Raw genomic sequence first — 72,089 nt, 5'->3', positions numbered from 1 at the left:
CCAGATCTATGGATTTCCAATTACTTATTTCCACAGCATATTTGGAACTCTGATTTTTTTCACTGTTAGTCGCTGATTTGGAAATCCAAGGATTTGATCCGGATCCAAATCACAACGCAAAAAGGGCTGCAAATGTGAGAAATCCAAATCATAATCTTCTCAGCATTCAAACGGCCCCTAAAATTGTAGATGGGAGATGAGAGAAGAAAGAGACCAACCGTCGTTTTCTGATTTCTCGGCCTTCTTCCTGACAGCGCAGCAGATCGGTCCATGTTTTCAGGTTTTAAAAATCTTAGGATGGGGGAGAGATTTCTAAAACCTGAATTTCTTACTTAAAATTCAAGAAACGCTGTCAGGACAGCATACAACAGCTTGATCATGAACCCTCTTTTACATTGTTCTCAAACTAAAACCTGGATTCTAAAATCCGAGTATCCAAACGGCCCCATAAAAAAGACTATCAGTAGTCAACTAAAAATTGCCAAAAGACTATTAGTAGTCAACTAAAAACTGCCATTTGAGTGTCACGTAGAAAGAGATTCTTCTGGTAGAAAATTGGTCTTGGTAGTGAACTTTTGGTGGTTAGCTTTTCTGCTGTTTGTGTAAACTGGTATCCCTGACTAATGCGTGAAGCATTTCATTATACCTTTTTCTTTGTAATTTAACACATTCAGTATGAGCTACGAGTCAAGCCAGTCCAACAAAAAATTGGCAGACGCCCAAGGCACCACAAAACAATCTCATGGGATTTTTTTAGGTATTTGTTTCAATATTGTGGCCCATGAAAAGGGTTGAAAATGTTTAAACAACATGATCTATCACGTTCCTGTCTCCGTACCTCATGTAATTCTTCTGTTCATTAATATATTTTCTGTTTCAAAATATAAAGAGATGATACTGTCTGTCTTCAAGATGCTTCGCCACCTTTGACCTTGATCCAGCAGTTCTCTAGAAGAAGTTTAATGAAGAGGACCAAGTACATTACGTAGAGATATCCTTTTTGAAGACTAAAACTTGAGGCTTTGTAACAAGTGTTTTGACCTTAACAAATCAATATTGATCATAAGTTCATAACCATGACTCTATGGCTAAGGATGCTTTCTCTTGAAACATTATAAAATGAAGCCAATCGTAAATGAATTTGTTGAGCTTTGAACCCCTTGTGAACCTGTCATCCTTGTCCTTATATATTCCAACTGGTGGACAGAGAGTGTGCCTGAAGATGGATAAATCCAGCACATCTTGTCTCACTTTTACTGATAGAAGAAATATCCTGTCTCATTGGTCATTACAAGATTTTATTTTTTATTTTTTGAAAATTAGGAAGAGAGAATTGACAGATCATAAGAAGAATTTGACTTGCTAATAGAATGTGCGTCATGAGTAACCGAATCCAAAGATCTTTGAAACAAGTCAATATGAGTCCTGTCATTCATGAACAGGTTGCAACCAGGATTAAAGGTCCTCAGAAGTGCCCTAAATATTCTTCCAGATGTAACAGTTATTGACTCTATTCAGAAGACCAAAGAGAACCATATTACTTAAACATGAAATTCGCCCAATCGTAGGCCCCACCGATATTGTTCAAATTGAAGCGTACCGTCCACAACATAGGATGATCCAAGCCGTCCATGGTATGGATCCATCCTATGGTGTGGTTCGTACCAATTTAGGCCCCACCCATATTTTTGAAAATGAAGTGTACCGTCACCATAGGATGATCCGAGCCGTCCATTTGATGGGCCACAATGGAAATAGGTTGTGCCCCAAAAATCATTTCCGTAGGATGATCACAACCCTACAATCTATAGATGTTGCATAAAATGTAGTTTCTATTTAGATCGGAGGGCTAGGATCCGCCTATGGGGGACGCAACCTATTTACGTTTATGGCCCATCAAATGGACAGTTTGGATTATCCTATGGTGTGGTATGGGCAGGGCCTACGTTGTTCAAAGATGGGCCCACCATTCCACCAACGGTTTCTGTTGGGCCCCACTAACTGTTCCTGTTGTGTGTGGAGAGAGAGAGAGAGAGAGAGAGAGGTCAAATGGTGGGAAAACGTTAGCCAGCCGTTGGGGGGGGGGGTGGATATCAGCGCCCTTGTTTAATACTAAAAGAAGGGCAGAGACCATTCCTGATCAAACAGCCAGAGATTTAAAAATCTAATCACAGGACTCATAAAGCACCAAACAATCCCAAAAAACAAATCTAGGGAAGAAATTACGAGATTACCATTCAAAAAAAAAAAAAAAAAAAAACAACGAAATTAAGAGAGAAATAATTCTATAAACAACAATTAATAAACATTAATCAAGATAAGAGCGAATAAGAATAAGAAATTACTACTTGAAATCCAGCATTAAGAGAGACCCAAGTCTGCATCATATGGTTGAAGCCAAAGGAGAGACGATTCTCTCTTCAAAAGCCAAAATAAACCTAATAACCTCAACTTCAAAAGGTTTGAGACTACCCTCTTAAAACTTTCATAATGAAAAATGAAAAGTGAAAAGACCAATTCACCCAACTTGAATCCCTACTCTAACAACAAACTCACATCCTTTCATGTAAACCACAATATAATTACTTTATAAACAAAACAAGAGTACAAACTAAAGGTTTAAATCAAAGACCTGCACAAGTTCTCTAGGGGTCAAGTGGACGCTTTGGTGAGCCACGATCACTACGAAAATGAATCGTTGGTGGCCATGGGTCACGCATACATCAATATCCCAATAAATAAATATTATTTAATCAAATAATGATCCACGAACAAAAATAATAATGAAATTAAAATCAGAAGAATTTCAATATCATGAAAGATACCAACACACAGCCAAAAGCAGATAACCTGAATTAAACTCAATAATAATGGACAAGACTAATTGTAGGGTGTAGACATCTACCACCAAAATGGAAGATGTCACCAAATACAGTCGCAATCCTTATTTTGCATCACTTCAATCACTACACTATAAACACTTTATCAAGAATTCCATGCATATAAATAAGTGCTATTCTGTTTCGGTGCAAACAGTAGTAAGGCATGTAATTTGCAAGGCTTAAAAGCATAAACCATTTTCCATAATCTTGAAATTCCCTTAGAAAACTAATTAGACAGAATTCACAATGGCAGAATTACAGATTTGTTTTGTGGCAATAGAAAAATACTTGCATCAGATGTGTGACCTCCTCCAAAATGATCTAGGATTCTTGAAAGAACAAAAGCGAAAAGTTGTTATGCCCATTAGTGCCATGTCTTCTAATCTGAAACTGCATATTGACCACTTCTCTAGAGAATGACTTCTCCATGGCAAACTCAATTTCTATACCGAGGTAAGGAGAATCCTGAACTAATCGTGGCCCCCAATTTGATTACATAGCTTCTTTAAATAGCAAAGAGTAGGAATTAAAAGGTGTCCTTGTCTACATCACCAATAATAGGAATGCAAAGCCATACATCAATAGGTTTTGGAGCAGTTGTTGTCGCTTGGACATAATATAATGATCGACTATGCTAACCATATCACCTCAAACGTTGTCCCAAATGGCTTCTTCTTCGAAAATCACCCACAAGATCAAATCTTACCACCACTCTAAGATCGCGCTCAACATGAATAATTAGAGACAATCCCCATGAGCAACTACAACTGCCATAACACTCCTAGATTGCTGCCTCACCAAACACCACCTTGGTCCATCTCAATAATGCTGATTTCAGGTTTCAAAAAATACCTCGACGCAATGGTACCCAAAAACTTGTAGCTATACTACCTTCGGTAAACAAAATTTGCAAGTGAAGCAGAATGTGACAAGTAAATGTTTCCAAAAATATAGCAAGTGTCCTAATTGATGCAACCTAAAACCTTACTCAAGTTAACAAGGATATATAGGGGACCATTAAAAAAAACAAGGATATATAGGGGACTATTTGATCTGAATTTTTAGGGTTTGATTATTTTTCTTTACAGGGAATTTATGATAAATTTTAATTTATCTTTAGGAATAGTGTAGATAGGTTCTAAGTTAGGGCGCATTTGAAAACCGTGAATAGTTTTATAGAGGTATATCTTTCAACTTTTTATTCGAGAATCCCAATAGATTTAGGAAAGTTAATTAAGGGATTGCTAGCAGACAATCTTTGAATAAGATGAAGATACAAGAGAAGATCTTACTTGCATTCATGAATGAGTTAGCAAATTGAATAAAAGATTAAGAAGCATATAACTGGATGAAAGATACAATCAGTACCTCGATGATGAGTGTGAAATTCGGTGAATGGCGCAAGAAGAAAAGTCCTCTAGACAAGTTCTTGTGATCATGCTGAAAGATCATTCTCAAGAAAATGACCGAGGATATACCTGTTACGGGAAAAAGAACTTGTAATGTTCCTGATATCCGGGATGTAAGATTTTCACACACAAAAAAAAGAACCTGTAATGTTCTGGAACTACAGGATGTAAGATTTTTTGGAGTTCGTCATCAATGAAGGAGAACTTTCAACATACGTTTTCTCATTTTCTACAAGTTCACATAAAGTAGGTGACATAGTTGAAAGATTTCAGGACAGAAGAATTTTAAAGAGGAAGACCAAACCTTGAATGTTTTGTGCATCCCCTATATTTGAAGTATCTAATTCCTTGAAGAGTTTTCCTAATGTCTTTGGAAAAGTTGAAATTCCTATATCGGTATTGCTTGATGCACATATTTAAAAGAACTCGAGGAAGAGTCTCTCCCATAGTTGTCGGAAACTCCTCGGTGGGTGGGAAACCCGTTTCCCATAAAACGTGTTTCTTGCGGTTGGGAAACTCGTTTCCCATAAAATGAGGGAAACACGTTTCGGAAACGTTTCCAAAATATGATACAAAATTGGAGATATGTTTCTGAAACACATGGGAAACATGGGGAAAACTTATGTAAATAATGTATAAACGCGTGATAAACGTATGCAACACTCGTAGAAAGTGCATATGAAATGTGTAGGAAAAATGTGTGGAACTTATGAAAATCATTTTGGAAAAAACACATCATTTCCTAAAACATTTCTCATACGATTGTCTATTGTTTCTCGTTTCTCGTTTCCCCTGTATTTTTTTTCATGCGTTTCCCATTTCCGTTTCACGTTTCGTTTCCCGAATTCGTTTCCCACCCTGGTAACTATGACTCTCTCCTATTGGGGGATTACTGATGCAGGTAGAAAAAAGTCTCTTCAAACAGACATAAAACTTCCAAGAGACATAACTTCTCGCCACCCAAGTATCTGTTTTAACTTTTAAGTGGTCTATGGCTCATTTGGAAGATCTCTTCAAGATCTTCAATGGGTATTTCAACATATTTTTAATGATTTCATTGTTTCAAGCCTCGAAAGATTATTTTTTTTAAAAATAGGCAAGCTGGGATCGAACCTCTGACCTCAAGGCCAAAGCATTTACCGTTAGCCTCGAAAGATATTTCATTGGTAAAAACTATGACAATTTGATTTCATTTTTATCCACTTTTCGTGTCATTCTCTTTTATTTGGCGCTCGCAAGTTCTTAGAGGCAGGGTAAAAGCCTACTTTAAAGCATCAAAACAAAACAACTTTTGTGTCAGAAACAACATAAAATTCAAAATGCAAAGACAACACCTTTTTTATTTGAATGACAATCAAATATCATTAAAAAGCAAAAGAAACAAGACCAAGGTCCCAAAGGCATCACCTTATTTAGAAGAATACCAGCTGCTTTGCTAAGAACCTCATATTTCCTATCAAGTTTTCTACAACTGACACCAGAGAAACTACACACTCACTACAAGAAATACATAATGCAGGCACGGAGTTAACAATGCAGCAATCATAGAAGAATTTAGTAAAAAGCGCAAGTCGGAAACTAGAATCATGAGGGAAGCTGGATATATGGGCATAAAATCATATGCATATTCGTATAAAATGAAAACACAGAGCAATAACAAACTAAATACATTTTCAAAAGAAAATAAAAGCTACATAAGGAAAATGGGGGAGATGTAGACATCAACGATTCAAAATGGAAAACTAGTTAAAGCATGCATTTTATACACCACAATGACAACAATTAACCAAAAGATACACATTTATATTTGTAAATAGTATTTCAGAGAACGAAAGCAAATGTTTCTTGCTTGCATTTGTCCGCAAGACAGATTCAAAGGGAAAAAGGGTCTCGCTAACTTGTCCTTACAAAAACAATTAAAAAGAAAAATAAACGCATAAATAGGAAGAAATTAAAATATGCAAAAAAAAATTCCAAACTGATGGATTGAATTATTTTTCAAAACCAACATTTTGTTTTATGAAGATTTCCTTTTTGTAATCAGTTGAAAAAGATAAGAAGTGAGGAATCTTGTTATTAATTAATGATATCCATTTATAAAGATTTTCACTTTATTCATTTTGATTGAATTTGTATTTTATCATTTGTATATAAAGACATAAATTTAATGATACAGGGTTTTCACTTAATTGTCTCAAGTAATACACAAAACTTTAATATAATATTCTAGAAAGCGGACACTGAATTAATGTGATTATAACTCTTCCAATTTTCTTATAAATTCAATAGAGATTTGCTGCTTTATTTGATGAGATTGATAGAATTGGATCCTCCTCGATTTCCTTCCTCCTTAGTTTGTTTTCGACTGGGGAAGCTGACAAGCTTGCTGGAGAGGAGGTCCATAGGGAGAGAGTCGAGCTCTTCGACTTCCTTCCTCCTTAGTTTGTTTTCGACTTTCAACCTTTTCGGGCGCATATTCCCTTGTTGTCTTTGTATATCTTTGTATTTCTTGGGACCTCCTCGGTCGCCTTTGTTTAAATGAATTCTCTCTTACCATTCAAAAAAAAAAAAAATTAATGTGATTATAATGGCTATAAAATTCTAATAACAATATAATATGATTTTTTTTTTTGAAATGGCTATAAAATTCTAATAACAATATAATATGATATTGAATGATATATTTCTTATATAAATAAATGGCATTCATAGAGAAAAATAAATGCGTCGATTCACAATAGATGGATTGCAGCTATGCCTCCAGTTCTGCATCTTCCATATGAAACCACCATTTGATTGTCACGACATGGTGGTTTCCATTGACAAGCCCACCATGCAAAACCAGAGGTGTGCTACAATTGCTAGTACTCCTCTAGGTAAAAAAATGTTTAAATAGCATGCAATAACAGATATGAAAAAAATAACAGAAATGAAAAATCTACATTAAAAAAATAACGGATATGAAAATCTACATTAAGACTCACCCATATAGCATAAATGTTTTCTTTTTCATCGTGCATTTAATCAGTGACTGACTCACCCATTTCAGATATAAAGAATCTTGCACTTTGAAATACAGACAAAACTGAAATTGCCTAAAGCCAATGGCACAACGGGACTAACATCACCAACTCATCAGCCGCGATGAAATGCTCATCTTTCTAGATAATTAATGTGCTACAAGGGAATATAGGTATCAGTGCATTTTACATTGATTACTTTACTTCTTTTGAATGGCAAATTTTATTACCAAAAAGGGAAAAGAAAAAGATTGTCAGAAACTCGAGAAAATATGGGATTTTGACATTTTATTAAAAATCACAAACTGTCACAGTATTTTCAAAAGGCTATTGATATTGCCATATTGGCATTACCATGTTATGGGCCAAAGTCACCTTCTCTTTTATTATTTAACCGGCTGTCAAAAGCTATTACAATTCCCAAAAAGCTCCCACCCACCAATTAAAAAGAGACGACAAGATGAGTTCAGCCCACTATCAAAACATGGCAGTGCCAATATCAGCAGTCCATAGATTATTGATACCTCAATCTTCCATTTGCAAATAGAATTAAATCAAAAAAATCCTATTTCGATATAAAGACTAATTTCGGTGTCATCCAAAGAGACCCTTTGTTTCTTTATCATCGAAAATTGATACCTCTAGTGAGGGGGTTGTCATGAGCCTGGTAGTTAGGTTTCAGTTAGTCTGGTTTTCCTACAAAATGAAAGAAAGAGAAATGTGTTTTTACATGTTTTTCCTTCTAAACCTTGATAAGGCCTACACAATCAAAGGACAATATTTTACATTTTAAGTATCTGTCATACAGATGAGAATTCAATAAAGGTGTGCAGGTCTACATGAAGAACTGAAGCAACATAGTTTTAACAGCAACCGTTTGTATACCTTCCAAAAAAGAACTTCCACTTAATCAGAACCAAGAACAGTTAAAACAAAACAAATAAATAAGTCTAAGATGGAATCACGAGCACGTCAATACCACTTTATTGCCTTACATCCTTAGTCATTACCATGCTAAAACCAGTTCATGAATATGCAGAGCCAATTTGGGACCTTGAAGGACACTTTCCAAGGCAATAAACTGATATGGGAGAGGATGCAAGAAAAATATACCACTTTATGGCCTTACATCCTTAGTCATTACCATGCTAAAACCAGTTCATGAATATGCAGAGCCAATTTGGGACCTTGAAGGACACTTTCCAAGGCAATAAACTGATATGGGAGAGGATGCAAGAAAAATATACTACATTTCAGAACTTTTGACTATTAGCTACACTGATGCATGAAATGGAAATGAGAAGGTAAGTGAGAATCATACATATTTGCGAAACAAAAATGGATCCCCCATTAAGTATGGTAAGATTAAAGAAATTAGGGAGAAAAAAAGAGACTGCAACGCAAATTAACCAACCTCAAGCTTTCCATACCAGTATTCAAGAATAGAAAGAACACTATGTAAGAGCATATACCTACGAAATGGGTACTAAACATAAAGATATGCACTGTGTATACTCTAAAACAAGATGGTACAATACATATGGATGGATCATACACTGGGCAATCTAAACACATTAATTCCCAAAGAAAATACAAAAAAAAAAAAAAAAAAACATAAAAAACTTGCATAAATTATTCTTGTAGGGGATGATCGAAATGCTTTCAAGGAGATGCAAACTGACTATACAACAAAAGATCATTACCCACAAAGAAACGTCACTCAAACACTCATTTTGAGACCAAAAGAATCTCGGGTCTCTTCGGTTTGTTCGAAGGGTTCGCATTCGAAGCTGCATTGGCAGCCGCCGCCGCAGCTTTGGCCGCAATCCTCGCCCTCTTATCGAGCTGTATCAAACTCCGAGTCGCCAATATCGCCTGTGGAATCAAATCATGAAGAGCTCGCGCATATAAATGGCGAACCGCCACAGCCGCCGCATCTCTAACCTCCTGTGGATTCAACGGCGCCAAAAGGCAATGCGCTAGAATTGTCAACACAGGCTGAAACAGCTCCCAAGGGAACGGAATCCTCGCCCCTCTCGAAACCCTACATTCAGAAACCCTAGATTCAAAAACCCTAGATTCTTCACGGCAATGCCCATTTGCACGATTCGGGCTCCTTCTCTCCCCAATTTTCAATCTACCCATCTCTTCCTCCACACCCCCAGTCTTATCCTCATTCCCCTCCAAAACCCTAATCTCCAAATTCGCATTCCCCTCACTCTCCCCATCAATCTCCTTACTACAAGAACAATCCTGCCCAGCCCACGCGGCAGCAAACTCGCAAAGATCAAGCTTAGAATGACTAGGCATAAGAGAAATCTTCTTATAATAACAATCAAGCGTAACAGCAACAATACAACCACGTTTAGTCGATTTAACCGCAATCTGCGGCTCAAGAGGGGCTGAAATCATGCTTACAGATGGGGCCACAGCATGAGAATTGGAGACAAGGGTTTTGTTATATTTAGGAGCATGATAAAGAGAAGGCTGAGAAAGATCGGGAACTGAGATAAGAAGTGGTTTTCCAGCGCGGGTTTTGCACTCAGACGAGTAAATTGCAAGAAGAACGGCTTCGAAACCGGCAAGAGAGGGAGGATTGGGGGAGGAAATGCGAGAGAGGTAGAGGCCAGAGAGGAGGGGGAGGAATGAGAGGACGACGAGACGGAGATCGGGATCGGAGGATTGGAAGGTGTCATAGAGCCAATTGCAGAGGGGATCGGAGCCAGTGCCGGATATTGGGGAAGAGAGGGAGGAGGAGAGGGTTAGATAGGCGGTGGGGCTTTCGAGGAGAGAGCGAGCGGGGCGATCAGAGTCGGCGAGGGAGGAGATGGTGGTGGAAGGGAGGATGGTTGAGAGGGATTGGATGCGGGATCTGGCTTTGGAGATTGATTCCCACCATGATTGCATTGAGTTAGGGTTAAGGTTAGGGTTAGGGTTTGGGGCTGAGGAGGAAGAGGATGGGGAGGAACCTGAAGGGTGAGAGAGTTGGATTTCCATTATGGGTGTTGGTTGGTCAGATGTGGTGGGATTTGTCTGTCTGAATTGGTTTGATTGGGAAGATGGGGAGAGGGATTTTGGGATTTGAGAGGAGAGAGAGGATTAGGGTTTGTGGTTTTTTTGGTAGGATTGTAGGAGACTCCGAGTCTAGGGTTTTTTCACCTGTGTGTAACTGCCCACATTTGGTACGCTTTATTCTTAAAATCTACCTCTACTTTAGGGCGATGGTAAATTCGAACCCATTTACAGAGGTGTGAATTATCCTACAGGGGGTGCGTATTTGTCTTTGCCTAATTTTCTAATTATCAAAGATTCACCGCTAAATTAAAAAGAGGTGCAACTTGGGTCGTGCTTAACCCGATTTTGGCTGGATTGGGTTGGCATTTCCTTGGGTTTAGTAATCTCAGATTTAATTCCTGGGGCCTTGGCAACCCCACCCGACCCGAACCCGACCTCCATCCTCTAATTTTATTGTGACTTTCTAAGAGTTATGTTTTTTCTTGTATTTTTTTTTGGGCCTTAAGTGAACCTGATCCCAACCCGACTCAACCCAACCTGATTTGGAAAAACATGTTAGATGGGTTGGGTTAGGGTCGAGCGATTTATAGGGGGGCTGGATTAGGGTTGACCATCTTCGATTCAAGGCTCAGGTTGGATCAGGTTAGGATTGAGGGAATGCTATCTCAGGTTGGGCTAGGGCCATCCCGATCCAACTCCCACCCACCAATTAAAAAGAGACGACAAGATGAGTTCAGCCCACTATCAAAACATGGCAGTGCCAATATCAGCAGTCTATAGATTATTGATACCTCAATCTTCCATTTGCAAATAGGATTAAATCAAAATAATCCTATTTCGATATAAAGACTAATTTCGGTGTCATCCAAAGAGACCCTTTGTTTCTTTATCATCGAAAATTGACTACATGAGAGAGCACACCTCTAGTGAGGGGGTTGTCATGAGCCTGGTAGTTAGGTTTCAGTTAGTCTGGTTTTCCTACAAAATGAAAGAAAGAGAAATGTGTTTTTACATGTTTTTCCTTCTAAACCTTGATAAGGCCTACACAATCAAAGGACAATATTTTACATTTTAAGTATCTGTCATGCAGATGAGAATTCAATAAAGGTGTGCAGGTCTACATGAAGAACTGAAGCAACATAGTTTTAACAGCAACGGTTTGTATACCTTCCAAAAAAGAACTTCCACTTAATCAGAACCAAGAACAGTTAAAACAAAACAAATAAATAAGTCTAAGATGGAATCACGAGCACGTCAATACCACTTTATGGCCTTACATCCTTAGTTATTACCATGCTAAAACCAGTTCATGAATATGCAGAGCCAATTTGGGACCTTGAAGGACACTTTCCAAGGCAATAAACTGATATGGGAGAGGATGCAAGAAAAATATACTACATTTCAGAACTTTTGACTATTAGCTACACTGATGCATGAAATGGAAATGAGAAGGTAAGTGAGAATCATACATATTTGCGAAACAAAAATGGATCCCCCATTAAGTATGGTAAGATTAAAGAAATTAGGGAGAAAAAAAGAGACTGCAACGCAAATTAACCAACCTCAAGCTTTCCATACCAGTATTCAAGAATAGAAAGAACACTATGTAAGAGCATATACCTACGAAATGGGTACTAAACATAAAGATATGCACTGTGTATACTCTAAAACAAGATGGTACAATACATATGGATGGATCATACACTGGGCAATCTAAACACATTAATTCCCAAAGAAAATACAAAAAAAAAAAAAAAAAACATAAAAAACTTGCATAAATTATTCTTGTAGGGGATGATCGAAATGCTTTCAAGGAGATGCAAACTGACTATACAACAAAAGATCATTACCCACAAAGAAACGTCACTCAAACACTCATTTTGAGACCAAAAGAATCTCGGGTCTCTTCGGTTTGTTCGAAGGGTTCGCATTCGAAGCTGCATTGGCAGCCGCCGCCGCAGCTTTGGCCGCAATCCTCGCCCTCTTATCGAGCTGTATCAAACTCCGAGTCGCCAATATCGCCTGTGGAATCAAATCATGAAGAGCTCGCGCATATAAATGGCGAACCGCCACAGCCGCCGCATCTCTAACCTCCTGTGGATTCAACGGCGCCAAAAGGCAATGCCCTAGAATTCTCAACACAGGCTGAAACAGCTCCCAAGGGAACGGAATCCTCGCCCCTCTCGAAACCCTACATTCAGAAACCCCAGATTCAAAAACCCTAGATTCTTCACGGCAATGCCCATTTGCACGATATGGGCTGCTTCTCTCCCCAATTTTCAATCTACCCATCTCTTCCTCCACACCCCCAGTCTTATCCTCATCCCCCTCCAAAACCCTAATCTCCAAATTCGCATTCCCCTCACTCTCCCCATCAATCTCCTTACTACAAGAACAATCCTGCCCAGCCCACGCGGCAGCAAACTCGCAAAGATCAAGCTTAGAATGACTAGGCATAAGAGAAATCTTCTTATAATAACAATCAAGCGTAACAGCAACAATACAACCACGTTTAGTCGATTTAACCGCAATCTGAGGCTCAAGAGGGGCTGAAATCATGCTTACAGATGGGGCCACAGCATGAGAATTGGAGACAAGGGTTTTGCTATATTTAGGAGCATGATAAAGAGAAGGCTGAGAAAGATCGGGAACTGAGATAAGAAGTGGTTTTCCAGCGCGGGTTTTGCACTCAGACGAGTAAATTGCAAGAAGAACGGCTTCGAAACCGGCAAGAGAGGGAGGATTGGGGGAGGAAATGCGAGAGAGGTAGAGGCCAGAGAGGAGGGGGAGGAATGAGAGGACGACGAGACGGAGATCGGGATCGGAGGATTGGAAGGTGTCATAGAGCCAATTGCAGAGGGGATCGGAGCCAGTGCCGGATATTGGGGAGGAAAGAGAGGAGGAGAGGGTAAGATAGGCGGTGGGGCTTTCGAGGAGAGAGCGAGCGGGGCGATCAGAGTCGGCGAGGGAGGAGATGGTGGTGGAAGGGAGGATTGTTGAGAGGGATTGGATGCGAGATCTGGCTTTGGAGATTGATTCCCACCATGATTGCATTGAGTTAGGGTTAGAGTTAGGGTTTGGGGCTGAGGAGGAGGAGGAGGATGAGGATGGGGAGGAACCTGAAGGGTGAGAGAGTTGGATTTCCATTATGGGTATTGGTTGGTTCAGATGTGGTGGGATTTGTCTGTCTGAATTGGTTTGATTGGGAAGAAGGGGGAGAGGGATTTTGGGATTTGAGAGGAGAGAGAGGATTAGGGTTTGTGGTTTTTTTGGTAGGATTGTAGGAGACTGCGAGTCTAGGGTTTTTTCACCTTGTGTAACTGCCCACATTTGGTACGCTTTATTCTTAAAATCCACCTTTACTTTAGGGCGATGGTAAATTCGAACCCATTTACAGAGGTGTGAATTATCCTACAGGGGGTGCGTATTTGTCTATGCCTAATTTTCTAATTATCAAAGATTCACCAATAAATTAAAAAGAGGTGCAACTTGGGTGGTGCTTAACCCGATTTTGGCTGGATTGGGTTGGCATTTCCTTGGGTTTAGTTGGGTTAGGGATTTAATCTCAGATTTAATTCCTGGGGCCTTGGCAACCCCACCCGACCCGAACCTGACCTCCATCCTCTAATTTTATTGTGATTTTCTAAGAGTTATGTTTTTTTCTTGTAATTTTTTTGGCCCTAAGTGAACCTGAACACAACCCGACTCAACCCAACCTGATTTGGAAAAACATGTTAGATGGGTTGGGTTAGGGTCGAGAGATTTATAGGGGGGCTGGATTAGGGTTGACCATCTTCGATCCAAGGCTCAGGTTAGGATTGAGGGAATGCTATCTCAGGTTGGGCTAGGGCCATCCCGATCCAACTCCCAACTAGAGTTGCACCCCTTCCATTTATATCTAAGTTTATGTCAAAACACCAGCTCTCATACTTAAGTTTCGGTCAAAAGCCCACCCGGTGTCAAGGGTCTAAAGCATCAGATCTCAAATAAGTTTGGATGCGCAGCATATACGGGAGAGTAGTAGAATAAGTAGTCAACAGGGAGGAGACAAGCATTGGATTTACCTAAAATAACCTTGGAGAATAGTTGTAAGTAGTATTTCTTTGAGCGGTATAGACTTGCAGGGTAGGGGAATTAGTAAGGGGGTTGTTACTAGTAAAGGGGAAGAAGAGAGGAGGTAAAATACCATTACCAAGTTTTTTCAAGCAAAAATTCACTTTTTCTTTTGTAAAATTTGGTTTGAAATTATAAGGAGAGGTGTAAGCCCTTATAGTCCCGTATTTTTCAATAGGTATTGTGCGGACCACACCATAGAATGATCCAAACCATCCATTTGATGCACCGTAACGTAAATAGGTTGTGCCCAAAAAAAATTTCTATAGGATGATCCGAACCCTCCAATCTATAGAGGAACTGCATATTATGTAAACCTCTATAAATCGGAGGGCTAGGATCATCCTATGTAAATGATTTTTGAGGCACAACCAATTTACATTGTGTTCCATCATAATGGACGGTTTCGATCAACCTATGAAGTGGTCCGTACAGTAAAAAATACGTGACTAGGAGATCATGGTGAGATCTTACCATGAGTTCAATGCAATATTAGCAACAAAATGTCTTGTGCAACCAAACACAGCAGGAAATCCTTGACAACACTTTGTCTTCAATTAATGACAAGGTGAAATTGTCCTTAATTCTATGAAAAGACCAGAATACTCTCTATTTTAAACTTAAACCTATTTAGTTCCTATAATTATTAGGCACGATCAAATATAGTTATGATTTTATATAGGGCAGTGATAAAGCGACCCCATATAGGGCAGTGCTTAGAGAGAGAGAGAGAGAGAGAGAGAGAGAGAGGAGGGAGATATGGGGTGGATTTAAGATATTAGGGGGTGGATTTATCACTGCCCTTTTATATAAACTAATAATTAAGGGCGCGTAGAATCTGGGAAAAGTGGATTAATGAGAATCTACGGAAGACTCCAACTCCCTCTGCCAAATCTCATGAATTAGTCGTGCATAAACAAATAAATTGTGGAAGCCGGCTTTTGCGGGCCATGCTTTTCTGAGCCAGATTTTTGGGATATTTTTCCCCCCCGGCTCATTTGCGCACCTAAAATTAGGTAGAAATAATTTTAATAATGGTTGTCTAACCATGGTTTTAAATTTTGGCCGAAATCGGAAATTTCGGTGGGGACCGAAACCGAAATTCTGAAATTTCGATATTTCGGTAATTTTGGTCCGAAATTTCGATTTAATGTCATTTTATTTTAAAGAAAAATTGTTACAAAATTTCGGTCTGAAATTTCGAACTGAAATACCAAATTTCGGCCCTGAAATTTCGGATTTCGATGGGGTCCGAAATTGGTATCGAAACCGAAATTTAAAACCTTGTGTCTAACACGCCATAAACCTTATGGAGAGATTTTATATGGAGTGCATCTGAGGTTCAGTATTTTTCAATTACTGTGGGGGCAACTTCAGAGGATGATCCAAACCGTTCATTTCTTGGGCCACAATAGGCTTTACCGGTAAATCATCTCCGTAAGATGTCCTAACCCTCCAATATATAGAGGTTTCTATAATGTGCAGTCCCTCTACAGATCAGAGGGCTAGGATTAATCTATGGAAATGATTTTTGGGGATGAAGCTTATTTAGGTTGGGCCACAATAAGCTAGTTGAATTATCTATACTAATTTAATGAGCTTCATTCATAAGCCTAACCCTTGGTTATGTCATTTCATTTTTTTCACTTGTAGGTCATGTTTGGCTAATATGATTTTTTTTCATGATAAATTGGTGTCTCCGAGTTGAGAAACCGTGTTTGAGAAACCGTGTCATGAGAAACGGCTAAAAATCAAGAAACAAAAAACCCTACTCAAAAGTAGAATCGACTTTTCCAGTTTTTTAGCCACTTCTCAAGCTCATCCCTCTTAAATCTTTCTCCTTCTCCCACTGTCTTACCCCTCTCACCACTTGGAGAGACCGATTTATCATGAAAAAAAAATTCCTGGCTCCCATACATGGCCCATGGGTTAGGATCATATTGTTGTTTGTGCAAAACACTGGAACATCGCCATTACTGCAGAGCTAATATGGCCCAAAATTGCTATATTGAATCATCCATCAGTCGATCTTAACCATCCAATCCATGGCAACATGACAGTGGTCCAGATTCAAAGTGCAAAGGACACATTGATTCAACATTTAGGTTATTTATCTGCTCCAGTTTTCAAGATCTGCCCTATCCAGCTATGGCCCAACAAGACCCATCTGCTACTAGCTGCGCAGAGTACAAATCAGAGTGACCATAGCATTTCAGCATATAAATTATTTTTATTAGTTCTTCTATTGAAATGAAGACCTCCAAATTTCTAGTGTGCAAATAGAAGGTGACTCTGCCAATGTTATCAACTTGAACAATAACAAGCAACTTCATAGGAGACACATACTCTCTTTCAAAACCGTAACTCCAATGCTTCCATGTAACATAGTTGCATAATTGGTGGCCTTGAAACGAAACTTTGAACTTGATGGGTATTGAGTCAGGTCCATTGATCAACATCTTGCTTGCGGTTCTTGAATGGTTTTGAAACTTAGTTTTGGAACTTAGCAATGTGCTAAGTTGCACCAGGAAGAAATATAAATAGCAGAGAAAATTTTAGGCTGAAAGAAGTGTGATGGAAACCTCTTTTTTAGTATATGATGGAAAATGGGATGTGATAGTAATCGATGAAAAGCGCCTAGTCGGATGACAGTGATATGGCAAAACCCAGAAAAGTGACAGCTGATCTAGTCCATGATGCTGATCTGACGGTCGAGAAGTGGTACTCATGGGAGTTTTTCGAGCCAACATAACTCTAGTGTCTTCCAAAGGGAAATTTTGGCACTTACAGGTAACCCAAGTTCTACTAGGTTTTGCTCTAACGAGACATTTCACATCAAGTAATATCATTTCTCTGTCTTGGTAAAATGAACAAAGAAACAACTCAATTCAATCGACATTTTGCGTCAAGTAGTATCCTGGTCGCTTTCAGAAGTTGATTGAACAAGAAAACAGATATTGAATAGAACTGGAGAATAAAATTTAAGCGATATGGCATTAAGAATAAAGACTGAAGAACCAGAAGCCTTTGTTTTCTAAAAAAAGGAATTTTTTTTCCTCTAGTCTACTAGTCTTTTTTGTAATATGATCCCATTTAAAAAGAAAGTTGTTTTTCCCAGAAGGGGCCATTTGACTTGTACATCAATTATTTTCATGGTACTATACAATGAAAGAGATAAGAAGCAAGATGAATATGCATACCCTAACTTGTCAAAAGGTCACAGAATATTCATACTTCCTTCTATAGACCGTCAACTGCACCATCACTCTCCATCCGCTGCACAGAAAAAGAAAAAGGCGAAAAAATATAAGGTTCAAAATTGAATTCTTTACCAAAAAAGGCATTGCATTAGTTAACACCTGCATGCAACACAATAAAAGCAAGATAATTTTAATTTCATTTCTTTGCAAATGGGACATGAAGGTGTTTTTGGAAGTTATTAACTACATTTTTAAACCTATTATAACCACTTTTTGGATGGTGTCTTTGGAAGTTATAATCATATTTAACTTTAAAATCATTAGCATAGAAGATTATGTGCAAATAAATTTTAGACATCCAAAGAGGCCCCAAGTCTTGGCCCTTGAAAGAACCAACAGGGTTTATCAGCTATTGTCTAATTTGCCTAGAAAAGTCCAATGACACAACTTCATATGTAAACATTGTACCCATGGAGAATGGCACACCTGGCTAACATGGGTCTGCACAACTTAAATTGATAAATTGAAAAGGTCAAAAGGTAGAAGAAACATAGAAAATGTCACTAGATGTCTATAAACGCAATCAATACCCGTTAAACAAAGGCTGCAGAATCAGCTCTGTCATGGATCATTAACATTAGAACCCAAAATAATATTGTTAAAATAGTGGAATTATTTAGTGAACATTACTTTAACAGCCATGGTTTCAGGGATTAATGCGCTATCTACAGGAGATAAAAAGATGGCTCTAAAAACCCATTGTACAGTTAAACAGCATGCACAATGCAATGGCTATCCAATAATGTGTGAAGGCTATTGCTGCCTTTAATAAAGGGCACATCCTCTAATTGAAAATGCTTTCTGAATAAACAGTCTGTAAAAAGCTCGATAAAGGCCAAAACCAATTGCTTTACACATAGTTGCCAGAGTGGTAAGTGAGTACAAGAAGCGATTCGGGAAACGAAAGCAGGAAGCGAGGGGTTTAGAAAAGAGAAAATGCGGGAGGCGAAAAACTCTAAAGAAGTAAAGAGTAAATGTGTAGGAAGTGTCATTGAAAGTCAACATGAAGTGTGTGAAGCCGCACTGGAAGTGAACAAGGACATAGGAAGAGTAAGATTGTAGTAGGTTAGTGAAAAAGGGTTAAGATAAGTAAGGATTACATGTAGAAGAAGACTTCATGACTAATTAGAATTACAAGTTTTAGGAAATTTACAGTTTCACATGTTTCGTTCATATACGTTTAATGTTAAGTTCGGAAAAAGATCCACATAGTTTTCATTTGAAACTTAAGATGAATTTTCAAATTTTAAATAAACGCGTTCTTTAAATATACCCCTTCAACGATATCAAAAGGAGAAAATATTCTCTCAGGATGAAATAATCACCTGAATAGGAAGCGTACTCTTAATTAAGAGGAAACGAGTAGGAAGCGTGGTAAGCGCGCATCCCCTAAATTTAGGAAGCAAGAATAACTTAGCTTCCGAAGTGAGTTTCCGGCTTCCAATCCAACTAGAAAGTTTCTGGTAACTATGGCTTAAACCCATATGTCATTTAAAAAGCCTATTTAGTACTTGCATCAAAGCTTCAATACCAAGATGCCAATACTCAAGTTTCTATGCTCCCTTCCCAATAGCATGTCCCGGCTACAGTTTTTCTAGGAATGTTATAGATAAAACCGTTTAATCATTTATTTTGACTTTTGGAAATTATGTGTTGAAAGATAGGAGCTTATAAATTATTTTCATATTGTACTATGTAACTTAAGTTGGGAAAATTTACCATCTTGTAAGATGCCACTTGAGTTAAATAAAAAAGGACACGCCCAATGATAGGACATACCCTAATTCCCACTAACTCTCTTCTCTTTCTCTCTTATCCTTCTCTTCTTCCTTTTCTTTTGAGTTAAATAAAAAAGGACACGCCCCATGATAGGACATACCCAAAAATCTCGATTCTTGATAATTATTTAATATTATCCCGAAATTTCAGCTGCAATTTCAACCGAAATTTCAGTCGAAATTCTGTACGCAATAAAATAGCCGTTAAAAGATGTCGTCAGATTTCAGCTGAAAGAGGACAGCAACGCAGTCCGAAACCGAAATTTAAAACCTTGCATTTACCCCAAGTCCCTAATCCACTGCGCTGTCACCACTAAAACTCACCCTCGCAGCTGCAACTTGCGCTTGCCCTCACCCAAGAATTTTAATTGCATACAATGTACGTAGGACTTGCTAAGACACTGGATTGTCCGATTTGAAATGGATCGTGACCGAGACACGGGACGTATGATACGAAGAACACTCCAAAACCGATCCGACCGATAAGGGATTTGAATGAATCGTGAACAAGACATAGGAAAGGATTTGAATGGATCGTGACACATACATCCAAAGTGGATCCGTTAACTTCCCTACTCTTTCCCATTGTTTTTTTTTTTTGGTACGAGAGGAAGAGAATCGTCTGATCCAATCCATGCATGTATTCAAGGTGTCGGAATAAAAATGTTGAAGGGATTTTTTGGCAGGCTGGAATAAAAACTTTGGAGGGATTTTTTGGTCATACAAGGGGGCTATTTTTAGTTATATATATATATAAACTGAATTTCAAATCAGATATGGAAATTTATACATGTTGCTAAATCTAAGGCAGGAAGTTGTTTGAGAGTGCATATTCAGACAATTTTGTTACCATTTCAACTTTCAAGCCCCCGTCCAACCCAGGGAAGTAGTTAGATGTGCAATCCTCGAGTCCAGACCACGGCCATCAGACTGGATGAATAGAATGATTTAGAATGGTCACAATTGACCAAGATGTTCAGATACAAGGAAATAGAAAATTTTGCACCTAGTTTTCAATATAAGGGAAAGAAAGTAATATACCACCTCAAACAATCACCTTGACCTGGTTCTACAGATTCAATTCAGCCATGGTGTAAAATAGGGTTCAAGAGAAGTTGGGCAGACCATTCTTTCATCAGACGAGTTACAGAAAGTATCACGATCCGATTGGTATATGTGGATGATATAGTCGTAATAGGCAATGACAACAAGGTCATACAAGATCTGAAAAATCATCATGGGTGGACATTCAATATCAAAGATCTTGGTCCTCCCAAATATTTTCAAGGGATTGAAGTGGCCAGATCTAAATTTGTTATCTTCATATCTCAAAGGAAATATGTTCTAGAGTCTAGACTTCATATCTTCATATCTAAGTTGAAAGCAAAGCCAGTTGATTGCCCTATGAAATTGAACAAGATTTGAATAATCAACGGGGGAAGCCTCTCACCGACCCAAATAGTTTATTTATTATCACACTATTACTCATCAATACATTGCCCATGGTGTCAGTATTGTTTACAGATTTATGCAATCTCATCAGACTATGCATCTAGAAGTAATTCAAAGGATCCTGCGGAACCTCAAGGGAATACAAGGCAAAGGTATTTGATAGAACATGAGGGGCCATTTGACTACAGAGGATACATTGATGCTGATTGGGCAAGCTCACATAATAATGGAAGATCTACAAGGTGCCATTGCACCTTTATTTGGGGTAATCTAGTCACATAGAATAGCAAGACATAGGTTGTGGTGGCATGATCTAGTACAGAGGTTGAATATAGTACTATTGCTCATGAGACTCGTGAGCTTCTGTGGCTTAAGATACTTGACACAGAGATGGGAGTAAAAGTGGACATCTTCGTGAAGCTCTATTGTGATAACCATTCACATCACCTGTAAGTCTCTAACCCAGTATTTCGTGAAAGAATAAAGCATATAGAGGTGGCACTAAAAAAAAATATACTAAACTAGTTGGGGTCGGCTAAATGAATCCTTTAGAAAAAATTCATGAACTAGGTAAAAGGAATCTACCCGGCTCTAATCCTAGTTCTAGTTGGGTTCTTCTACGTGGGTCATTTTCTTCCATTCTATCCTATCCAAGGTCAAGTTCTCTGTTATGTTCCTAGCTATCAAGTCTTTCCTCAATGTTTCTACCCAAGTTGTTTTCGGTCTGCCCCTACCTCTTTTTACTCCATCAATTTGGCACGAGTCGCCTCTTCTCACCGGAGCATCCAAAGGCCTACATTGGATATGTTCAAACCATCTTAAGCGGTGCTCTCTCATCTTCTCCTCAATTAGAGCCCCCCCCCACCCCACCCTTCTATGAATGTCTTCATTTTAAATTCTATCTAGCCTTGTGTGGCCGCACATCCATCTAAGCATTCGCATCTCCGCTACACTCATTTTATGCACATGCTGCTTCTTGGTGGCCCAACATTCTGAGCTGTACAGCATGGCTGGCCTCACAGCTGTCTTATAAAACTTTCCCTTCAACTTGGTAGGGATTTTATGGTCGCACAGAACTCCTGAGGCAAGCTTCCACTTCAACCAACCTACTCTTATTCTATGGTTAACATCCTCTTCAACCTCTCTTTCCTTATGTAGAATTGAACCAAGATAACAAAAGATATCCCTCTTAGGTACCTCCTGTCCAGTCATATTTACTCAAATATATATATATATATATATATATATATATATGTACCTCCTGTCCAGTCATATTTACTCAAATATATATATATATATATATATATATATATATATATATATAAACTATAAAGCATATAGAAGTCGATTGTCACTTAATGAGGGAAAAGGGGAAGGGGATCATTATTGTTTTGCGTGCCTAATTAGAGGATCGGCTTGCTAACATACCAAAGTTGCTCCTATAAACCATCTACAAAGGATCCATGGCAAGATGGACATGTTCAGCATTCACTGTCTAGCTTAAGGGAGGGTGTCAAAAGAGAGGAGAGATTAAGATTTATTAATTTAATTTAATGAGGGAAAAGGTGAAGGGGATCATTATTGTTTTGCTTGCCTAATTAGAGGAACAGCTTGCTGACAAACTTCTTTCTTTTTTTGTTGAAAAGTGTGTTCCTATAAACCATCTACAAAGGATTCATGGCAAGATGGACATGTTCAGCATTCACAGTATAGCTTAAGGGAGGGTGTTGAAAGAGAGGAGAGTTTAAGATTTATTTTCATATTTCGCCACGTGATTTAAGTCAGTGTAATTTTTCCATTTTGTAAGATGTCACTTAAGTTAAACAAAACAGGGCATGCTCCATGATGGGACAAACCCTAATTCCTATGAACTCTCTTTTCTTTCTCTTTTCCTATTTCTAGTCCCTTTTTCTCTTCCTTTTACCTTTTTTTCCAATGGCCCTCTTCCTTCTACTATTTTCTACCCTAATTTCACTGAACTTTCTTTTCTTTTTCTTTTTTTTTGAACTTTCTTTTCTTCCTCTCCCCTTTCCCTTCCCTTTCTCTTTTTCTTCTTTTCCTTTCTCTCTTTCTTCTATTACTGTCATCTAGTTTGATCAAATACATGCATACACACACGACCACACACACACACACACACAACATATATATACATGTGTACGTGTGTTAAAAAAATAACAGATTAAGAAGCCCCATATACTTGGGGCTTGCACAGGAACTCTCCATTATAGACCAACTCATTTGTTCATTTATTTTAGCTTTTGGAAACTATATAAATACTTTTGTGCCTGTAAGGAAACAAATAAGCCTGTAATTGGGGCTTGTATAGTGGGGACACCCATATGCAAACAAAAGGCATTAAGGGACAGTGGCATTTCCCATTATCTGATCAATATCTTTGAATCATGCGAAGAATCATCAAGGAAGAGGGGATTCCTTCTTTACCTAACTACAAGCGATAAATACCTTTCAATCTAGATCTACACATGCTAGAGCACTGATAGTGTAAGGTCTCACGAAATGACCAAAAATGTAAACCTTATAGGGCAAGAGTGTATCTGAATTGTCATGAAAAAGCTAGCAAAACAGAACTTCATGGTAATGATTCCCTATATCAAACAAGATGAGCCTCTACATCTAGCCCAGTTGAAACTTTATTCCTCCCATCAAAGTTGACTTTGAGAGACCCGTCCGAGAAAGCCATAAAAATTCTTTGTTTGTTTGATGCCTGGCGCTTTCTCAAATATCCACAAAATGTTTCTTTAGAATTCCAAAATATTTCAAGAAACCATAGAAGAAATCTGCCGCCTCCTGTTAGTATTTCCCTCTCATTGCCAGGCTACATATGAGACTGGTCAAAATGAGGGCTCACGAATATAGATGGACAGAGGAGGTCAACATGCTATTATTTTGACATGTTACAAAATATAATAATCCTCCGTTCATGTTCATTTTGAAAGATAATTCTGTAACACATACGTTACAGAACTAGCTAGAAAATCAAACAAATGCATTCATTTAGGGTTGCATTGCGCAGATGAACGAATAAAAGAAACTTGGCAACCGAAATGTATGTGATACATAAAACGTATGCATGTTTTTATGTCTTAGAATCCATTTCATAGAGCTTCATCAACTACAATGTCAAAAGATAGAACTTATAATACCATATAAAAGAACAGAAAAGCTTCAAATGCCATAGAGAATAACATCCATAACCTGAGAAGCATTTTTGGACTATCTTTCCTGAATACACCAAAAACTTTGAGGTGAGTTCACTTTTCAGAATGTAGAGTTTACCATTCGTTTGCTTATGTATGGTTGTATGTTGAGTGATGGCTCAGACAGGTTGTCAACCTTGAACAATTTTTGTTTCTCCATCTCAAACTCTTTCCTGGATTCCTTTCGGGTGCCTCCTTGCCAAACTCTGCCAAAACTAGGGAGCCAGTCATCATCACAACTAGTAGTGACAATCTCGCCTCTCTTCTCCATCTCGAGCTCAACCTTTCTCTTTTCTGCCCATGCTGCTCCCACCCGTTTGGGATTCAACTTTTGAGATTTGCCAGACTTTTCTTTGAAGCCTTTGCTTACCCCAATGTTTATCTCATTCCCACGATTTACTTCTAACCAAGGAGGAGGAGCTCCAGAATGCACATTTGCTTTAGGATCATCAGGAAGTAAACGAGGAATCTGTGTTAAACTCTGCAACCCTAAATATAGTGAAAAAGATGAGATCAATCTGGAGACCATGTCAAGCTCATGAAAAACTTTCGCATCTCAGACGACCAGAAAAGGAAAAACAGATGTCAAAAGACCAAACTGAAATAGTGAGAGATGAGTACCTTGGATACTTCCCTTTACACTATCCATCTTTGGAGCCTGATGCACATAGAAGTACTGTTAGCAAAGATATTGTTTGTTTGATAGTTAATTTAACAAATAAAACTGATAAATGGAAAAAATAATATATGAGACATCAGGAACTTGATTGAGTCATTGAAGATAAATGTCATAGTTACAAAGATCACATCATAGATAGCTGACAAATTAAACACTAAAGTCACGTTTTGCACTAACAATAGATGAAAATTAGTATTTAAATTCATATCAAACATAACAGAAGAATGAAAACAAAAGTTATATATGCATAGTAACTGCATAAAAGGAAAGATAAGAATTTGTAATGAAGAGCATAATCAAAGCTTCAAAGAAGCACCCTCTTTTCCTCTCTTTCCATTTCTTTTCTTTTTCCTTAAATAGAAGAGACAATTGATAATAATCAGTGTTGAAAACCTTGCAACGTCAACTCAGAATGCATTCGAGTTGATTTAGTAAGGCCTCAAAACACACGGCGAGTCCTTCAAACTGGAATTGAATAAAATTACAAATCACATGAAGTGGAAGTTGTTGTTAGGTGTATATAGAGAATCATGATTTATGTTAGGGTTATTATATATGTTCTTTATTTGTTTCACCACCATCAATGGTATTATTTGTTTTTAGACCACCATTAATGGTATTATGGCCATTGTAATATGTTGTCTATGTTAATATAAGGCAAAGGAAGACTTGGCTCCTTAAGCATTTCACACATATTTCTCTACTTTTCTTTTCTTTTCTTTTTTTAATGAATGGAAATAATAAAAAAAGAAGCAATAAGGCGCCTGAGATGGCCGAAACTAGAAGAAGCAACACAAATCAAACAAACACCCCTCCACACCATCAAGAGGGGAGCAAATAAAGAAAAACTCAAGCCCAGTCCTGGGAACTCCAAGATGGTCAAGACTATCAGCCACAATATCAGCCAATCACTGGGAAACAACCACATTGTGGCTTTCACTTCCTCAACTTTATCTGCAAAATCACATTAATAACTCCCCCTCCCCCTTCACCTATTTAATGACGTTAAAAGAGTTGCCTTCAACAATTAACGCATCAAGCATTTCTTAAAAAACAACAACGTCATCGTTGACTCACCCAAGTCAACTCCTTTTTACCTTGGTCGCGTTCTTATCCAAGTTCACATTGTACCCTACAAATTCAATCAAAAGGAACCAGGTGTTGGTACAAGGATCGAACCAAGACGTGATTCTCTTGCTCGCTCCAGAGTTGCTAGCTCAGAGTTAGATTTTTTACATCCTTCCACCTTGAGAATGAGGAGGTGTGTTTCCATGCTTGTTTGGATGTTTTTTTCTTCGTTCTCTTTTGCTTGTATGAACCATCTCGGTCTTCTTTATTTAATGCATTTTTCCACTAAAAAATGGATCAAACAATTAACTTCCTAGCGGACTCACATACTAATAACATCCTATCCATACCAAAACTGCAAATGCAGGTCGAATGAACCCTACTCAAAAGCACTACTACTCTATCAAATTCTTTGTCAAAAATGTTATTGCAAAATTGGATTTTCCAATCAACACTCACATTTTTCCTATCAAAACACTCCCTCACAAAAGCATTATGATCAGCAGCAACTCTAGCCAAGTCAGGAAAGTCAACAAAAAGATATCTTGATCCCCACCAATGATGCATCCAAAATATAATTCTCCTCCCACATTCAACTCTGAAGTGGATGCCTCCTTGGAACTGAGATGAAACTTTCAAAATATCTCTCCAAAACACTAATCCAAACCATTTGTAATTGTCCGTTTAATCTCATCCCCCAACGCTCAGGCAATATTTCACAACAATCACTGCTCTCTAAAAGGAGTTGACATCCTCTCCAACCCTCCCCGACCATTTGCCAAGTAATGCATTATTAACATCTCTAAGCCTTCTGATACCAATTCCGCCAAATACGTTAGGCTGGCACACCTTATCCCAACTGACCAGATGGAATTTTTTGTTGACCTCGATCATTCCACAAGAAATTTATACAAAGTTTATCAAAACAGTTAATAACGAAAATGGGGCAGGATAACAAAATTAAATATTAGCAAGAACCACCTTGATTAACGCAAACTCTTCTTCTATAAAGAGTCTCCTTTCCAGCAATTCAAAAAAAAAAGTCTCCTTTCCACTGTTTCAATGAAGGATCCCATAGATTTCTAAGAGGCCTACCAAAACAAAGCAAAAATCCCCAGGAAAGCATCAAGGATGGGCTCGTTTTGCATCCAAGAACCCTGGCAAAATTTTCTTCCTGCTCAGCACTTGAGTGGCCCTTTCTCTTCTTCTCTTATTCTTCTTCTCCTATTTCTCCCCTCTAATTTCTTGTCTTCCCTTCTTTTACTCATTCTCTTCCCCTTCTTCTTCTCTTTTCTCCTCTATCTTCTATTTCCCTTCCCTGGATCACATCAGTTGACCCCGATCATAACTGAATTGGAGAAGTTAACACACTTCAAATCCCACGATCAAATTGAGACTTCTAGTTATCCCCAACATCCTACTCAAAGTTTCCACCATAATGGTAAAAAAGCAAGAACAAATCCCCCAATTCAATTCCCCTGGAAGTCTTAAAGAATCCCAGAGGAGAACCATTAACTAGCACTGCGCACAGAGTAGAAGAAACACAATTTCCCATTCATCCCTTCCATATGATACTGAATACCATCCTGCTCATGATATGATAGAAGCATCTCCATTCCAATCTATCGTACGCTCTTCGATATCACCTTCCAAATGATTTCTCTTCTCCTACTCTTGTGATAATGGTCCGCACATTTATTAGCAATCAAGGCACCATCTAAAATGTACTCTAGAGATGAACGCACTTAGGTTTCTCGAGATCAAATCTCCCCAAAACTTCCTCAGTCTAACAAATCTAAAGAGAAGTTAAGAGATGTGGAGTGAAGTTCCTCGTTAGAGGGACCGGACGGAACTCTTTTAAGAAGATTAAAAAAAAAAAGTCTTCAAATATTGCTAAAAGTAGTTATTTCTCTTTATTTGAATATCCTCGAATACGGCTCTTACTGAATTGTAGTTAGTTAGGCACATCCTTGCCAAATTTCATCTTGATATACCTGTAGCCATTCTTTCTTTTTGCTTATGTTTTTGTAGATCTGCGAGCACCTTAGCTAAGATCAAATAGTCCCAATCAAGCTGATGAGCTGGGAATCAGCAAGCCTAGCAACAAAATCCATGTTCGAAATGAGAAATGAAAGTAGCCTAGTACTCCTATCCAAACAAAGACTCTTGAAGAAATCATTGAAGAATGTCATAATATTTACCTTTGATAGACCCCTTAAAATTACGGAAAAAATCCAAGAAAAAAGTGTTTGAATCTAGGAGATTTGTAGCCTTTAAAGGTAAAACAGGGAGTGTTCAAACCAAGGTTTTAAATTTCGGTTTCGGTGTCAATTTCGGCCACCATCGAAATACAAATATTTCGGTTTTGCGTTTTGGTGGAAATCTATAAATTTCGATAGAAATCTTTAGAATTTCAATGGAAATTTATAAATAAGAGTGAAAATGAATTTCAGTCAAATTTCGCCAAAACTCCTGTAAAAAAACGTTTCATGGTGAATTTTGTTTCGGCCTTGGCCAAAACCGAAATATTTCGACCAAAACGGAATGCTTCAGCTGAAATTTTAAACCATGGTTCAAACTCACTGCTAGCAAGATTTTCTAGCAAGCAAAAGTCAATTCCCAATGGGAGAGCAAGCAATCTACAATTAGATGTGGAGCTTCTGATAGAAAGATACAATCTCTTGATAATGTTGTCCACTTGTCCTTATCATAGGTTCTTTCATCATTAATCACGAATGAGTGGATTCTTTTGGATCTCATCCTGCCACTGGCTATGTTGTGAAATCAGTGTTTTAAAACTCGGTGACTCAGCTCGGAACTCGGCCGAGTCGACGCGGATTTGCAATGGCCGCGTTTTGGTGTCCCAGACATGGCGAGTCCTGGCCGAGTCTTGGCCATTTCGAACACCCACCATTTGCCGCTGAAAAACCCTGTATATCCTAAATTGCGAAGAAGAAGAAGATGGAGGAAATGATATATCCGGCCTTCTTTTTTACTTGGGGCAGCCCCTCTAGTGTTAAATAATAGTAAAATATTATAACAAAAAGTGGTGTCCAAGTAAAACATGAGGGCAAGCAAATACATCACTTACGCAAAAGCAATGCACTATTTTATTTTTATTTTTTTGGCAGTGTAATGCCAGCCCCTCTTTTGCTTCTGTCTTATCCTCTCTTTCCCATCACTAAAAGTGCCTCGTTTTTGCTATCAGTACAGTCATTTGACTCATCTTGTCTTTTAGTAATTTAAATAGGTATCAAATTTTATTGCAACTCCCAATTTTTCAAAAGAAAAGAAGAGACATGTTGGATTTGTGCAATTATTCAAGGGCAGTCATAAATTCACCCCCATTTATTACCGTATTCACCCCCTATTTTTCAAAATTGATTGTCCAGCTCACACCTAGAATGATCAAAACCGTCCACCTGATGGGCCACAATCTATTAGGTTGTGCCCCAAAAATCATTTACATAGGATGATCCTAGCCGTCTGATCTATAGAGGCTTGATTATATGGAGTTTCTCTATAGATCGGAGGGCTAGGATCATCCTATGGAAAAGATTTTTGGGGCACAACCTAATTAGATTGTGGCCCATCAAATGGACAGTTTGGATCATCCTATGGTATGGGCTGGACAGTCCATTTTGAAAAATAGGGGGTGAATACTGTAATAGAAGGAGGTGAATTTATGACCGCCCTTATTAAATCATGGTGTTGCTGATATCACTCCCCTAAATCTAAAGCCCCGTTTGGATTGCATGAATTTTATGTAAAAGTTTGGAAAGAAAAAATATTTCTAAATTTTCTTACATCTTTAACACTTGAAAAAAAAAAGGTAACTTAAAGTATTAAGGTTGTGGCTCATCAAATGGACGGTTTGGATCTTTGGATCATCCTATGGTGTGTGTCCAAATTTTTTTCAAAAAGTGCAGTACTACCCACACTAGGATAATCCAAACCGTCCATTTGATAGGCCACATATAGTCCAGAATTTTTTCAAAAATGTTGTACTGCCCATACGATAGGATGATCTAAACCGTCCATTTGATGGTCACATCTTGTATTTTTTTATAAAAAAAAAATTACATCTCAGGCTCTCAACCGCGTCAATCGCGTTCTTGGCCTCGTCTGCGCCGAGTTGACTAGGTTTTTCTTTGGCCGCATTCCGCGTCAGATCCGCGTTTTTAAACACTGTGTGAAATAGGCGATGCTCTTATCCCCCAAATTAAACCACTTGGATCTTGATCATTGTCTCCACCTTAGTTCCTCTTGAAGAACCAATCACTTAAAACACATTCTTAAGGTCAGCCTATCAACTAGCTCATTGTCTGCCAACGATTCACTGTCTTCCTTTTGATTGAGTGTCCTGATCTCACTAAGTAATTCCATAGTTGCTAGAGTGGGGAGTGAGTGCGGGAAGCGAGGCGTTTAGAAAGGGAAAAAGCGGGAAGCGAAAAGTTTTAAAGAAAATAAAGAGAAAATGTATGGGAAAAAAACCAATTTGAAGTATATACTAATCCTCATTGAAAGCAAACAAGAAGCACATAGAAAGAGTTGGATTGTGGTAGGTAAGGGAGGAAGGGTTAATATAGGTAAGAATTACAATTAGAAAGACGACTTCGTGAATAATTAGAATTAACAGTTTTAGAATTTATAGTTTCGCATATTTTATTCATATTTATCTAATGTTAAGTTTTTCGAAAAAGTTTCACATAATTTTCAGCTGAAACTTAAGATGAGTTTTCAAGTTTTAAATGCACCTTTTTTTAAATAAGTTCCTTTAGCATTATCAAAAGGAAAAAATATTCTTTTAGGAAGAAATAATCACCTAAATAGGAAGCGTACTTTAGCTAAGAGGAAACGCATAGGAAACGTCTAGGAAGCGTGCTACCCCTAAATTTGGGAAGCGAGAAGAACTTAGCTTCCGAAGCGAGTTTCCGGGAAGCGAGCTTCCCATCCAACTAGGAAGTTTCCAGTAACTATGAGTAATTAATCTTTTTTTATTGCCAATCCGACATCTCTCCTATAAGGCCAAGGGTACAATCCATTGATGTTTGATGATCAACATACCCAAATTGATGGTAGATTGCTAATGGTTGCTCTAGTGTTGTGACTTAGACAGGAGTTATCAAAGCCAATACTTGAAGCAAGAAGAAAAAGGGTTCAACTTGGAGACAGACAAGCATTGGTGGTCTTCCTACAAGCCTTGAAGCTCATTGAAGAATGAAGGAAACCACAAGCACAAGAGTAAGATAGAAGACTCTCCCAAGTCAAAGAACATCTCATGCAAATGCCTAAAAGATGAAGAATCAAGAAGACTCAAGGTTTCTCTACCGTTTAGAATGTATTAGAGTTTTCTTGACATTAAATATTTTGCATGAAGTCATGTTTTCAAAACCTTTTCAAAAGTATTTCAACAAACTCAAAAAGGTATCTGAAAACTTAGGACAAAAGCCCAAAGACCATGGCCCAAAGCCCTAAAGTTCAAACATGTAAACATAAGTTTTCAAAACAGGTCCAGTCGACCGAGACATCCCAGTCGACCGCGGGATGGATGCTGAAAACCCAGCATCTACGCAACAAAAGTGGGCCGGTCGATCGAGGCCAACCCGATCTACCGCGGATGGGCTCTTGGAAAATCTGGAGCCATCCAGAAAGGTCACGGCGGTAAACCGCCATAGGCAGATAGGTTTCTGGACAAAAATAAAAAGTCAAGAAAGCCCTCGGCGGGTGACCACGACATCCTGGTCGACCACGGCGGTTTCAAAAAATAAAAAAATAAAAAAATGAGTGCCCGATAGGGCGGGCGATCGCCATACATCGGTCGATCACGCCTGTCTAGCAAAAGAGTCGTTGGGGCTCGGGCGACTTGCGTTTTCTTGCCCAGTTATTTACAGTTTTGCCCCCAAACGGTAATATCATCACTTGGGCTATAAATACCCTATCCTTTACCTTCCAAACAACCATTTGAAAGATCATTTATCAAACCCTAGTGCATTTAAGCTTGAAAATGAAAAAGGATTCTTTCTTCTTTCTCTTGAGCATTTATTTGTGCATTTACTTCTTGTTAAGAGGCACTCCATAGGACTTTGATTTGTAATCAATAGGAGTGATTAGTGAGCTTTTCATTGTTTGTATTTGCCTTTAAGAGGCTTGAGAGACTTCTATTTCTTTATTCTTGTACTTGCAAAGAGGAATCATACCCTTTGAGGCGGCGTGCAAAGAGGGTTGACATCCTTGGAGGCGGTTCTTGCGAAGAGGGTTTGTTCCCTTGGAGGCGGAGATTATTGTAAAGCCCGGAGACTCGGCATGAGGAGTCTCAACATAGTGAAGGAAAATCCTAAGGAAAGACCAAGTACTTAGGTAGTGGAGTAGGTCCGTTAGTGACCAAACCACTATAAATCATTGTGTGGCCTCCTTACTCTTCAACCTCCTTCTCTTGGTGATTGGTAATCTCTTTCTCAGCTTTCTAATATTAATTGGATAAGGGTTAGAATAATCTGGGATTAATCTCACACTCCCTTGCAATATAGGCAAAAATTTTAAATTGCCCAATTCACCCCCCCCCCCCCCCACTCCCTCGGGTTGCCCTTTGAGATTTCATCTCCTCTCTAGCCCATCTTCTCAACTTGGATTCTTTTGACCCAATCGAATATTCGATGTGCAACTAGCAATAGCCTCATTCCACTAAGACACAAGCTTTTCCCGCATATTTGATTCCTCAAGGCAAGCCAGCTCAAAACAGAATGGATTCGGATCCAGAAGTTCGCCTTAGTATAGAGAAGGATGGCGCAATGGTCAAAAACCATCATAGGAAGTGCAACCTGCAACAACTCTGGAAACCACGAGCTCAATTGCTGGCAAATGAGAAACCTGCCTCGCCTACTCCTGCACTGATTTCTAGCCCAAGTGAATTGGCCCCCATTAAGGGGAAAACCCATCAATAAAGTAAAACACAAGAAATCGGAGAAATCCTACATGCTGGCAGAAATCCTCTTACGCGAAGTCCTTTCATCAATAAATCAAGTAGAGTTAAAATCTCCTCCAATGCACCAAGGGATCTGCCATCTTTCTCTAATACCATCCAGCTCGTCCCATATCACACTATGAAGAAGCCTTGGGATTTTAGGGCCGTAGACAACCAAGAAAGAACACTCGGAGTTGTTAGTAATCTTTCTCAAATGTATATGAACAATATACCGCTCAATAACCTCCTCCGTGAGGTTCAGCAACACTCCATCCCAAAGTAACTAAATACCACTTGAAGCTCCCACAACATCTAACTTAGCAAACCTGAAGCAGTTCCCATAACCCAGCTCCCTTAAGATCATTTTGGTCATATTGGCAATCTTAATTTCTTAATTTAGGTAAAATCTTTCTATCACCATCTCCTACCTTGCCTTGGTACTTCTAACGTTAAAGTGTAGGAAATTCAAGTTATTCAGATGGACGGTGGTCCTCATTCCTCGAGAGAAATCAGACCATTAACTTCCTTAGAGAGAGGAATATGTGGTTCATCGATTATTGCGCACATTGCATTGAGGCAGGGGAAACTGTCGATCACGGATCACCTTTTTATTCATTTCAAGATTGCTACTAAAGTGTGGGGTAGAGTATTGAGTAGATTTGGGATTTCTTGGGTGTTCATGGCTTCTTTATGGCAACATGGAAGCTTAAAGCAAAGATTCTTTGGCATGTTTCCTTTTTAGCTACTATTTGGGTCTTGTGGAAGGAACGCAACGCGAGAATTTTCAAGGGATCCACCAAAAAAGAAAAGTACCTTTTCTTTAAAGTGACTGTTTTATCTATTTCATTGGTTAAAACATTAGAACCTTTCATATTTGTATCGGCATTTGACTTGTGGCATGGGTGGAAAGAGATAAGTTCAGCCTCCACCGAAAATCCTAAAGTGGGACAAGCTTGGTTACCACCGCCGTCGGGAACTCTAAAGTTAAATTTTGATGGCTCTAGTTTGGGGGAATCTGAGGCCTGCAGGTATTGGTGGGCTATTAAGAAATGAGTTGAGGGAGGTCATATGAGCATTTTGTGGGCCTATTGGGGTGGCTGATTCTAACGAGGAGGAAGTTCAAGCTATCCATCAAGGTATTCTATTCTTGCATAGTGCAGACATGAATAATGTGGTGGTAGAAGGAGACTCGCTCAATGTTATAAGATGGCTTAGAGATTCCCGTGCAGTTACTTGGAGATTTGTTGCAGTGTTTGATGAGATTTAGGATAAGGTTGGATCCTCGTCGATATCTTTCAATCACATAAGACGATCTGCTAATGGAGCGGAGGACAAGATTGCTAGAGATGGGCAGCTTGCTAGTGATGGGGCTTATAGGGAGAGAGTGGATCTTTTTTACTTTCTCCCTCCTTAGTTGCTTGTGGTTTTTGTATTTATTCCTTCTGTATTTTTTCGGGTTCATTTGCCCTTTCTTTGTATCATTCCGGGGACCGTCTCGGCCTTCGTTTTGTTCAATGAAATTATCCTTACCATTCAAAAACGGGTAAATACGTATTTTTTTACTTATTCTAAGTTATGGGTGACACTTATATAATATTCATCAATTGCTATTAAATAGCATACAAGGACAAAAGTCGTGAGGGTTGAGTGAATATCTCACTACTTTTCTCCCTTCTCTCTATCTTTTAGTTTTTCCCTTCTCTCCTCCTTGATTCTCTTTATCTCCAATTTCTTCTTACTTACTTAACAAACTTTGTCTCAGTAACAGCGTGTTTCTCCCACTCAGTTTGTTTAATCGAACTGAGGATTATAACAGCAGCCAAAATATAAAATGAGTTGACAGTTATGGAATAGAACATCAGCAATCTTTACAAGATTGAAAAACCTATTTATTTAGGTGGCAGTTACGACTTATGAATATGAGCAGAAATGGAACTCGTGTTTTCAAGATATCAAATGAAATAGCCATTCAAAAAAAGAAGAAGATATCAAATGAATATCACAGGAAGTTGAATCAAATTATTTATTTAATCACAAGAGAAAAACAAGTTCTTGACAAGACTGAGATGTGACACTATAATTAGTTCTGAAGGAAATGAATCGAATCACAATCTTGACATCCAAGGGGCAGATGAGTTGCCTGAGCAATAAAGCTTACCCTTCCGTTGCTAGAGCAGCAATCAACTGAGCCTTTTCTACCTTTTCCACTGAGACTATGTTGGCTTTCTATACAGACTGCACCATTCATGAAGTAACACATAAATATGATATGCCATATTATGGGTAATGCCATCTTATGAAGGAAAGTTCCATAAAATGAAGGAAAGTTCCTAAAAATACAGGTCACTCTCACCTGTCACATGTTTGGCACTGCTTTCTGGAGCATCCAATACTGGGATATCAAGATTTCTGTGTATGTCCAGTGGTAGAAGAGTAGCGCCATTTGGAACAGAGCCAAAGTTTGTGACTTCAGAAACTCTTGCATTAAATGCCTGATAGTTCTCATTTGTATGACATTGTAAAGGTAGAACACTATTTGAAACATTTGAATAAAAAGAGTAGTTTGAATTTTTTTCAAATCTATCCATATCGACAGATATAAGTTCAGAGTGGATATCTTTTGAAGGTCCAGTTACAGGTCCAAAAGATCTTTCGCTTGATGATGCAGATGCACTTTTCAACAATCTGCACTTGTTCTCCCACTGCAGTTATAAATAAAATAAAAATCAACTACTGATTAATAATTTTGCAAATGCAAACATAAAAAAAGAAAACAACATGATAATGACAAACAAGAAATGTAAGGACACATTTGAATTCATTACATGGCTCCACATGCACAGAAGAGTAAGACAACCTATGCATTCATATGAAATTATGAAAACTGAGTACAGTGAATTGACAGTTTTTGTTACGTGCCTAGATGGGTCCCACTATAATGAATTAAATTAGTTTGGATTTAGGATATATCAGATCTTAGAAGATCTGTTCATTGGATTACTTGTATTGTATGGTAGATTAGGCAGGTTGGGTAGCAACTAGGACTGATTTGTATACTAGCCAAGATTAGGTTAGCCTTTATTTAGTTATTTCCATTCTTATCATAAGGTCTTTCTATGTTTATCTCTTGAGTGTTCTATAAAAACACTCATTAGTTTCTCTCTAATGAAATGAAGAATACTTTTATCGCATAAATAGTGTTTTTACACAAGAAGGAGGACCGACCCTTCCCTCAAAGTGGATCAAGAGGCTAATTTTCCCTCTAAGAAGATCAATCATGTCGCAAACCGATTCGGGTTCGTAACAGTTTTCTGGAGAGGCAAGTATGTTAAACGTAGAATGAGCATTGACTCCTCGAATATATTCGTCCCACCTTATGCCCAAAACGAATCATCTTACCCTCATATATATTCAATGCAGATGATGGCTCAGAAAAAAGTGGCCAAGTAAAACTAAGGACATTATAATACTTCTGATGATAACTATGAGAGGACTACTTGGAAAGGGTTACCTGGTTCAAAGGCCAAAATAAGAACTGTCACATTGAAAGTTACCGCATAGTGGGTCGCCCCGCATAAGGGGCAACTTGTGGAAAGGGCTACCAAGAAAAAAGGCTAGAGTGAGAGCCGCCACAGTGTGGGCTTCCAAGGACAGCGGATACGGTAGCGTGGTGGAATGTTATGGTCCTAAATGAGGGCCTACCTAGGTACGGGACTAGGTGGAACACATCCAGGTACGGGACAGGTTTAAAAGGCCTAGCCCAACCTAATGCGTTCCATCAGTCCTAGGCTTTTGGCATTTTGGTTAGGTACCAAACATCCCATCTCAAATGCAATAACCAGAATGCTGTAATGGTTGACCAATCAGCCAACAACCAACTAAATTCCAAAATCAAAACAATAAGAAAACACCACAATTCATATCGAACACAAAAGTACAAAATCGAAAAAACCCACTTCTTACCTTGGTGAGATCAGCCTCGGAAACCCTAAACGAATCGATTTGATCCATTCCCCCACCGTGTTTCCACATGAAATTCCTCGCACTCTTCAAATGTTCCGCGCTCGCAAGATGATTAATCGCATTCTCACTGAAAAAAGAAAACAAAAAGGAAAAACAAGAAGGATTCTGGAAACCCTAGAAAGGTAACAAAGAAGAAAACAAAACCAGAGAAAGTACGAGAGCGAACCAGGCGAAGAGGCTGTTGAGTTCGAGGATTTTAGAATCGCAGAAGAAGCACCAGAATCGATTCTGAGGCGCGTGTTCTGGACGGAGGAGAGAAGCGTTTTTTAGGAAGAAACGGAGGTCGGAGAGCTTGTTTTTGAAACGAGAAAGGAAGGAAGAAAGTGATTTGATGTGGTTAGGGAAGTAGATGTGACGACGACCTTGGTTGTGGTTGAGCTTGCACACCTTGCACAACTCGTACTGCACTTCGCCCTTCTCTTTCTCCTCCTTTCTTTTCTCGGCCATCTCCTCCTGTTTTTTAACTGTCGAAGAAAGAATGAAATAGGAGAAGCGGTTTTATAATTAGAGGAATGATAAAGTGAAGAACGCCCTAGCCGAAACCCAGCTAGAAGGGTGCTCCGTTGGTCCATCTCAATAAAGTCAAATTTATAAGGGACAACCCGACCTTATGAAATTGGGTCGGGTCGGGTTGGGCTGGGTTGGGTTGATTTATCCATTCATTTCTTAGCAAAAGCTCAACACGACCTGACCTGAATTGCAACCCCTACTACCGAGACCCAAAAGACTGCGACATTGCTGTCCAATTGAGTGTCAGCTAGGGCTGCAAACGAACTGAGCGGGATCACGAACATGTTTGGGTTCGGATCATCAAAAGCTCGGCTCGGGCTCGTTTGTTTACTAAACGAGCCGAATCCGACCCCAAAAATTTGGCTCGTCAAATAAACGAGCCGAACTCGAACTTTGTATAGTTCGGCTTGGACAAGCTCACAAACTTTTTAGGCTCGGTTCATAAATAAGTCGAGCTTTAAAGCTCGAATTATGTTCATAAACAAGTTGAGCCGAGCTTTTACTTAATGATTTTTGTTTGATATCATGTTCTTGGAATGTGTTTACTAAACAAGACGAACTCGAGCCCAATCAAGCTCAAGCCTAGCTTGGCTCGGCTCATTACAAGCTCGGTCGAGCTCGATCCCATAGTATTAAGCTCCTCACGAACACGAGTTGATGCTCAAACTAAGCAAGCCGAGCCCGAACACCCCAAAGTTCCATTCGGCTCGTTTGCAGCCCTACTGTCGGCACCTTCGGAGGGGTAGGAGCACCTACAAGTTGGACAAAGTGGGTCCATGCATTTCTTTTCTTCAAAGTGGGCTATTATATGATGTCCATGTATTGGCATACCTATTTTTTTAAATACAATAGGCCTATCTTGTTCAAAGATCTAAACAAGAAAATGATATATTAGCCCCCTTTTATTTCATGGACCACTAATTGCCAAATATAAAATTCTTTAGGATCGTCAAGCAATAATTTTGCAAAAGGAGGGACTTATTGGCAGAAATCCGTAAAATTTAACACAGGAAGCAGGAAGATTGATTTGTTATCCATTTATCCCCAAATGAAGCTCAGTCTTCAATCAACTCTTAATTCCAGAGTGTTTGTGAGAAGAACATAACAATATATATTGCATTTAAATAAGAAATTACATACCATTTGAGTAATAAATTGAAACAATGTTAAATTTCATGGGTACATGACAGCTAAAAATGGCATGATCTGCCCCCACCATCATTACTATACCACTGCACCATTTCTAACCCTCATTCTCATATAAAAAAGAAACAGGTACCAGTGCATATGAATTGCTAAAAAAATTCAGTGAATCCATAGCCGTTTATTCAGGACATTTCCTGTTATTAGATGCTTAGATGTTTCTGTGATTCTAATATGAAGGCACAGGAATGAATGAATATATGATGGTCAAATTCATAAAATTAGCTGACTTGGATGTTTGCGAGAATCCTCCTATGTTAAGTACAAAAGATTAAATAACGCCTTCTCCAACGGCTTAAGCTTTTAGAGTAATTGGTTGTTTCATATGGTATCCGAGCAAAGGTCCAAGGTTCAAAACTCCTTAATATTGAAATTTCACTTTTAATGGTCAATCAAAAAGGGGTTAAATGTCTCATGTGTAGGTCAAACCCTAAAAAAGAGGGGCCATTGGTGAGTGGGAGTGTTAAGTATAAAAGATTAAATAATACGTTCTCCAACAGCTTAAGCTTTTGGATTAATTGTTCGTTTCACATCCTAAAGTTTGCCCAGCATTTCTTGAGTAGAGATCAATAAAAACACCTTTGACTCTACCGAATTATAACGACTGCATCGTGCCGGGTTGACTAGGATTTTCTTAGATCGCATTCCAAGCTTCATTCGTGTTTTTAAACACTTTAATAACCAATCTAGCCACTTCACTTGAGAACAGGAATCCCGAACAGCTTCAAGTGCATCAATACATAGGCACAGGAGTTCCGAAGCAGCATTGCACCTTGAGAATGTGATACATGTGCGAATAGCTAGAGGTAGAACTACTCACTTCACAAAGACACAACTCAAGAACCTGATGTTCAACAATCACTAGCTCAGTTCCAAATCCAAATAGTAAGAAACATGCTGCCCAAAAACGATCAGAGTGTTGGGTAATAGACCCTCTAATGCTAACTGATTGAACCATAGCTTTAGCGAATCCGGTGACCCCTCTTTTCTTGGCGTGTACTTTAATAATCTTGTCGACATGGATGCAATCATGCTTAATATTTGATCTAGTAAACTTGCAAGTTGTAGCACGAATGAACCTTTTCCATAACCAAGCCTTGTGATGCTTCTCTAGTTCTGCTCTGCCACAGCCAAAAGAAAAAAATGGCTGTGAATGTCGGGGTCTTGTGATGCTTCTCTAGTTCCCATGGAACCGTCTTCTAGGCAAAGAAAGCCTTTCCGGATCATCAAAGAAACGATAGGGTAAACCTACACAACCAGAGAAGCTAACCTCTACAATCAAAAACATAGAAAAGGTGTTAAAATATAAAAGATTAAATCACACCTTCTCCAACGGCTTAAACTTTGGGAGTAATTAGTTGTTTCACATGGTTCCAGGGCAGTTCAAAACTCCTTGATATTAAAAATCCACATCTAATGACCAACCCAAAAGAGGAGCCATATGTGCCTCGTGTAGGTCTACCCTAAAAAGACGAGCCACGCGTGAGGGGGAGTTTTAAAGTATAAAACATTAATAACACCTTCTCCAACTACTTAAGATTTTGGAATAATTGGTTGTTTCACAAAAAGCCTTCACTACTACGTCATAACCCTTTCCAGAGACCACAACCAAAAGAAAGAGCAAGGGAGATCATCAAAGTTAGAAATAACTCAGAAGGAAAATTGAAATTTCTATTGCCACTAAGGGAATTGAATGGAAAATATTAGTGATTGATAAATGAATTGACATTTGAAATATTGGGTGTCTCTTGACAATGGAGAATTGAAAAGTTATACATCAATGATAAATAAAAGGGCGTTTAGAATACTAGGTGACCAAGCAGAGCTTCCGAATTGGCTGAACATTTTTTAACCTGACCTTTTGACTTCAGTGTGCTACGTAGGCTGAGTTGGACACTGAACATGCATTACGATTGGAGGAATGCAACCAACATCCACCAAAATTATACCACCCATAAGTATTTATTTACATTAGTATGCATTATACACCTATTTTAGAGGCTAATTTTCAAATGAATGTCATAAGTAACATAGAGATCTACGACTAGAGGAATGACACCATCATCCGCCAGATTAAGTAATGTTCCACTTATCAGTTATTGGGAGTATTTTTTTTGGAGATGGCACTCGCCCTACACCCAACGTGTCGACCATCACAAACTTCTTGTTGGGGACCCCAGATCGGGAGAATAATGAACGAAATCCTCAGTGAGAGGTCGGAGAGGGTTCCGATACGAGACGCCAACCAATGGAGAATGTTGACAAGGAAGATGAGCCAGATGAAAATGTTGCCAAGGAAGATGATACAGACAATGCAGAGGAAGGTGAGCCAGACGAAAAAGTTGCCCAAGGTGAGCCAAAGGAAAAGGGCATCGACCTAATCCTAAAGTTGTGATGAAATGTGTCATTTCTTTTCTTCATGTTTTCCTGTTGTCTTGCAACATCCCATGTGTTTTTTTCCTATGTCACCCATTCCATATTGTCCATTGGTAAGGACTACCACTCGAGTTTGATCATTACAAAAACCACTTACGGAAAGGCCTTGCCATAGTTTCTTAACTTCCATGGATTTGATGGCGTTAAGCCATGATACCAAGAATGGCTTGGTTTGGAGCTTTGTCATGGCGATCATCCAAGGAAAGTACAAAAGGCTTAGGTAGAGGTAGGGTGAGGGGCCTGGTTTTATAGGAAGAAAATTCCTCAAAATTGACGATACAATGATGACACATACACGAATGCGAGCGAAAGCAGTGACGCTAATAAATATGACAACCAAATAATATTGGGCAAAGATATTGGCGTGCATTGAAACATGATGACAAAGATATTGGTGTGCATTGAAATGCGGTGGCAAAGATATTGACGTGCATTGAAACGTGATGGTAAAGATATTGGCGTGCATTGAACCGTGGTGATGTAGTTAGTATGACGTTATCTTTCAAAGTTAACATATTTAGCAGGGATGTCAGCGGACCCAGACAGTCCAATGGATCTATGTTCGAACTTAATTGGACAAGACTTGGGCACAATAGTTGATCCGTCATATCAAACTTGGATCCATATACTAAGTTCCAAAATTGTTCTGCATCAAGCTCAAACATAGCCATAAAAGAGTATCTGTGAAGGATATTTTTCGAAATGAGAAGGCAAAAGTAGAAGTGGGGCCCACTTCTACTATGATCCAAACCGTTCATCTGATAGGCCTTGTTATGGAAAGGCCATGCATAAAAATACACTCCCATCAGGAAACTTCAACCCTCCAATTTGTGGGTGTTAATATAGACCGTTGGTTTTTCAATTTATAACCATCCATTCAGTGGTTACAATGATTCGAACCATCCGATTTGTATCCATTGAATGGATGGATACAATGCATAGCCTATCCATAGCAAGGCCTAGCAGATGAATGGTTTGGATCATTAGAACAAGAGGGCCCCACTTATACTTTTCCGCACTCATATTCAATTTAGTTTTTTAATACACGTGACAAATGTTGATTGCAGATTAACTATGGGTCCAACATAGGATGTGTATCTAATAGGGACCATCGATATGATGTATCATCATGAGACGACCCACATGGTCTTGGTCCGATGGTAAATGGAAGAGTCTGTCTATAAGGTTGAGATATTAGCATCCCTAGGTGGAGAAATATACATGGGCCTGTTTGGATGCCGAGAAGATTTGGATTTGGATTTCTCACATTTCAGCCCTTTTTGCATTGTAATTTGGATCGGATCAAATTCTTGGATTTCTAATTCAGCAGCTGACAGTGAAAAAAATCAGATTTCTAAATTTGCTGTGGAAATAAGAAATTGGAAATCCACATATCTGGCAGTTTCCTTCTCCATCTTTGCTCCTCAACCTCTTCCCTCCACTAGGAAGTACCCCCTTCTCTCTCTCTCTCTCTCTCTCTCTCTCTCTCTCTCTCCATGAGCTGCCGGATCTATTCATTTTCTATTCAAAACTCAATTCCAAATCCAAATACAAAATGGGAGGTATCCAAACGGGCCCTATATAATTTTGGGGATTTGCATTTGGCGGATGGTATGTAGCATGTGAGAGCAGCCACACTGGCTCATTTTTCAGCAGATTTTGTCTTCATTCACGAGGTGGCTGCTCTCACATGCACAAGACCATCCGCGGAATGCCTTTTGCGATGGACCGCTAGCAAATCCCTTAATTTTGAGTCAAATAGTGGGTTTTGTTCTCATCATCTAAAACGAGCAGTGATTTTATTTTCACAGAAAGTTTCAAATTTACTGATTATAAAAATACGAATATGAAAAACCTGAGATTATAAAGTATCTTGTTCAGCATGAGATTCATAGAATTAGACACCAACATTAACATGTCAAAACTCCTGGTAATTTCGTATTTTGTGAAGTTAGCATCCATAAGAACTAATAAACTAATATAAAATGGGTATTTTGATTAGAGACCCGTATAGTAACATACATGTTCAAGCTTAACACATGCAAACGGAAAAGGGGTGTGTGCTGCTTCCCAAATGTTTGACATGTAACCCAAACAAAGCCTTTGTGTAGGGATTAATTAAAACATTTCAAAACTTTTTATTCAATTTGACCTTCACATCTTGCAAACCTAAGAGCATAGTACCAAATAGAAATACTGCAATAATATAGTAATATAGAGTTATCAATGATCAATAGTCCCTTGGTAGAAATGATATTCCACAACCACCACAGCCCAAAAGCCAAGAAATATCTCTAGAAATAAAAGGGAAAAAAATAGAGTCGTGAACTTGTCACTTCATATCATGTATTTGTTGTCTCAACCAAGGTTTGAAATTTCGGTTTCGGCATATATTTCGGACCTAGCCGAAACCAAAATTTCAACTGAAATTTCGGTTGAAATTGGGTAAAGACGCTCGAAATGTCGGTTTCTTGGGCCGAAATTTCGGTAATTTAGGCTGAAATTTTGTAAAGGAATAAAAAATTAATATTTTATGTGAAATTTCAACAGAAATTTTGTATTTTTCGGATATTTCGGATTTCGGTGTCGGTGTTGACCGAAATCAGAAATTTCGGATTTCGGTCGAAATTTCAAAACTCAAACCTAGTGTGTTTCTTCAACCATAGTGAGCCTGTAAACTCAGAAATCAGTTTTAGCTACGGGTAAATTGGAAGAAGAAAAGTGGAATCCAGAAGAAAGCAGACAGGTCAAGGGAAAAAAAATAAAAATTGCAACAAAGAGAAAAGGAAACTCTCGTAAACTTCCCTGAATGAGTGGGCTCTGGCCTCTTGAATGCAGGCCCATGTCTTGGTCTTGGATCATCTCCAACTTCTTCAATGCCTCCCGGGCATAATTCTGAAAGCCCAAACAGAAAAGAAAAAGGAAGAGCATAAAAATGAGAATAATTCAAATTAAGCTACCAAACTCAAAGAAAAAGGAAATTCTTATAAGCTTCCCTGAATGTAGACCCAAAAGCTATTCAATTGCAGAAAACAATAGAAACTCCAACCAATAGAAAAATGAAAGCAAGGAATTGATTAAAACAACAATAAACAGTCGGATACGATGTGGCAACCAATGCCTGTAAGATAGCAATTAACTTCAAATTTTCCTGCTAAGCAATATTGTGTTGAAGAATAGTTTGAACAGGGATAGGTTATCTCTGCTGGGGACTCAAAAACGAATCAAATGTGTAGAATAGGGAAATCAATGAAAACATGATATTACAACAAATTTATAGGAGAATTTATATGATGGGTGGCCGTGAAAACACGTGAAGTCTGAAAAAAGTAGGTACGGCCCACTTTTCTCGATGATCCAAACCGTTCATCTGTTTGGGCACATCATTTATTCAGACTTCACGTGTTTTCACGGCCACCCATCATATGAGTTCTGAACTGATCTGAAAATGGAAATTTCCAAAAATCATTTCTGGAATCTTCTACAGATCGGAGTGTTAGGATCATCCTATGGAAATGATTTTTGGGCACAACCTATTTGAGTTGTGCCCAAACAGATGAACGGTTTGGATCATCGAGAAAAGTGGGCCGTACCTACTTTTTTCAGACTTCACGTGTTTTCACGGCCACCCATCATATAAATTCTCAATTTATAGATACCTAAAGAGGGAATAAAAAGCAGGAAGCAAAAAAGGAAGAAGAAGGGGGTCTCCATTTAAAATACCTGGAAGAGCAAAACCCATGAGAAAACCGATGAAAAAAACCCCAAACTACCCAAATCAGAGGGCAAAAAACACATCAACAAAGAAGCGAGATGAAACTCAAAGGGATCTGCTCGATTGTCCTCTGCAAGAAGCCATGGAAAGAGTATATATGTATGTATATGTCTCTCTCTGGGCGTGGTATGCCATATTATTTTATTCAAGGCAACGGAATATCAGAAGATTGACGCTAGCTCCTCCTAATTATGATTACTAGTGCCCAGAATATGAGAAGATGTTATCCCCATAGCAAGCTGGATAGGAAGTATCTTGGTTGAACTGAGATCAAGTTCACGTAATTTGCCAAAGCTCTATTAGCAAGTGGTGGAAGTGCTCAGGAAGGTACTAATGCTCCATTCAGCATTCACTTCCATTATGCATCATGATAGTGAAATTATGGGCATTTTTTGTTCATAATAAAGTCTCGATCGGTGCCTTCGGATCATCTTCAACTCCTCATTAGCCCATTTCTAGACCTTTGGTTGCTAGACTCTTGTGTCAATAATCTTAGAGGCTAGGTGGCTCCCTTCCCTTGTACAATCTGAAAATGTTACACACACACATACACTTGGCGGGTTATATTTTATATATAATTTCCGGGTTAAAAAAACTATTGAAACTATAAACATGCATCACAGTTCATTCGATGCTCAACAATCTAGTCTATGGTCAATGTCACAACCCCATTGACAGAGTGGGTATCCGAACAATGATTTCGTTATCAGATTAGTGCACATAATCATATCAATAGTACACCAGTGTCATAGTCCCAATTGCAGGTAAAAACCGGGTATCACAGTCCCATTAGTAGGTAAGGTACGAAGTCTAGTTTTGGTGTCACAATCCCATCAAAAATAAGGGTACCAAATATAGTTCTAATGTCACAGCCCTACGATGATCTTATTTATTTCAAATCAAGTTTTAATATTTATCAACAAACATTTCTTACGCTTGATCCAGGATTAAATTTTTCAAAGCAATACTTGTTAGAAATATAGGCCCAGGCGGCAACCCAAGGCGGGGGTGAATTGGGTTTTAGAAAAAATTTGCTCTTTTTAAAAGATTAATGAGAATTAAAGCAATATAACAAATTTATCAATTAAATTCAAGCAAGATAAAAATCTAAGTGCAAATAAAAGATAGAGGGCGTAAAGAGAAAATATTGCACTAGAGATTCTTATAGTGGTTCGGTTCAAATTCGGACCTACGGCCACTCCACCCAAACCAAAGGTTGCTTTGACTAAAACCCGATCATCTCAACTTGGGTAAAGATCAAACCGCTACAAAATAACCGACGAAGATGGATCTGCATTTCCACCACTTGCCGTCGAAGATGGCTCTGCATCTCCCAAACACTCGCCCATGGAGATACCTCTGCATCACCGAATACTAGCCAATTACAAAATCAAAGAAAGAAAGAAAGAAAATCTCTTCAAAGACAAATACACTTTAGCTCACAAGAATAGTGTGAAGATATACAAATTTGAAGCCTAGGTCCAATCCCTTAAAAAATACTCCAAGAGAGGCACAAGGGGTTAGTTTTTTACTCAGATAATCTTCCAAGAATGTTTCTGAGTGGGTTTCTTAAGTTTAAGGGTTAGAGAACCCTTATATATATATATATATATATATATATATATATATATATATATATATATATAGAGAGAGAGAGAGAGAGAGAGAGAGAGAGAGAGAGAGAGAGAGAGTTCCTACACCCTAGAGTAGATAACTTATCAACACCCTAGGCTTAAAATATAGTAGGGGCCACATTGTTTGGGTGATACAAACCATTCATTTGATGGGCCCTCACATAGATAGAGTGGTGCTATAGACATCCCCTTTTACTAAGCTTTAATGAACAAAGAATAAAGTCAAGTTCTAGAGTCTAAGGTATTCTCTCCTCATGTGAGATTAGTTGTTTTGCATCTTGAGCTTATCTTTTATCCCAGTGTGTTCTAGGGTATTCCATAGGCCTCCGAGAGATTTCATCTAATGATTCCAATCAACTTTGCAAACTTGTTATTTTTAGAATTCTCAGGGTTTTTCTCATTTTCAGGATTTTTGCACTCTAGGGGTAGTTTGGTCATTTCCTGGATATCACAAAAGGTTCCGTTAGATGTCATCGATCATTTCCAGCGTGCTTGCCTACTTTCCATTTTTAGAGAATTTCCTAATATGTTTTTGCTATTTTCTTATATTTTTAGGTTATTTTCCATTTTAAGGCATTTTGGTCATTTCCACCAAAGTGTGGTTAAAAGTTATGGAAAATGGTGTGAAAATGATACAAAGGAGTGTGTTGGACTTATTTGGTGGGCCCATTTCCATTATTAATTGGTTGGTTTAGGTTCAAGTAAGGGGGCCTATGCATCGCTTTTAATAAGAAAACCTCATTTTGCTCTCAAATCACCCATATTGGTGTCATTTGGGCCCTACCAAATGAAATCAATTTCCATAAAAGGGGTTATTGGATTTCGGCCAATGTAGTGGGGACCCCACCATGGGTCCACCATGATGTGGGCCTACCCTCAGTACCCAAGCTCACTTTGCATATAGGTCATGCGTAGATCCAAGCCCATATAGGCCATGCATAGATCCAAGCCCACTTTACACATAGGCCATGCATAGACCCCAACTCACTAAAATGACCATGACTATTTAACCACTTGTCCGAATTTTTTGTACTTATATTCGTTGGAAACATCTTGAAAAGGGCTACAACTTTCTAGTTTATTTTTTTTCCCGATTCGTCCACCCAATAGGTAAAAAATGAGCTTGAAAATCAGGCAGTGCCATTTGGGCAGGAATCACAATGATAACTCCAACCTACTAAAATAACCATAACTTTTTAACCACTTCACCGAACTTTTTTTTTACTTAACTCGTTGGAAACATCTCGAAAAGGGCTACAACATTTTAGTTTACTACTTTTCCTGATTCTTCTACCAAATAGGTAGTTGGGTTTTCAAAGTGGGTTTCACTAAAAAGACACAACTTTTACATCTTCTCTTCACTTGGAATCACTTCTTAAGAGGTATATATTGGGTTTTTTGCATCAACAACACTTCATCAAGGGTATTCTCAAAGATTTCCAACAACTCGTGGATCTACAGTCAAAGGTTGTTGGGTTTTTATCATTGTTTTGGTGTAGTTTACCCATTGCAACCTAGAACTAGGATTTTTTGTCTGTTGTGAACTTTTGTTAGAATTTTAATCTCATATTTTGACCATGGACCTGCCATTAGACAACTAATAAGGATATCAACTTAGTTTAGGCATAGGATTAGTGGAAATAGGGGTTCTTAAACAAGATTTGGGTCAAATAACTTGAAATTTTTTATTTTGGGCTAAATTTACAAAGGAACTACTTTAACTTTAAAATATTTTAAGGGGATATATTTTTCGAGTATTTTTCACCATTAATTACATTGGAAATCAACTTTTTAAGTCTGAATTTTTGTAATAAATTGGTTTAAAAAATTTTTGAAACCTCAAAGAAACCAACTTTGAGGAGAAAAATACGTAAAAATAGTAAATCGAAGATAGAAACCTTGAAATTTTATTTCTATTTTTTCGAATTATAAAGACCATGAAAAAACACCTCCGCTGGATTTCGTGACGTGTTTCTATTTATTATTGATTTTATGCTTAAAATAACAAGTTTTTCTCAAAAACAATAAAAAATAGCAGAACTCAAGAAAATCTGATTTCTTTTGGTCATATCACTTTTTTGAATTATTTCCAGTAAAACCATTGCAGAAAAATCAATTTTTTTTCAAAAAAACCTATTTTTTTATGAAAAATAGGCAATTTATCGTGTTTTACATGTTTTGCTATCAAAATTATGTTTCCTAATGTTTTTCTTCTGGTATATCACATGATTAGATGAAATTTGATTGATTTGATTTTTATGGTATTTTTTTGTATGATATGTTATTTTTTGTAATTTCTGTTCTAATTAGCTTGTTTCTTTGAGTAATTTCCAAATATAGTAAATTCCAAAGAAAAAACAAAACTTTATATTCTGATATCTCATGCTATAATAAGACTAATCTCTCAAATTTGAACTAATTTGGATTATTTTTTATGAATAAGACGAGGAAAGTTACTTAATTGGCAAAAATTCTAAAAATCATAAATAATCAGTAAAAATTCAAAAAATTCCAGAAAATATCAGAAAACTAAAATACATCAGAACCTTCATAATTAGTAATAACTTAAATTGGAGATAAATTCAAAGAACCCTAAAAAAAATTTCAACCCTCTAAGAGGCAACAATCCCAAGTTTTTTTAAAGAACTTCTAAACCCTAAGATTCGTTGGAACCTTTAGGCATTAGGAACGCTTAGACATCAGAAACCTTTTAAATTCTCATTTGGGTTAGTTGTACCTGGATTCAACTAAACCCTACATTAGGTTCACTAGATATCCCATCTACTCCTTTAGGTCAAGCCTAGTTGAACCTAATGATATGACCTACGTGCATTAGTTTATGATCATATAGGAGATAAAAAATTAGACGGAATCCTAAAATATACAATCAACTTTAACTTAAAGTCAAGTCTATAGTCAAGTCTAGATAGGAGTCTTAGGCACAATCTGCATGTAGCTTAGCATAGGCAGCTTGGACGGCCCCCCAACTTCAGTTCCAAATTCACATAAGCACATAGCATGTGGTTGCATTTAGGACCAACTCCTGGCCCACATGAGTCTAAACTGGGAGCGGCCAAATCCTTAGAAACTCTTAAATTAGTTCAAATAACACTCACATTTATCCCCTTTAGTTAAAACATATATGATTAAGGCTTTTAAGAGTAAAGACCGACATTTGTCGGGCAAGATTAGTGCCTAACGCCTTCCAATCTTGTAACCGGTAACTTACCCAACTTTGATTCGTAGACCAAATTTATAGAGTTAACTATGGGTCCTAAGCCCTAACCTAGGTAGCGACTTTGATCAAGTTGCTTCTTTTGTGAAATTCAGATTCTTATATCAAGTTCACAGGAAAAGCAATCACATTCAATTAAAATACATAAGACAAGAGCAAACACTACAAAAACACACAACCCGTGTGGGTTACGGAAGGGACGACCTCCCAACGGGATCCACATGGGCCTTATATATGCATGTGTGTATGTGTATATATGTATATATGTGTGTATATATGTATAAATATATATATATATAGAGAAAACAGTTCCTACACATATGTGTAGATAAGTTATCTACACACTAGCTTAAAATACAGTGGGGGCCACATTATTTGGGTGATCCAAACCATTCATTTTTAAGGCCCTCACATAGATAGGGTGTCCACAAAAAATCAGATCCATAGGATCATCCTAACCATTCAAACTGTGGAGGCAAAAAGTGGACTAATTTGTGAAGGTTTAAAGACATCCCATTTTACCTCCACAAATCGTAGGGTTGGGATGATCCTATGGATCTGATTTTTTGTAGAGACCCTATCTATGTGAGGGCCTTTAAAATGGATGGCTTGGATCACCCAAACAATGTGGGCCCCCCACTGTATTTTAAGCTAGTGTGTAGAGAACTCTCTACACATATGTGTAGGAACCGTTTTCTCATATATATATATATATATACACACACATACATATATATATATATATGTATGTGTGTGTGTATATGTCTCTCTCTCTCTCTATATATATATATATTTCTCTCTCTCTCTATATATATATTTCTCTCTCTCTCTCTCTCTATGTATATATATATATATATATATATATATATATATAGAGAGAGAGAGAGAGAGAGAGAGAGTGTGTGTGTGTGAGAATAGTGTTCCTGCTCAGCTGCTCAGATAGCTTATCTGAGCAACTGCTTCAAAAACTCATGTGGCCCACATTTTTTGGGTGATCCAAAGCATTCATTTGAAAGGCCGTTCCATGCATAGGGTGTGTACCAAAAATCAGCCCTATAGGATCATCCTAACCCAATCAAAGGTAGAGGGAAAAATGGACAGACACTGTCTCAGACCATTTTTTCCCTCCACAAACGGCAGGGTTAGGATGATCCTAAAAGGCTCATTTTTGGTACACACCCTATCCATGGAAGGGCCTTCCAAATGAATGCTTTAGATCACCCCAAAAATGTGGGGCCACCTGAGCTCTTGAAGAAGCTGCTCAGATAAGCTATCTGAGCAGTTGCGCAGGAACACTTTTCTCATGTGTATATATATATATATATATATATATATATATGGGAAATGATAAATGCGCTCCTTTTCATCACTTGGGACACCGAGCTGCATTGTACGTGACAATCAGGTCACTTCATTCCTTCAAATGTGAAGTACATCAACAACACCTTTGTAGTCATAGATACACTATAGCTGGGTGTCCCTATTAATGAAAGGGGCACATTTATCATCTATCTCTCTCTCTCTCTCTCTCTCTCTATATATATATATATATATATATATATATATATATATATATATATATACTAGTAAAAAACCCCGTGCGATGCACGGGCCGACAAAGAACTGTATGGACCACATCATAGGTTGATCCAAATCGTCCATGTGATGGAACACAACATAAATAGGTTGTGCCCCAAAAATCATTTCCATAAGTTGATCCTAGCACTCCAATCTATAGAGGTTTCCATAATTCCTCTTAAATCGGATGGTTTAGATCACCCTATAGATTTTTTTATTAAAAAATCATAAAGGATACGGACCACGTCATAAGTTGATCCAAACCGTCCATGTGATGGAACACAACATAAATAGGTTGTGCCCCAAAAATCATTTCCATAGGCTGATCCTAGCCCTCCAATCTATAGAGGTTTCCATAATTCCTCTTAAATCGGATGGTTAAGATCATCCTATAGATTTTTTTATTAAAAAACCATAAAGGAGGGGAGGTAAGATTGAAATTATGTGGCTTTAATGGGTGCCTTTGTTAAAAAGCATAAAGGATGGGGTAGGATTGAAAATATGTGAGTTGAATGGGTGCATTTGTTAAAAAAAGTAAAAAAAAGTGATGTGTAATTCTCATAGAATTTTCAAAAAAATCAAAAAATTCTCTTCTTTTCTCTTCTGCTATATATATATATATATATATATATATATATATATATATATATATATATATATATATATCGGAAAAGTGAGTGTACTCGGTCGAGTAGATAAGCTTAGACCTGGCAAAAGTGACCTGTGCCCGCGGGTTGACCCGGCCCACCCGCAAATTTGCGGGCACGGGTCTAAGTTTTCGTGACCCGTGAAAAATCAACCCGCGGGTGACCCAACCCGCAAAAACACGGGTCGGGTCGGGTCAACCCGCGGGCACCCGCATTTTTACAGTATGTTTAAATTTTTGTGAGAATGTTATCGTCACTCACGCTGTTTGTTTTTTTATGAGGGAACTCCTCACTTTATAAAAAGTACGGTATGTCCGGCACCCTAGGATTATCCAAACCGTCCATTAGATGGGCCGTACCCTAAATAGGTTATGCTCCAAAATTATTTCCATCGGTTGATTCTAACCCTCCGATCTATAGAGGGTTAGGATCAACCCTCTAACATCAAGATTGGAGGGATAGGATCATCCTATGGAAATGATTTTTGGAGCATAACCTATTTAGGCTATGGCCCATCTAATGGACGGTTTGGATCATCCTATGGTGTGGGCCATACCATACTTTTAATAAAGTGAGAGTGCCCAGTAGTGTTGTTAACATTTCAATGTGATTTTTATTTTATTATAATTTGCTATCAAGCTTCTCTTTTGGTAATTTCTCGGCAAGTGGGCATTGTGGGTGCACATATACGCTCATCGAAAATGTTGGTAGCAAATGTAAAAAGGTAAAAAAAAGTAATCATTACACCAGAAAAAAGTAAAATAGCGAAACTATAAAGTGTTAAATGAAAAATTACGTAGAAATGGTGATAGATTGTAAAATTACAAAAAAAATACAAATAACCTGTAGAATGTTATGACAATTACAGGAAATTATATGCTGTCAAATCAAAATAGTGATTACAATCCCATATTTGCGGGTGCCCGCGGGCCGCGCGGGTCACGAGAATTTTGACCCGCAAAAATGCGGGTCATTTGATAACCCGACCCGTATGACCCGCACCCGCATCACCCGCGGGTTGACCCGGCCCAGCCCACCCGTTTGCCAGGTCTAGATAAGCTTATCTACTCGGTCGAGCTAAAAACAGCAGGGGCCCACATTTTTTTGGGTGATCCAAACCATTCATTTCAAAGGCCCCGTACCTACATAGTGTGTCCACAAAAAATCAGATCCATAGGATCATACTAACTCATCCAAATGTGGAGGGAAAATGGTGAAAAATGGACAGACACAGTTTGTCCACAAATCTGCCCATTTTTCCCTCCACTATTGGATGGGTTAGGATGATCCTATGGGGCTGATTTTTTGTGGACACCCTATTTAGCTAAGGACCTTTCAAATGAATGGTCTGGATCACCCAAAAAATATGGGCACCCACTAGTTTTAGCCGACCGAGTAGATAAGGTTATCTACTCGACCGAGTACGCTCACTTTTCCCACACACACACATGGCAGGCCCCAGTCCGAGAACATGTACTAAGCACGTGACAATGATGCATGCCCATGGATTTAACTCCCGTAAGCATATAAGGATAAACAGATCTACAATTTTCAAATACAACAAATCCAATAAATTACACCACAGATAAAGGGAAGTGATATTTACGCCCCTTTCGATCACCAGGGACACCCAGCGCCAGTGTACGTGGCAATCAAATCCACTGGATTATTCTGACCTAAAGTACATTAGCCCCCCCTTTAGTCATTGATACACTGGCACTGGGGGTGTCCTTAGTAATCAAAAGGGCGTAAATATCACTTCCCCAGATAAATCTCTAGAATTATAGACGCCACATTCAATCTATAAAAATTTGCCAACTGTCGATAACATTATACAGATCAAGAGAGTTAGATTGAATCGTAGCCTGGAAGCTTGGTGTTCGAGCGTAAGTGGATCGCTTGGATCCTTGGACTTGCATGACTTAATGGGCCTAGTTTTTATGTTGTTTCCAATCTTGCTTGGGGATTTTCTAGACTCAGTGGGGTGTAACAATATATTTGTTTTACCATTTCCATATGTGCTGTTACAGTTGTTGCATCACCTCGGAATCATCAAATTGCAGCACGACAAAAAAGACAAATTTGGGTGCAATATAACATATGAAAATAGGGCAAATGATGAAAAAAATGCAATGTTTATTCGAAATTCTGAAAAAAGGGTAGTAATTTGTAAATTATAAAAAAAGGGTGTGAGGTGAGAGAAAAATGTATAAAGATAAAAATACCCTTAGTTTAGGTTTTTACCTTTTACACTGTTTATATTACTTTCGTATTTTACTTTTCACACGGTTTTTTTTTACCTTTCTCTTCTCCTATTACATGGATTCTTTATATCCAACAAATTAATCCACTAATAAAACACCTCTAGTACGACGGTTTTCTGTGGTAAAACCTTCAACTTCACCAGCAAAAGACAAGCTTCCCCTTCTAGCAGTGCAAAGCGCAGCCACCTCCTTCACCCTGCTCCGCCTCCATGATTCAATGCTTGGGAAAGGCCGAAAATCTCCCTCCCTCCCTCTCTCTCTCGTCCTCACCCCATTGAACAAATTTCCCATCCAGGAACCATCGCATTGCAGATATCCCTAGTATATAACCTCTTTTGTAAAATAAAGTTTCAGAAAACTCACTCTCACCAATTAATGACTCCCTAGCTACAGCTGATGGAAAACAAACAAATTTCTTTACAAGAAAAAACATTATGCGGGAGAATTCCTTCCTTTCGACTCCCTATTTGCTTTCTCTTGCCATAGAAACAGCACCTCTGCAACATCTTTAAAATACAAGGTGACAGAATCCCTTTCTCTTGACTAGGTTTGTTCCCTTATTTTATCTCATAATGTTCCAATCATTGAATGGATTGTGGCCGCATATGGGTATCCTATATTCCTTGTAACATTCAGATTGTATCTAGGTTACCTATTGGTGTTTTTGTGGAGTTTATTTGAGATTGTGACCACTTCTTCACTATTTTTGGGTTGTAATGTTTTGAAGTTGAATATGTATGCTTGGGAACTTGATTTCGGACAATATAAGATCTAGTGTCAATCTTTTTTAGTCTTTTTTTTCTGCTTTGCAATGCTTTTATTTGCTATCAGTATCAGTTTCTTGAACTTCAATGGACATGGACAATTACATGTTCTACTTTGATAGAGAAAAATGTATGTTTTTAGCGGCATGCTCTGTTTTTCTGTGCTCTTGTTCTTTAAAACCTTGCCATATTATGCCATACATACATGACAGACTCATAGAGTGATACAGATGAATTCATGCATGAATTTCATTCAAATAAACCCATAAAAATATCCATTAACCACATAATTCATGGTCTTGAAATTTTATTTTTCTAAAAAAATGCTACAAGCAGGTTGACATATGTCAGTCATAGCACTGTCAAAGCATCCCACAGATAAGGGAAGCAATGACTCCAGTAGATACAAATACAATCCAAGAAAAGCGCATAACCACAACCAACATAACTTTCCAAATGTGAAGGATATCATGCTGAAAATACAAACCAAACAATAAGAAAGCCAAATAATGCTAGCATATTAAGTGAACATTGATTAAGTTTAAGTTTTAAATATAAAAGGTACAACAATGAAAAGGCATTCCAAGTTCCGACTGCTGGTTAGTTGTTAAATGTTATTATATGAGTAGCTTTCTTTAATTTCATCACACGGACCAATAAAAAGAACCAACATATTTGGAAGAACTTTAACAATCTAAACAACATTCTCATTCGTAACAGTTAAGATATAGAGCATAAATCTGTAGTACGAGTGGAAATCACCGTAAATTCATGTCAGATACCAATAAAAAAGAAACGAAACAGTTAGGAAGAACATTTTTTCAATCTATATAACACTCATTCCTAACAGATAAAGGTATAAAGCATAAATCAGTAATAAAAGCTGAAATCATCGTAAATTCATGTCAGTTAACCCTCATGCCACATCGTTCACTCAATTAAGGTGAGCATCTTAATTTGGTACACATTAATTTTACAGAAATAAATCTTGAGTACAAAACAAATGATACAGTACCAAGATGATAACTTACAAGCTAACCAAGAACTTTAGTTTGGTAATTGAAGGTGAGAATGTTCCTGAAAAACCATTTGATGCCAAACTCCTGCAAATATCAGTCACAAACTAAAAGTACTGCAAAAGATACACAGATTGAGACCATAGAAAAAAAAGGGCAAATGATGAAAAAAATGCAAAGTTTATTTGAAATTGTGAATAGAGGGTAGTAATTTGAAAATTAGAAAAAACGTGCAGTGAGGTGAGAGAAGATGGGATGTAGGACAAATATACCCCTCTTCCTTTTTTTTCCCTCAACTATTTCCCCTATCCCTATACGTTCTCACCTACCGTCTTCTCCCTCAACCCATCTGTAACGTGGAAAACTCCATGGGAGGGTTTTTTCTTCGTCAAGGCATTTGTAACGTGCAAAACTCCATGAGAGGGTTTTGAAGGTTGCCATTTACCTACCACCTTCTTCTTCCTCAAGGCTTGATGGAAGGTTTTTGAAGCTTGCCATTGCCATTGAAGTTTTGGAAAAAAACTCCATTGCCAACGTTTCCAAGCTCCATTGCCAATGTTTCCAAGCTCCAGTAGCATTTTAGTGTTGAAAAAGAAACTCTATTTGGAACGTGATAAAGGTCCATTGCCATTGTACTTTTCGAAAGAAGGCCATTGCCAACGTGATATAGCTCCAATGGCGCCATTGTAGTTGGGAAAAAAATCCCCATTGCTTATTTGGGTGGTCAACATAGCTTCGGTTAGGTTTAACATCTTCTGTTAATGTTTTCATGTTTTTTGTGGTTAGGTTTTTTCACCCTATTTATGAGACTCTTTGTTTGGTTGCAATGTTTATCTTGACCTCTCTCTATCTCTCTCTATGCATACAATCATGTTTGGTTACATGTTAGAATGTAGTGGTTCCGGGGTATAAAATGTGGTTCGAAAGTGGTTCCGGAGTAGAAAAGCCCAATTGTTTTGTGTTGAAAAAAACAGAGAAATTACCGAAGTTGTTGTAGGTTGTATAATTGTTGTCATTCTTTTCTTGGGTTTTAAAAGAAAGTCAGAACCACCATTTTCTCTGTTGGAAAAAGACCATTACTTGTTTCTACCCAATTTGGTTCGTACTGGTTCTAGGGTAGAAAATGTCGCTCCGTACTGGTTCCGGCGTATAAAATGTGGTTCCCAAGTGGTTCCGAGGTATAAAATTTGGTTTCGTACTAGGTTCAAGGGTAAAAAATGTGGTTCCCTAGTGGTTCTGGGGTATGAAATGTGGTTCCCTAGTGGTTCCAGCATATAAAATGTGGTCCCAAAGTGGTTCCAGGGTTGAAAATGTGGTTCCCTAGTGGTTCCAGGGTATAAAATGTCGTTCCCTAGTGGTTACGAGGTATAAAATGTGGTTCCGTAATGGTTATGGAGTATAACATGTGGTTCCCTAGTGGTTCCGGGGTATAAAATGTGGTTCCCTAGTGGTTCCGGGGTATAAAATGTGGTTACCTAGTGGTTCAGAGGTGTAAAATGTGGTTGTGTAGTGCTTCAGGGGTATAAAATATGGTTTCGTAGTGGTTCCGGGGTATGAAATGTGGTTCTGTACTGGTTCCGGCGAATAAAATGTGGTTCCCAAGTGGTTCCGGAGTATAAAATGTTGTTCTATACTAGGTTCAGGGGTATAAAATGTGGTTCCGTGGTGGTTCTAGGGTATGAAATGTGGTTCCCTACTGGGTCTGGCGTATAAAATGTGGTTCCCAAGTGGATCCGGGGTATAAAATGTGGTTCCGAGGTATAAAATGTGGTTCCGTATAGGTTGCGAGGTAGAAAATATGGTTCCGTAGTGGTTACGAGGTATAAAATGTGGTTCCGTAGCGGTAGTGGGGTTTAAAATGTGGTTCCGTAGTGGTTCCGGGGTATAAAAGGTGTTTCCCTAGTGGTTAGGAGGTATAAAATGGGGTTCCGTAGTGGTTGTGGGGTATCAAATGTGGTTCCGTAGTGGTTCCCGGGTATAAAATGTGGTTCCGTAGTGGTTCCCGGGTATAAAATGTGGTTCCGTAGTGGTTCCGGGGTAGAAAATGTGGTTCCGTAATTGTTCAGAGGTATAAAATGTGGTTCCGTAGTGGTTGTGGGGTAGAAAATGTGGTTCCCTAGTGGTTCCGAGGTATGAAATGTGGTTCCCGAGTGGTCCCGGGGTAATAAATGTGGTTCCGTAGTGGTTCCGGGGTAGAAAATGTGGTTCCCTACTGGTTCGGAGGTATAAAATGTGGTTCCGAGGTATAAAATGTGGTTCCGTACTGGTTGTGGGGTAGAAAATGTGGTTCCCTAGTGGTTCTGGGGTATGAAATGTGGTTCCTTAGTGGTTCCAGCGTATAAAATGTGGTCCCAAAGTGGTTCCAGGGTTGAAAATGTGGTTCCCTAGTTGTTCGAGGGTATAAAATGTCGTTCTGTAGTGGTTACGAGGTATAAAATGTGGTTTCGTAGTGGTCCCGGGGTATAAAATGCGGTTCCCTAGTGGTTCCGGGGTATGAAATGTGGTTCCCGAGTGGTCCCGGGGTAATAAATGTGGTTCCCTGGTGGTTCCGTGGTAGAAAATGTGGTTCCGTAGTGGTTCCGGGGTATGAAGTGTGGTTCCCTAGTGGTTCCGGGGTAGAAAATGTGGTTCCCTAGTGGTTTCGGAGGTATAAAATGTGGTTCCGTAGTGGTTCCGGGGTAGAAAATGTGGTTCCGTAGTGGTTCCGAGGTATAAAATGTGGTTCCGTAGAGGTTACGTGGTATAAAATGTGGCTCCATAGTGGTTGTGGGGTATAAAATGTGGTTTCGTAGAGGTTACGTGGTATAAAATGTGGTTCCATAGTGGTTGTGGGGTATAAAATGTGGTTCCGTACTGGTTCCGGGGTATAAAATGTGGTTCCCTAGTGGTTCCGGGGTAGAAAATGTGGTTCCGTAGTGGTTCCGAGGTATAAAATGTGGTTCCGTAGTGGTTCCGGGTAGAAAATGTGGTTCCGTAGTGGTTCCGAGGTATAAAATGTGGTTCCGTAGAGGTTACGTGGTATAAAATGTGGTTCCATAGTGGTTGTGGGGTATAAAATGTGGTTCCGTAGTGGTTCCGGGGTATAAAATGTGGTTCCCTAGGGCTTCCGGGGTAGGAAATGTTGTTTCGTAGTGGTTCTGAGGTATAAAATGTGGTTCCGTAGTGGTTACGTGGTATAAAATGTGGTTCCATAGTGGTTGTGGGGTATAAAATGTGGTTCCGTGGTGGTTCAGGGGTATAAAATGTGGTTCCCTAGTGCTTCCGGGGTAGGAAATGTGGTTCCGTAGTGGTTCCGAGGTATAAAATGTGGTTCCGTAGTGGTTATGTGGTATAAAATGTGGTTCCATAGTGGTTGTGGGGTATAAAATGTGGTTTCGTAGTGGTTCCGGGGTATAAAATGTGGTTCCGTAGTGGTTCCGGGGTAGAAAATGTGGTTCCGTAGTGGTTCCGAGGTATAAAATGTGGTTCCGTAGAGGTTACGTGGTATAAAATGTGGTTCCATAGTAGTTGTGGGGTATAAAATGTGGTTCCGTAGTGGTTCCGGGGTATAAAATGTGGTTCCGTAGTGGTTCCGGGGTAGAAAATGTGGTTCCGTAGTGGTTCTGAGGTATAAAATGTGGTTCCATAGTTGTTGTGGGCTATAAAATGTGGTTTCGTAGTGGTTCCGTAGTGGTTACGTGGTATAAAATGTGGTTCCATAGTTGTTGTGGGGTATAAAATGTGGTTTCGTAGTGGTTCCGGGGGTATAAAATGTGGTTCCCTAGAGGTTCCGGGGTAGAAAATGTGGTTCCGTAGTGGTTCCGAGGTATAAAATGTGGTTCCATAGTGGTTGTGGGGTATAAAATGTGGTTCCGTAGTGGATAAGTGGGTATAAAATGTGGTTCCGTAGTGGTTCCGGGGTAGAAAATATGGTTCCGTAGTGGTTCCGAGATATAAAATGTGGTTCCGTACTGGTTACGTGGTATAAAATGTGGTTCCATAGTGTCGGCTTCCCCATCCATATTGTCGGCCTCTCGTTCCCTCTTTCTCGTTATCTTCGTTGATATATTATTCCCTGACTCCAAACCTTCCCTCTTTCTGGAATCTCTCCCGAACAAATGAATTTTTACCTCCCTCATTTCACGTTCAACTCTGGCTAACCTCTCCAACAATGAACTATTTGTAACAGATTCATCTACTTCGGACTTCTCATGTGCCCCACTTCCACTCCTACTCCTCCTCCTTCTTTCCATCCCCTGCTCTGCTGCAGTTGGCGCCATTGAATCCCCCACTACGCGCACAATTGGACCCATGCCATCCCCCAATGACCTCTTTGTAACGGAGTCATGTACCTCAGACTTCCCATGTTCCCCTCTTCCTCTCGTACTTCTCCTCCTTCGTTCCCTCCTCTGATATGTCGCAATTGGCCTCATTGGATCCCTCAGTACAGGCAGAGTTTGACCCATGCAATCCCCCACTGGGACCACAATTGAACCGACTGAATCGCAAGGAATACTACCATCGTCGTGTTGATCATCGAGTCGAAGTAGAGATTCTTCCCTTGCCGTAGCTTCGACCCTCCTAACCACCTGGAATACATTCCATATTACTAATTACAAATACGACTGTAAAAATAACACGAAAGACATACAACGACCAACATGCATTATACTCTCACCTCTGCGGCTTTCACCGTCCCATGAATAATACAGTTAATCAACTGTCGATGCTCCATCTTCTTCGTATTCATCTGAGCGGTCCACTTAAATAGACGCGGATACGCATCAGGAGAATTAGGTGCCCATAACGTGGTATGCTCAAATAGCCATACCTGATATCAAAGTAGATTAGATCCGCATAAGATAGAAAGAAAAAAAACTATATGCAATGAATGGAAAATTACCTGTAAAATGATAGAGCAACCCAATATATGTCCCTTTCCACCGAGTGCAGCATGTGAATCTAATGATCTGACCAAGAACTCATGAACGGGATAAGCCCATGCAACATTTCCTATGGTCTGCAGATCAATATACGGGAAGAGGCAAGAACATGCCTTCTGGTCCCTCTGCGCAAACAAGACAGTGCTGCAGAATAACAATATCAAATGCTTCACAGTCGACTTCACGAAGTCTTCTTCGTCTGAATCCATATCGGCATGAATAACCTTGACCACCTCGTCAAAGGTGGCGGTTGGACCCCCAAACCTCCAACCATCCACAGTATCACTGCTAGACCAATCAAATTGCGGCCTTTCCCCAATCATACTTAAACCTAATATTTTAGCTACATCACTAACTAGAAATGGGAGTACGATGCCGCCCAAACAAAAAGCTTTCCGTTTGGGATCCCATTTATTTACCATTGTCGTCAAAATCTTCTTCCGCAACTCGACATTGTGGAACCAGATCCGGGACGGGCGTGAGGGGACGTGCCCCCGCGCGAGTCTCTCTAGATCGTCCACGTGAAGGAGAGCCCCACCAAGGAACTCTCGAAAGAGTGCCCCTCACAGCATGAGCGGCGATGTAAAGTGAGATACCTCTCGATTCGGGGACTAGCCCGGATTCGAGGCGTACCTTAAACAAAGAAGAGTCGCCATCCAAGGAAGTGGGCCCTGGATCCCATGCTGTGCTCTGTTGCAACGGATAACCAGAGATATAAAATAGGGTTCGTGCCTGATGACGAATGGGGAAGGGATTAGGCGCCCCCAATTCGCCCAAGTGCTAGCACCTGGTCTCTTATGCCATTTATTATTAATTTTGAAGAGTTTTGGGCGAAAATCATGCGAAATGGGAACGAATATCTCCGAGATAACGTCTAGCTAATCATGCATGTCTCGGAGATGAATAAGAAGCACACACAAAAGAAATGAAAGATATGTCGCCTAAGAATAGCTAGGTTATGAGTGCCATGCCTAATTGGTGTCTAAGTTCTGGTGGACAAGCACATGCATGTTACAGCTAAAGGTATAAGATCTGTACATAAAAATAAGAAAACACAGCAAAACACACAACACAACACGACTCGACACACGACCCGACACGACAAACCCTAGACTCTAATGCAATACTTGACTCGGACCAGAATGGCCATCCATCCTAGCTGCACTACGTATCCCGGCCTCGGGAAGAATCAGAGCCAACGTAGTTCGGTGCCCTATTCTAAACTACGATGCCTAAAACTCTAGGACCGCTATCCTAGACTCGATCCACTAGACTCGACTGATGTTTAAAGCTTTTTGTGCGATTGCTTAAATTCAAGTGGATTGTAATTTTTAGGACTCTATATGCCCTAACTAATGCAAGTTGATTAGCCTTAAGCTAATGCAGGTGGGCCCTATATCCTATGTGTATCTAGGCTGTGCATTCTAAGGAAAACCATGGGTTGACTATATGCTTCCTAGTCTAGCCATCGGTTCGACTAAATGTCTAACCGATCGACTTGAGGCCTCCTAACTCTAGGGACACTCACACGACAGGACACACCATATCAATACAAATCAGGACCGACTCCTAACTCTAAAACACCCTAAATATCTAGGACAGACTCCTAACTCTAGGGGAAGATCTTTTTTGAAAAGGTTTTGAAGTTTTTTTGTATTTTTTTGGAATATTTGAAATGTTTATTTTTAAAGGTTTGGCTGGACCTGGGATGTGGACCCCAAGCTGCACTACGTACCCTGTTGAAAGGGATCAAGCCAACGTAGTTCGGACCGAATTCCTAACTACTCTGCACATGACTCAAGATTTTTTGAGATTTTTGATTTTGATTATGTTTTTGGATTTTGAATTGTTTTTGAGATGTTTTTGAATTTTCAAGTGTTTTTTGGAATGTTTTTGTTGTTTTCAAGTATTTTTGAAATGTTTTTATTGTTTTTTGACACCAGAGAATAAAATCCTATCATCATACGGGTAGGGAGACTTCTGGAATCCCGCAAAGGTTGGATAGCATCCTATGCTTTGCGGGGGAACGAACAGGAAAATAACTCGGCAAGGGTTGGACAGCATCCTATACCTTGCAGGAGCGGGTAAAGATCACGACTTGATGAGAGGATGGACAGAATCCTAACCCCTATGATGATAGGAAAAACTCCTGGACTGACTGAAGGACTGACTCCTGTGCTGAAGACTGTTATAATTACTATTTATAATTACTATACAAGATTACTATTCAAAAATACTATTCATAATTACTATTTATAAGTACTATTCAAAACTACTATTCAAAACTACTATTCAAAGCTACTATTTATAAGTACTATTCAAAGCTACTATTCAAAGCTACTATTCAAAGCTACTATTCAAAATTACTATTCAAAACTACTATTCACAGTAGGACCTACCAAGTACTATTCATACATCGGCGGGCCCCACACAAACAGGCCCCACACAAGCGGGTCCCACATCAGCGGGTCCCACACAAGCGGGTCCCACACAAGCGGGTCCCACATCGGCGGGTCTCACATCGGCGGGCCCCACACAAGCGGGCCCCACACAAGCGGTCCCACATCGGCGGTCCCACATCGGCGGGTCCCACATCAGCGGGTCCCTCGGTAATTGGAAACGAAATAACAATTAAATATTCCACCGAAAGAAAAATAATAATACTTAATTAATAGTAATCATCTCGGTCAAAAAAATTAATAATTTAATAATATTAATAACCGACAAAAATAATAATTTAAATAAAATAATCATTACGGTCAAAAAACAATAATTACTCACCTACAAAAATAATAATTTAATAATATTAATCGACGAAAATAATAATTTAATAATATTAATCGACCTAGTACTGTTCACGCAAGCTTTACTATGCACGAAAATAAAAATTTAATCCTATTACTATTCAAACAGCTGTTACTATTTCAACAATTTTAATATTAATAATCTTCGAACAGTCAAACATGCAATGATGAAACGATAAAAAAAAAATTAAAAAATAAATGAATAAAAAAATACCTGAGCGATGCTGGCAGATTTGTTCGGATTCCCAGCCGAATCTCACCGGAGATGATGATCTAATTGCCGGATTCCGGCATAAATTGCCGGAAAAAGTGAAGGCTAGCGAGTTCTCAGATCTCAGATCTCAGATCTCAGATCTCAGATCTGAGATCTTTCTACGAAGAAATGAGATCTAGGGCCTTGGATCGGGAGGTGGCCGGAGCTTGCTCGGAGCTTTGATGAGGATGATCGGAAAAGAAGAAGGCGGAAATCGACCGAAATCCGGCAGATCCGATCGGAGAAGAAAACATGAAGACCCACAGTTTTTTTTTTTTTTTTTTTTTTAATAAATGAGCTCTTCTCTTCCTCTCTCTCTCTATCTTTTTTTTTTTTTGCAAATGAGCTCCCTCTCCTTTCGTTTTTGATTTTTTTTTATATAGGTTAAAATAACCTGTTGATATCCGCACCCCCATTTGATGGGCGCACAAAAATGATAAGGCGCGCCCGTAACCTTTGTCCCATTCGGTCCAGGTTCGGCCCCACCCAGGATAAATCACCCCCCTTCTGCGCATTTACACTACAGCACCGTCTTAGCTCGTTTGCTAGGCAAACGCGATCGGATTTCGACGAAATTTTGCGGGGACCTAGCTGGGACCCAAAGCTAGCCTAGGGTTAAGTTTGGGACCCTAACTCATTGATTTGATGGGGATTTTTGCAAAACTGGAAGGGTTTAGGGCACGGTCAAAATGGGGTGTCTACAGATGCCCCTCTTTGGCAGAGTGTGCTTGTCGCGCGAATGTCAAAGCTGAACAGACAACACATTTTGACTGGCCCAAAATTTATTTTACAAAGATTGAACTCGTGGAGGGAACAGATGTCTCAGGGGTCTCACTCGAATTGGAGGGAAGGGATGCCTCAGGGGTTTTGACTGAAAAGGATTTTGATTATTGGCTTGATGCTCTCAAAGATGCTCTCAGAGAGACTTTCGTTTTAAAATTTCACATTCAACATGACTTAATATTAATTTGGTGAAATGCTGGACACATAACTCAGCATTCAAAACATATTGGTGAGATAGCCTCCCACCAGAGAAATAACTCGAGTAACACATCGGTCACACTCGAGTAACACATCGGTCACACAGGTATTCCTGACTCCGCACTTGGGTGACGGCACACTGTGGAACGACGGACCATGACTTGACAACAAAATAACTAGAGAGAGTTGTTGTCCAGCTTTTCACCAAATTAGACAAGGAAGAACAACAGTTGAATGAAAATTTTGATCAGGGGTCCATGGTAATAAGCCATGAAGAGCCTTGCAGAAAACGAGGGTCCACGGTGGTGAACCGTGAAGAGCCAAGCAAACGGGAATCGAGGGTCCATGGTAGTAAGCCACGAAGAGCCTCGCGGAACGAAATTTATTTATATTTTTTTATTTTTAGGAAACTAGAAATCGAGGGTCCACGGCAACAAACCGCGAAGAGCCAAGCCATAATCCGGGGTCCGTGGTAATAAGCCACGAAGAACCTTGCAAGAAAGATATTGAGTGATTAATGGATTAGAAAAACTGAGAATCAAGGGTTCATAGCCATAAGCTATGAAGAGCCAAGAAGTAATCGAGGGTCCACGGTGACCAGCCGTGAAGAGCCACGCAATGAATCTAGGGTCCATGGCAAGAAACCATGAAGAGCCCAGCAGAAAGGAATTTAGGGTCCACGGCAATACTCCGTGAAGAGCCAAACATTGAATTTGGGGTCCATGACAATAAGCCATGAAGAGCCCAACATGCAGAAACAAATGATATGTAAAAGATATGAATGGAATGACTATGAATAGTGGGTCCATGATATTTCTGGAAGGACATATCACGAAGAGCCAATCGGGGAGCATGGGTCCATAGTATACCTGAATGGTAGACCATGAAGAGCCAAGAAGTAATCGAGGGTCCACGGCAACAAACCGTGAAGAGCCACGCAATGAATCTAAGGTCCATGGCAAGAAACCATGAAGAGCCCAGCAGAAAGGAATCAAGGGTCCACGGCAATACTCCGTGAAGAGCCAAACATTGAATTTGGGGTCCATGACAATAAGCCATGAAGAGCCCAACATGCAGAAACAAATGACATGTAAAAGATATGAATGGAATGACTATGAATAGTGGGTCCATGATATTTCTGGAAGGACATATCACGAAGAGCCAATCGGGGAGCATGGGTCCGTAGTATACCTGAATGGTAGACCATGAAGAGCCAAGAAGTAATCGAGGGTCCACGGCAACAAACCGTGAAGAGCCACGCAATGAATCTAAGGTCCATGGCAAGAAACCATGAAGAGCCTAGAATGAAATTTGGGGTCCATGACAATAAGCCACGAAGAGCCCAACAAGAATAACAAGTAATGGAGATGAATGAAATGAGCATGGAGAGCGGGTCCATGATATATCCTAAAGGACAGATCACGAAGAGCCATTCAGGGAGCAAGGGTCCATGATGTGCCTGCCTGACAAACCACGAAGAGCCTTGGAAGGACAGTGATATTGCTGAGAATTGATTGATTTCGAATGATGATTTTTTTTTTTAGACTGATTGCCTCTTGCCGAGGAAATTGGGAGTATGAGTTCCTTGCTGAGAATTGGACTCAGATAACTTGCAGGGATTTGGATATTGACCATTTTTTCTGATTTTGCCGGGGATTGAAGGCTGCGCGAGCAAATTCTAGACTCCGCTTGGGAAACTGATTTTCTTAGAGAATTGACTCTTCTGAAGAGAGGACTCAACTGAGGAGTTTAGAGGTTAGGCTTGAGATGTGCTTGTACCCCTCTTATCCTTACTTGCTTGAGACATTGTTACTGATTGCCTTTGTGCGCTTGACATCTTTTATGACGCAAGTCATAAAAGATGCCCCTAGTATATTGTGTTTCCATGACAGGAGTTTTAAGAAGGCAAGACAATGATGGTTGAAGAAAAGATGTTTCGTTTCATGAAGGCTTGAGGATGCAAAGTTTTTTTTTTTTTTTTTTTTGTATGGAGAGAATAGGACAATAACCATGATGGCTGAGTCTGAAAATCTCTTCTTTCGCATGGCTCACTTTTGGAGGCTTAAGGTCTCGGGTAGGTTTGAACAAGATGTCTCCCGCCCCTTCTGATACCTAAACCAGGATTTACTCTGAATTTTCTTCGCATTTTGGAGGACACACTCCCATTCTTCCAGCACCTGACAGTTTGGACTTTGCAAGGAAAGGGAACACAAATATGAAGGAGGAACAGATTTCCAAGGACTCAATCAAAGAAGACTCTTACTGCTCGAAAGACTCGACTCGCTTTCGACTTCGCTCTTGGATCTGATGTGTCATTTTTTAAGGGTATGGCTTAGTCACTCTTAGAGTATTTCGAAGACCGTGTCAAGAGGCACTACTCTCCTTTTTCGGTGTTTAGGTCATGGTTATTATCCCTTTTGGATTGCTCGGTTTCATGCCCCAGTTTAGAGGAATGTTAAAGTAAGCTTGCTGGCACTACTTGGACCCCGAGATTTTACGCTGGTTGAAGGCTGTTTCTCCATCTCAATGATTCGCTTTTTTGTTGGAAGTCATTGCCATTGATCAGATTGCCTTTTCAGGTTTTCAATCTGACGGACCGCTTGCCCTAACTTTTGCCTGGTTCGCCCTTTCGGGTTTTCAATCCAGCGGGCCTGCTACCCTAACTTTTGCCTAAGCCGACTTTTCAGTTGTCAACTTAGCGGGTGAATGACCCTAAATTTTGCCTAGACCGCCCTCTCGGGTTTTCAGCCTAGCGGGTCTTCAGACTCCATCGTTTTTTGTTTTTTTTTGACTTTGAACCTCTGCTTGTTCATCAGAAGGACTTTTTAGGTGTGTTTGGGTTCAAAAGGGTTGGATATTTCCTTTGGATTTCAAAGTTTCAACCGAGCCTGAATTGGTCAGGTTGCCTAAGTACCCCAACAATGGAGGATCAGGTTCGCATAGTTTGCTGGGGTTTGGCACAGAATGATTTGGTTTTTAGCTCAAAGGTTGAAAGGGAATAATTTGACTTTTATTCCAAAGGTGGACCGAACCTGGATGGATCAGGTTGCCTACGTACCCTGTAGAAAGGGATCAGGTCAGACGTAGTTCGAAACGAACTACCCCTGGTTTGTGGGTGCTTGAAAATAATGTTTGATTTTGTTGAGGCTCGAAGGTGTTTGCAAAAGGATTTTTTTTTTTTTAAACTTGGGATTTTGGCATTTAAGGCTCAGGCGTCCAATGATGGCCTTCTGGTGTTTTGGCATACAAGCTTCTTGAATGGCTAAGGTTCAATGGCTTTGAACTTTTTCTCTTTTTCTTTTAGGAGTCTGGCGGCATTTCCTGGCAAGACTTCATCTGCACTGTGCAAGCTAGACTGATTGAATTCCCACTTTTTCTTTGGGATCTTGCACTGATATTCGGGATTCTACGACTCTGGGTCCTCTCTGAATGCTGGATCCTCTCTGAATGCTGAAGATTTTGAAATCTTTCAATCTATTTATCAGCTCTGCTTTTTGAGATTCTGACGCTCTCGAGAAGTTGACGTGGGGCATGCTCCCTTCTTCTTTCGTCTCTGGATTCTATCTTTCTTTTTTTGTTCATTTGAAATGCGGGAATGCCCTTACCCTTTGATTACTTTGACTTAGAATTCCATCGTAATGTATAGCCCAAGTATTCTTTTTGGGGTTCATGTTCTATGCTCATGACTTTGTTGTCCGAAAGTCTTCTCTCAATTTTTCATTAACTTCACTTGATGTCTGGTATTCTTCGTTTGAAATTTTCACTTTTTCGACCCGATGTCTGAAGCTGAGGGTGACTTACGTTGAACAATGCCAAGGCACGCTTCTGGTTTATCCTCATAGGACCAAGCAACACTTCTTTGAACCTTCTAAATAGGTTTATCGATTCTTTGCGCTCTTCGGGAGATTTTGCCAATCCTTATTTCCCGAGTTTCGGATTTGGATACCACTATCCACGGTATCGATTTCATCTTCGAGTGGCTTTGCTCGACGCTCTTCCCCTCGTTTGATCAGCTTTCAAATCTCGAGGAGAATTTCATCGGCATCCTCGTCTGAGGAGGGTGTCTTAATTTGTTTATTAACATTAGATCCAAGAGTGAACATATACAAGAATAATGACGACACTGGAATCAAATGTTCGTTGCATTGAATGTTTGAAGTACATACATTGATTTTTGACGCGCCACGATAGGCTCTCCATCAAATTCAACAAAAGATTGGACATTGGTTCACAATGAGAGAGACCAATAAACACAACGTACTTAGAATTGATATTGACATGGTTAGACTTACCAACTTTGACAGGAAGGTTGGTATACACACTTCAAAGCAAATTTTAAAGATGTGACACTTCATCGGAGGCAACGGATTGGCGCTGAAAGTTCAAGGACAACGTGCCTTCATTAATGATGATAATGATTGGAGAGAGCAATCCTGGAGTTAGAATCTCAGAAGGGAGGGCCTCTTTGGTTTCTGTTGACCCAGCTCAAATTGTCCTTTAGCACCTGACAATGGCAAGGCTTTCTCTGGTATAATGTTTTCAAGGAGTTCAAGCTCTGACATTTTTCTTTTCCCTTCCTAATCATTTTCCAGCCCAGAGGCGGTACAGGTAAAGGTGGTAAGATATGTGAAGGGTTGAATGGGTGAAATGGTTCCCATGGTGGGTGAAAGAAGTGCAACATGGTTATGTGCAGGGTTCTCAGAAGCATTTGAGTTCAAGAAGAATGAGGGAATCCCTGTCTACCAGGTAGCGGGCTAGACCAAGCGAGTTTAGAGATGAAAGCTTTTTTGGGGTTGATGGTAGACGAGTGACTAAGACTCCTGTCATGGACATCATAAACACTAGGCTCAATGAGAATTAATCGCATGGCAATGTAATGTGCAAGTTGAGACAAAAGGTAGCGCCAACACATCCTTCCCTTGGATCAAAATCCGACAGCTTAACGGTTGTACATGAAGATGTAGTACGACAAGTACATGGTTTGTCAACAAGCCTAAAAGGATGATGACCACACTCAAGGTATTTGGAGAAAATTCGGCAGCATAACGGCTATACCAGGAGATGTGGTAAGGTAAGCACATGGTTTGTCAATGAACCCAAAAGGATAATGATTACGCTCAAGGGTTCTAAAAAAAATTGGCAGCATGACGGCTATACTAGGAGGGTCTCAGCAACTAAACATGAAGAGTATGCCGTCATGGTCAAGATAAAGCAGGGTTCTCAGCAAGAACACACACTCCGATAATGATAATGGCAAGATAGACTCACAATCGACATGTGGAACACGGTCTGATCAGGATCAATCAAAGGATCAGACTCATGGGAGATAGATCATGGCTAAGAGAGCCAAGCATCTGATGATAATCCACAGAATGGATAGAGAAGAATAATTGATTAGATTATGAAGGAAAACTTAACTAGGAAGTAAACCCTAATCTAATAACAAATATGTATACATATATATACATCCTAACCAGGGGCACCAACCCTAGTCTAATCTAGCGGAGCCAAGGAGGTCTCGACTCATGACAGACTGATGAGTGTACTAGAACTGCGCTGTAGCCACGCAAGGTGAGCTACCCTAGTCTACAAATAGGACAAGGCTCCTAACTCTAGGCTTCACATGTGTAAGCAACACATGTTCGTCCTTATATGAATGCAATATATACATATATAAACACGGGTACTTCCTAGTTGAGTTTCACTAAGTCAGTAAGTATATACATAATATATAAAACAAAGTAGGGCTCCGGACTCAATCTATCGGGTACTATGCGTATGAAACATACTTAACATGTATAACAAAAGTACGCCCAATGTTATACATAGTATGCTTCATTGCCCATCGGCTGCTGTAGACAAAAGTACGCCCAATGTCTACGGCTGCAGCACCGGCGCATAGCTTGGAAATAGATTCAACAGTACCATCAGGGTGTAATGACATCCCAGTCGGGCACGCATCGAATCTATCCCGTGGAGCCAATAATAATGAAAAACAATGAAAGAAATAAAGAATATGACGATGCATGATGTGCAGTGTGTGAATCCATTGTTTTATTTACGCCCCTACTTGGTGCCCCTGGATTTCTAACGATAAAGTTCCCATTTAACTTGGTTTTGACCCAAATTTCTTCAAAATTAATTAAAATGGCATTTTTACAGAGTTAGGCAATGTTTCAAAAATTCCCCAGCAGAGTCGCCAGTCTGTGGAACCAGATCCGGGACGGGCGTGAGGGGACGTGCCCCCGCGCGAGTCTCTCTAGATCGTCCACGTGAAGGAGAGCCCCACCAAGGAACTCTCGAAAGAGTGCCCCTCACAGCATGAGCGGCGATGTAAAGTGAGATACCTCTCGATTCGGGGACTAGCCCGGATTCGAGGCGTACCTTAAACAAAGAAGAGTCGCCATCCAAGGAAGTGGGCCCTGGATCCCATGCTGTGCTCTGTTGCAACGGATAACCAGAGATATAAAATAGGGTTCGTGCCTGATGACGAATGGGGAAGGGATTAGGCGCCCCCAATTCGCCCAAGTGCTAGCACCTGGTCTCTTATGCCATTTATTATTAATTTTGAAGAGTTTTGGGCGAAAATCATGCGAAATGGGAACGAATATCTCCGAGATAACGTCTAGCTAATCATGCATGTCTCGGAGATGAATAAGAAGCACACACAAAAGAAATGAAAGATATGTCGCCTAAGAATAGCTAGGTTATGAGTGCCATGCCTAATTGGTGTCTAAGTTCTGGTGGACAAGCACATGCATGTTACAGCTAAAGGTATAAGATCTGTACATAAAAATAAGAAAACACAGCAAAACACACAACACAACACGACTCGACACACGACCCGACACGACAAACCCTAGACTCTAATGCAATACTTGACTCGGACCAGAATGGCCATCCATCCTAGCTGCACTACGTATCCCGGCCTCGGGAAGAATCAGAGCCAACGTAGTTCGGTGCCCTATTCTAAACTACGATGCCTAAAACTCTAGGACCGCTATCCTAGACTCGATCCACTAGACTCGACTGATGTTTAAAGCTTTTTGTGCGATTGCTTAAATTCAAGTGGATTGTAATTTTTAGGACTCTATATGCCCTAACTAATGCAAGTTGATTAGCCTTAAGCTAATGCAGGTGGGCCCTATATCCTATGTGTATCTAGGCTGTGCATTCTAAGGAA

General features: G+C 39.3%; 3 protein-coding genes across 3 annotated transcripts; all 3 read right to left on the bottom strand.

Moving 5' to 3' along the window:
- Positions 1-9,039: 9,039 nt before the first annotated feature.
- On the bottom strand, positions 9,040-10,308 carry LOC143890995 (uncharacterized). The gene has a single exon (XM_077395656.1). It carries the CDS (start codon positions 10,306-10,308, stop codon positions 9,040-9,042), a length of 1,269 nt encoding a protein of 422 aa, XP_077251771.1.
- A 1,648-nt stretch (positions 10,309-11,956) lies between these two features.
- LOC143889869 (uncharacterized) lies at positions 11,957-13,638 on the bottom strand. The gene has a single exon (XM_077394246.1). The coding sequence runs from the start codon at positions 13,471-13,473 to the stop codon at positions 12,202-12,204; it is 1,272 nt and encodes a 423-aa protein (XP_077250361.1). The 5' UTR covers positions 13,474-13,638; the 3' UTR covers positions 11,957-12,201.
- A 3,769-nt stretch (positions 13,639-17,407) lies between these two features.
- Positions 17,408-37,371, bottom strand: LOC143889868 (coiled coil protein). Its single transcript, XM_077394245.1, has 7 exons — positions 37,051-37,371; positions 36,825-36,951; positions 35,215-35,563; positions 35,020-35,096; positions 24,772-24,808; positions 24,230-24,639; positions 17,408-17,715 (listed from the first exon to the last, which is right to left on the bottom strand). The coding sequence occupies exons 1-7, from the start codon at positions 37,329-37,331 to the stop codon at positions 17,680-17,682; spliced, it is 1,317 nt and encodes a 438-aa protein (XP_077250360.1). The 5' UTR covers positions 37,332-37,371; the 3' UTR covers positions 17,408-17,679.
- Positions 37,372-72,089: the final 34,718 nt, after the last annotated feature.

This window comes from Tasmannia lanceolata, unplaced genomic scaffold (assembly GCF_043159265.1).
Source record: "Tasmannia lanceolata isolate RefF3 unplaced genomic scaffold, GAP_Taslan_0.1 ptg000013l, whole genome shotgun sequence".
NCBI classification, from domain to species: Eukaryota; Viridiplantae; Streptophyta; class Magnoliopsida; order Canellales; family Winteraceae; genus Tasmannia; species Tasmannia lanceolata.
Note: the sequence above shows the minus strand (reverse complement) of the source record. Positions and strands in the feature narration are given on the sequence as shown.

Coding starts and splice junctions, on each gene's coding strand:
- LOC143889868 (XM_077394245.1), bottom strand. CDS start 37,331: ATGGCCGAGAAAAGAAAGGAGGAGAAAGAGAAGGGCGAAGTGCAGTAC. Junction 35,564..36,824: donor CCGAGGCTGATCTCACCAAG/GTAAGAAGTGGG, acceptor TTATAACTGCAG/TGGGAGAACAAGTGCAGATT. Junction 17,716..24,229: donor CATACATAAGCAAACGAATG/GTAAACTCTACA, acceptor TTTTCTGTGCAG/CGGATGGAGAGTGATGGTGC.
- LOC143889869 (XM_077394246.1), bottom strand. CDS start 13,473: ATGGAAATCCAACTCTCTCACCCTTCAGGTTCCTCCCCATCCTCATCC.
- LOC143890995 (XM_077395656.1), bottom strand. CDS start 10,308: ATGGAAATCCAACTCTCTCACCCTTCAGGTTCCTCCCCATCCTCTTCC.